The sequence below is a fragment of the Prionailurus viverrinus genome, unplaced genomic scaffold (assembly GCF_022837055.1).
Source record: "Prionailurus viverrinus isolate Anna unplaced genomic scaffold, UM_Priviv_1.0 scaffold_71, whole genome shotgun sequence".
Classification (NCBI taxonomy): Eukaryota; Metazoa; Chordata; class Mammalia; order Carnivora; family Felidae; genus Prionailurus; species Prionailurus viverrinus.
Genome location: NW_025927633.1, coordinates 72,883 through 144,971, shown reverse-complemented (window position 1 = coordinate 144,971; position 72,089 = coordinate 72,883).

Here is a 72,089-nt window from a genome sequence, read left to right as displayed (position 1 = left end):
CCATGTGTGGTCTTGGCAGCCAAAGAGGGACCCTGACCGGCACCGTCCCTTGTGTCCTCAACTCAGCCCTTCGGGGAGACCACTGCCCTGCTGTGAGTTCAGCGCCTGGAACCTCCTGGGACCTAACCCTAACCCTAACCCTACCCTGAACCAGGACCCTCCACCGAAACCTAAGCCTGCCTCGACACCTAATCCTGCATTTGAGCCGCCTCCTGGCATGGGCCCTCACTTCAGCCCTCGAGGGAGATCACGAGACCAGAGTCACTTCGGCCCTGGCGACGTCCCTGGACCGGACCCTAACCCTAGCTAAAGCTCTCTCCTCATGGGGACCCAATTCCAAGGTCGGACAGCATCACGCGCCTGGGGACCAGAAGCAGTGCAGGCTGACTCGGCATGGAACTTGGAATCTCACCATGTCGTTTCCCAGGCCCGGCTGCAGCTCCCGAGAGGATTCCGGAGGTCTCCTCGACCAGGGGCTTATCGACGTGTGTGGTCTTGACAGCCAAAGAGGGACCCTGACCGGCACGGTCCCTTGTGCCCTCAACTCAGCCCTTCGGGGAGACCACTGCCCTGTTGTGAGTTCGGCGCCTGGAACCTCCTGGGACCTAACCCTAACCCTAACCCTACCCCGAACCAGGACCCTCCACCGAAACGGAAGCCTGCCTCATTCCCTTATCCTGCCTTTGATTCGCCTTCTGATATGGGCCCTCACTTCAGCCGTCGAAGGAGATCATAAAACCGGAGTCGCTTCGGCCCTGGCGTCGTCCCTGGACCGAACCCTAACCCTAGCTAAGGCTCTCTCCTCATGGGGACCCAATTCCAATGTCGGACAGCATCACGCGCATAGGGAACAGAAGCGGTGCAGGCTGACTCGGCAAGGAACCTGGAAGCTCACCATGTCGTTTCCCAGGCCCGGCTGCAACTCCCGAGAGGATTCAGGAGGCCTCCTCGACCAGGGGCTTTTCGACGTGTGTGGTCTTGGCAGCCAAAGAGGGACCCTGACCGGCACCGTCCCTTGTGCCCTCAACTCAGCCCTTCGGGGAGACCACTGCCCTGCTGTGAGTTCAGCGCCTGGAACCTCCTGGGACCTAACCCTAACCCTAACCCTACCACGAACCAGGAGCATCCCCCGGAACCTAAGCCTGCCTCGACACCTAATCCTGCATTTGAGCCGCCTCCTGGCATGGGCCCTCACTTCAGACCTCGAGGCAGATCACGAGATCGGAGTCGCTACGGCCCTGGCGACGTCCCTGGACTTAACCCTAACCCTAGCTAAGGCTCTCTCCTCATGGGGACCCAATTCCAAGGTCGGACAGCATCACGAGCCTGGGGTCCAGAAGCGGTGCAGGCTGACTCGGCATGGAACTTAGAATCTCACCATGTCGATTCCCAGGCCCGGTTGCAGCTCCAGAGAGGATTCCGGAGGCCTCCTCGACCAGGGGCTTATCGACGTTTGTGGCCTTGACAGCCAAAGAGGGTCCCTGAACGGCACGGTCCCTTGTGCCCTCAACTCAGCCCTTCGGGGAGACCACTGCCCGGCTGTGGGTTCGGCGCCTGGAACCTCCTGGGACCTAACCCTAACCCTAACCCTACCCAGAAAAAGGATCCTCCACCGAAACCTAAGCCAGGCTCGATCCCTTTTCCTGCATTTGAGCTGCCGTCTGGCATGGGCCCTCATTTCAGGCCTCGAGGGAGATCACCAGACCGGAGTCGCTTCGGCCCTGGCGACGTCCCTGGACCGAACCCTAACTCTAGATAAGGCTCTCTCTGCATGGGGACCCAATTCCAAGGTAGGACAGCATCACGAGCCTGGGGTCCAGAAGCGGGGAAGGCTGACTTGCTAAGGAACCTGGAAGCTCACCATGTCGTTTGCCAGGCCCGGCTGCAGCTCCCGAGAGGATTCCGGAGGCCTCCTCGACCAGGGGCTTATCGACGTGTGTGGCCTTGGCAGCCAAAGAGGGATCCTGACCGGCACCGTCTTTTGTGCGCGCAACTAAGCCCTTCGGAAAGAACACTGCCCTGCTGTGAGTTCTGCGTCTGGAACCTCTTGGGACCTAACACTAACCCTAACCTTTCCCCGAACCGTTACCCTCCACTGAAAACTAAGCCTGCCTCGTTCCCTTATCCAGCATTTGAGCCGCCTTGTGGCATGGGCCCTCACTTCAGCCCTCGAGAGATCCCGAGGGTGGAGTCGATACGGCCCTGGCATCGTCCCCGGACCGAACCCTAACCCTAGCTAAGGCTCTCTCCTCTTGGGGACCCATTTCCAAGGTCGGACAGCATCACGCGCATAGGGAACAGAAGCGGTGCAGGCTGACTCGGCAAGGAACCTGGAAGCTCACCATGTCGTTTCCCAGGCCCGGCTGCAGCTCCCGAGTGGATTCCGGAGGCCTCCTCGACCAGGGGCTTATCGACGTGTGTGGTCTTGGCAGCCAAAGAGGGACCCTACCGGCACCGTCCCTTGTGCCCTCAACTCAGCCCTTCGGGGAGACCACTGCCCTGCTCTGAGTTCAGCGCCCGGAATCTCCTGGGTCCTACCCCTAAACCTAAACCTAACCTGAACCGTTAACTTCCACCGATACCTAAGCCTGCCTCGATCCCTAATCCTGCATTTCAGCCGCCTCCTGGCATGGGCCCTCACTTCAGCCCTCGAGGGAGATCACGAGACCGGAGTCGCTTCGGCCCTGGCGACGTCCCTGGACCGAACCCTAACCCTAGCTAAGGCTCTCTCCTCATGGGGACCCAATTCTAAGGTCGGACAGCATCACGAGCCTGGGGTCCAGAAGCGGTGCAGGCTGACTTGCCCAGGAACCTGGAAGCTCACCATGTCGTTTCCCAGGCCCGGCTGCAGCTCCCGAGAGGATTCGGAGGCCTCCTCGACCAGGGTCTTATTGCCGTGTGTGGTCTTAGCAGCCAAAGAGGGACCCTGACCGGCACCGTCCCATGTGCCCTCAACTCAGCCCTTCGGGGATGCAACTGCCCTGCTGTGAGTTCATCGCCTGGAACCTCCTGGGACCTAACCCTAACCCTAACCCTACCCCGAACCAGGACCCTCCACCGAAACGTAAGCCTGCCTCATTCCCTTATCCTGCATTTGAGCCGCCTTCTGATATGGGCCCTCACTTCAGCCCTCGAAGGAGATCATGAAACCGGAGTCGCTTCGGCCCTTGCGTCGTCCCTGGACCGAACCCTAACCCTAGCTAAGGCTCTCTCCTCATGGGGACCCAATTCCAATGTCGGACAGCATCACGCGCATAGGGAACAGAAGCGGTGCAGGCTGACTCGGCAAGGAACCTGGAAGCTCACCATGTCGTTTCCCAGGCCCGGCTGCAGCTCCCGAGAGGATTCCGGAGGCCTCCTCGACCAGGGGCTTTTCGACGTGTGTGGTCTTGGCAGCCAAAGAGGGACCCTGACCGGCACCGTCCCTTGTGCCCTCAACTCACCCTTCGGGGAGACCACTGCCCTGCTGTGAGTTCAGCGCCTGGAACCTCCTGGGACCTAACCCTAACCCTAACCCTACCACGAACCAGGAACATCCCCCGGAACCTAAGCCTGCCTCGACACCTAATCCTGCATTTGAGCCGCCTCCTGTCATGCGCCCTCACTTCAGCCCTCGAGGGAGATCACGAGACCAGAGTCGCTTCGGCCCTGGCGACGTCCCTGGACTGAACCCTAACCCTAGCGAAGGCTCTCTCCTCATGGGGACCCAATTCCAAGGTCGGACAGCATCACGCGCCTGGGGTCCAGAAGCGGTGCAGGCTGACTCGGCATGGAACTTGGAATCTCACCATGTCGTTTCCCAGGCTCGGCTGCAGCTCAAGAGAGGATTCCGGAGGCCTCCTCGACCAGGGGCTTATCGACGTGTGTGGCCTTGACAGCCAAAGAGGGTCCCTGACCGGCACGGTCCCTTGTGCCCTCAACTCAGCCCTTCGGGAAGACCACTGCCCGGCTGTGGGTTCGGCGCCTGGAACCTCCTGGGACCTAACCCTAACCCTAACCCTACCCAGAAAAAGGACCCTCCACCGAAACCTAAGCCAGGCTCGATCCCTATTCCTGCATTTGAGCTGCCGTCTGGCATGGGCCCTCATTTCAGGCCTCGAAGGAGATCACCAGACCGGAGTCACTTCGGCCCTGGTGACGTCCCTGGACTGAACCCTAACCCTAGATAAGGCTCTCTCCGCATGGGGACCCAATTCCAAGGTAGGACAGCATCACGAGCCTGGGGTCCAGAAGCGGGGCAGGCTGACTTGCCAAGGAACCTGGAAGCTCACCATGTCGTTTCCCAGGCCCGGCTGCAGCTCCCGAGAGGATTCCGGAGGCCTCCTCGACCAGGGGCTTATTGCCATGTGTGGTCTTGGCAGCCAAAGAGGGACCCTGACCGGCACCGTCCCTTGTGCCCTCAACTCAGCCCTTCGGGGAGACCACTGCCCTGCTGTGTGTTCAGCGCCTGGAACCTCCTGGGACCTAACCCTAACCCTAACCCTACCCCGAACCAGGACCCTCCACCGAAACCTAAGCCTGCCTCGACATCTAATCCTGCATTTGAGCCGCCTCCTGGCATGGGCCCTCACTTCAGCCTTCGAGGGAGATCACGAGACCGTAGTCGCTTCGGCCCTGGCGACGTCCCTGGACCGAACCCTAACATTAGCTAAAGCTCTCTCCTCATGGGGACCCAATTCCAAGGTCGGACAGCATCACGCGCCTGGGTCCAGAAGCAGTGCAGGCTGACTCAGCATGGAACTTGGAATCTCACCATGTAGTTTCCCAGGCCCGGCTGCAGCTCCCGAGAGGATTCCGGAGGTCTCCTCCACCAGGGGCTTATCGACGTGTGTGGCCTTGACAGCCAAAGAGGGTCCCTGACCGGCACGGTCCCTTGTGCCCTCAAATCAGCCCTTTGGGGAGACCTCTGCCCGGCTGTGGGTTCGGCGCCTGGAACCTCCTGGGACCTAACCCTAACCCTAACCCTACCCCGAACCAGGACCCTCCACAGAAACCTAAGCCAGCCTCGATCCCTATTCCTGCATTTGAGCCGCCGTCTGGCATGGGCCGTCATTTCAGGCCTTGAGGGAGATCACCAGACCGGAGTCGCTTCGGCCCTGGCGACGTCCCTGGACCGAACCCTAACCCTAGATAAGGCTCTCTATGCATGGGGACCCAATTTCAAGGTAGGACAGCATCACGAGCCTGGGGTCCAGAAGCGGGGCAGGCTGACTTGCCAAGGAACCTGGAAGCTCACCATGTCGTTTCCCAGGCCCGGCTGCAGCTCCCGAGAGGATTCCGGAGGCCTCCTCGACCAGGGGCTTATCGACGTGTGTGGCCTTGGCAGCCAAAGAGGGATCCTGACCGGCACCGTCCTTTGTGCCCACAACTAAACCTTTCGGAAAGAACACTGCCCTGCTGTGAGTTCTGCGTCTGGAACCTCTTGGGACCTAACCCTAACCCTAACCCTTCCCCGAACCGTTTCCCTCCACTGACACCTAAGCCTGCCTCGTTCCCTTATCCAGCATTTGAGCCGCCTTCTGACATGCGCCCTCACTTCAGCCCTCGAGGGAGATCACGAGAGCGGAGTCGCTTCGGCCCTGGCATCGTCCCTGGAACGAACCCTAACCCTAGCTAAGGCTCTCTCCTCTTGGGGACCCAATTCCAAGGTCGGAGAGCATCACGCGCATAGGGAACAGAAGCGGTGCAGGCTGACTCGGCAAGGAACATGGAAGCTCACCATGTCGTTTCCCAGGCCCGGCTGCTGCTCCCGAGAGGATTCCGGAGGCCTCTTCGACCAGGGGCTTATCGACGTGTGTGGTCTGGCAGCCAAAGAGGGACCCTACCGGCACCGTCCCTTGTGCCTTCTACTCAGCCCTTCGGGGAGACCACTGCCCTGCTGTGAGTTCGGCGCCCGGAACCTCCTGGGTCCTACCCCTAAGCCTAAACCTAACCTGAACCGTTACCCTCCACCGAAACCTAAGCCAGCCTCAATCCCTATTCCTGCATCTGAGCCGCCGTCTGGCATGGGCCCTCATTTCAGGCCTCTAGGGAGATCACCAGACCGGAGTCGCTTCGGCCCTGGCGACGTTCCTGGACCGAACCCTAACCCTAGATAAGGCTCTCTATGCATGGGGACCCATTTACAAGGTAGGACAGCATCACGAGCCTGGGGTCCAGAAGCGGGGCAGGCTGACTTGCCAAGGAACATGGAAGCTCACCATGTCGTTTCCCAGGCCCGGCTGCAGCTCCCGAGAGGATTCCGGAGGCCTCCTCGACCAGGGGCTTATCGACGTGTGTGGCCTTGGCAGCCAAAGAGGGATGCTGACCGGCACCGTCCTTTGTGCCCGCAACTAAGCCCTTCGGAAAGAACACTGCCCGGCTGTGAGTTCTGCGTCTGGAACCTCTTGGGACCTAACCCTAACCCTAACCCTTCCCCGAACCGTTACCCTCCACTGACACCTAAGCCTGCCTCGTTCCCTTAACCTGCATTTGAGCCGCCTTCTGACATGCGCCCTCACTTCAGCCCTCGAGGGAGATCACGAGAGCGGAGTCGCTTCGGCCCTGGCATCGTCCCTGGACCGAACCCTAACCCTAGCTAAGGCTCTCTCCTCATGGGGACCCAATTCCAAGGTCGGACAGCATCACGCGCATAGGGAACAGAAGCGGTGCAGGCTGACTCGGCAAGGAACCTGGAAGCTCACCATGTCGTTTCCCAGGCCCGGCTGCAGCTCCCGAGAGGATTCCGGAGGCCTCCTCGACCAGGGGCTTATCGACGTGTGTGGTCTTGGCAGCCAAAGAGGGACCCTACCGGCACCGTCCCTTGTGCCCTCAACTCAGCCCTTCGGGGAGACCACTGCCCTGCTGTGGGTTCGGCGCCTGGAACCTCCTGGGACCTAACCCTAACCCTAACCCTACCCCGAATCGTTACCCTCCACCGAAACGTAAGCCTGCCTCATTACCTTATCCTGAATTTGAGCTGCCTTTGATATGGGCCCTCACTTCAGCCCTCGAAGGAGATCACGAGACCGGAGTCGCTTCGGCCCTGGCGTCGTCCCTGGACCGAACCCTAAAGCTAGCTAAGGCTCTCTCCTCATGGGGACCCAATTCCAATGTCGGACACCATCACGCGCATAGGGAACAGAAGCGGTGCAGGCTGACTCGGCAAGGAACCTGGAAGCTCACCATGTCGTTTCCCAGGCCCGGCTGCAGCTCCTGAGAGGATTCCGGAGGCCTCCTCGACCAGGGGCTTTTCGACGTGTGTGGTCTTGGCAGCCAAAGAGGGACCCTGACAGGCACCGTCCCTTGTGCCCTCAACTCAGCCCTTCGGGGAGACCACTGCCCTGCTGTGAGTTCAGCGCCTGGAACCTCCTGGGACCTAACACTAACCCTAACCCTACCCCGAACCAGGACCCTCCACCGAAACCTAAGCCTGCCTCGACACCTAATCCTGCATTTGAGCCTCCTCCTGGCATGGGCCCTCACTTCAGCCCTCGAGGGAGATCACGAGACCGGAGTCGCTTTAGCCCTGGCGACGTCCCTGGACCGAACCCTAACCCTAGCTAAGGCTCTCTGCTCATGGGGACCCAATTCCAAGGTCGGACAGCATCATGCGCCTGGGGTCCAGAGGCGGTGCAGGCTGACTCGGCATGGACCTTGCAATCTCACCATGTCGTTTCCCAGGCCCGGCTGCAGCTCCCGAGAGGATTCCGGAGGCCTCCTCGACCAGGGTCTTATCGACGTGTGTGGCCTTGACAGCCAAAGAGGGACCCTGACCGGCACGGTCCCCTGTGCCCTCAACTCAGCCCTTCGGGGAGACCACTGCCCTGCTTTGGGAAAAGCGCCTGGAATCTCCTGGGACCTAACCCTAACCCTAACCCTACCCCGAACCAGGACCCTCCACCGAAACCTAAGCCAGCCTCGATCCCTATTCCTGCATTTGAGCCGCTTTCTGGAATGGGCTCTCACTTCAGTCCTCGAGGGAGATCACGAGACCCGAGGCGCTTCGGCCCTGGCGACGTCCCAGGACCGAACCCTAACCCTTGTTAAGGCTCTCCACATGGGACCCAATTCCAAGGTAGGACACATCACGAGCCTGAGGTCCAGATGCGGTGCAGGCTGACTTGCCCAGAAACCTGGAAGCTCAGCATGTCGTTTCCCAGGCCCGGCTGCAGCTCCCGAGAGGATTCCGGAGGCCTCCTCGACCAGGGGCTTTTCGACGTGTGTGGTCTTGGCAGCCAAAGAGGGACCCTGACCGGCACCGTCCTTTGTGCCCTCAACTCAGCCCTTCGGGGAGACCACTGCCCTGCTGTGAGTTCAGCGCCTGGAACCTCCTGGGACCTAACCCTAACCCTAACCCTACCACGAACCAGGACCATCCCCCGGAACCTAAGCCTGCCTCGACACCTAATCCTGCATTTGATCCGCCTCCTGACATGGGCCCTTATCTAGGCCCTCGAGGGAGATCACGAGACCAGAGTCGCTTCGGCCCTGGCGACATCCCTGGACCAAACCCTAACCCTAGCTATGGCTCTCTCCTCATGGGGACCCAATTCCAAGGTCGGACAGCATCACGCGCCTGGGGTCCAGAAGCGGTGCAGGCTGACTCGGCATGGAACTTGGAATCTCACCATGTCGTTTCCCAGGCCCGGCTGCAGCTCCCGAGAGGATTCCGGAGGCCTCCTCGACCAGGGGCTTATCGACGCGTGTGGTCTTGGCAGCCAAAGAGGGACCCTGACAGGCACCGTCCTTTGTGCCCTCAACTCAGCCCTTCGGGGAGACCACTGCCCTGCTGTGAGTTCAGCGCCTGGAACCTCCTGGGACCTAAACCTAACCCTAACCCTACACCGAACCGTTAGCCTCCACCGAAACGTAAGCCTGCCTCGTTCCCTTATCCTGCATTTGAGCCGCCTCCTGGCATGGGCCCTCACTTCAGCCCTCGAGGGAGATCACGAGACAGGTGTCGCTTCGGCCCTGGCGACGTCCCTGACCGAACCCTAACCCTAGCTAAGGCTCTCTCCTCATGGGGACCCAATTCCAAGGTCGGACAGCATCACGCGCATAGGGAACAGAAGCGGTGCAGGCTGACTTGCCAAGGAACCTGGAATCTCACCATGTCGTTTCCCATGCCCGGCTGCAGCTCCCGAGAGGATTCCGGAGGCCTCCTCCCCAGGGGCTTTTCGTCGTGTGTGGTCTTGGCAGCCAAAGAGGGACCCTGACAGGCACCGTCCCTTGGTCCCTCAACTCAGCCCTTCTGGGAGACCACTGCCCTGCTGTGAGTTCAGCGCCTGGAACCTCCTGGGACCTAACCCTTACCCTAACCCTACCCCGAACCAGGACCCTCCACCGAAACCTAAGCCTGCCTCGACACCTAATCCTGCATTTGATCCGCCTCCTGACATGGGCCCTTATCTGGGCCCTCGAGGGAGATCACGAGACCAGAGTCGCTTCGGCCCTGGCGACATCCCTGGACCAAACCCTAACCCTAGCTATGGCTCTCTCCTCATGGGGACCCAATTCCAAGGTCGGACAGCATCACGCACCTGGGGTCCAGAGGCGGTGCAGGCTGACTCGGCATGGAACTTGGAATCTCACCATGTCGTTTCCCAGGCCCGGCTGCAGCTCCCGAGAGGATTCCGGTGGCCTCATCGACCAGGGGCTTATCGACGTGTGTGGCCTTGAGCCAAAGAGGTACCCTGACCGGCACCGTCCCTTGTGCCCTCAACTCAGTCCTTCGGGGAGACCACTGCCCTGCTGTGAGTTCGGCGCCTGGAATCTCCTGGGTCCTACCCCTAAACCTAAACCTAACCCGAACCGTTACCCTCCACCGAAACCTAAGCCTGCCTCGATCCCTAATCCTGCATTTGAGCCGCCTCCTGGCATGGGCCCTCACTTCAGCCCTCGAGGGAGATCACGAGACCAGAGTCGCTTTGGCCCTGGCGACTTCACTGGACCGAACCTTAACCCTAGCTAAGCCTCTCTCCTCATGGGGAGCCAATTCAAAGGTCTGACAGCATCTCGCACCTGGGACCAGAAGCGTTGCAGGCTGACTCGGCAAGGAACCTGGAAGATCACCATGGCTTTTCCCAAGCTCGGCTGCAGCTCCCGAGAGGATTCCGGAGGCTCCTCCATCAGGGGCCGATCGACGTGTGTGGCTTGGCAGCCAAAGACGGATCCTGACCGGCACCGTCACTTGTGCACTCAACTCAGCCCTTCGCCTAGACCACCACCCTGCTGTGGGTTCGGCGCCTGGAGGTCCTGGGAGCTAACCCTAACCCTAACCCTACCACGAACCGGGACCCTCCACTGAAACTTAAGCCTGTCTCGATCCCTAACCCTGCAGTTGAGCCGCCTTCTGGCATGGGCCCTCACTTCAGCCCTCGAGGAAGATCACGAGACCGGAGTCGCTACGGCCTTGGCAACGTCCCTGGACCGAACTCTAACCCTAGCTAAGGCTTTCTCCCCATGGGGACCCAATTCCAACGTCTGACAACACCACGCGCCTGGCGTCCCGAAATGGTCAGGCTAAGTCGGCATGGAACCTGGAAACTCACCATGTCATTTCTCAGGCCCAGCTGTAGCTGCCCAAGAAGATTCCTGAGGCTCCTCCATCAGGGCCGATCGACGTGTGTGGCATTGGCAGCCAAAGAGGGATCCTGACCGGCACCGTCCCTTGTGATCTCAACTCAGCCCGTCAAGGAAACCACGACCCTGCTGTGGGTTCGGCGCCTGGAGCTCCTGGGAGCTAACCCTAACCCTAACCTACCCCAATCCTGGACCCTCCACCGAAACCTAAGCCTGCCTCGATCACTACCCATGCAATTGAACCACCTTCTGGCATGGGCCCTGACTTCAGCCCTCGAGGGAGATCACGAGACTAGAGTCGCCACTGACCTGGTGACGTCCCTTACCGAACCCTAACCCTAGCTAAGGCTCTACCCCATCGGGACCCAATTTTACCGTCTGAAATCACCATGCGCCTGGGGTCCAGATGCGGTGTAAGCTGACTCGGCATGGAACCTGGAAGCTCACCATGTCGTTTCCCAGTCCCGGCGCCAGCTGCCCGAGTGGATTCTGGAGGCCTCCTCGATCAGGGGATGTGTTGCCTTGGCAGACCAAGACGGATCCTGACGGGCACCCTCCCTTGTGTCCTCAACCTAGCCCTTCAGGGAGACCACTGTATTTCTGTGGGTTCGTCGTCTGGAGCTCCTGGGATTTAAACTTCACCCTAAACCTACCCTCTGGAGGTTTCTACAGCTATCCTCAAATCCTAACCCTCTCAGCCATCCTCAAATCTCAGCCATCCTCAAATCTCAGCCATCCTCAAATCCTAACCATCTCAGCCATCCTCAAATCCTAACCTTCTACTTGAGCCGCCCCATTGCATGGGCCCTCATTTCAGGCCTTGAGAGAGATTTCGGGCTCAGTGTGCCTTCGGCCCTGGTGACGTCCCTGGACCAAACCCTTATCCTAGGTAAGGCTCTCTCTCCGTGGGGACCCAATCCCTACGTCTGACAACACCATACGCCTTGGGACATGAAGGGTTGCATGGTCACTTGGTATGGTATCTGGAAGCTCACCATATCGTTTCCCATGCCTGTTGCAGCTGCCAGAGAGGATTCCTGAGTCTTCCCCGACCAGGCGCTCATAGAGTTGTGTGGCCTTGGAAGAACAGAGTCTGACCCTGCCCAGCACTCTCCCTTGTGCCCTGAACTCAGTCCTTCGTGGAGACCACGTGTGTGTTCTGGCTTCAGCACTTGGGGGCTCCTGGGACGTAACCCCAATCCTACCCTTAACCGGACCCTCATCCAAATCCTAAGCTGGACTTGAACCCTATCCCTTCATTTTAACCTCACCTTCACCTGAGCCCTCACTTCATCTCTCGAGGGAGATCTCGAGACTGGAGTTACTTCGATCCTGGCTACGTCCCTGGTCCAAACACTAACCGTAGCTAAGTCTCTCTCCTCTTGTGGACCCAATCCCAAGGTCTGGCAACACCACGCGCCTGGGGTTCCAGAAGTGACGCAGTGTCCCTCGGCATGGTGCCGGGAACCTCACAATGTCATTCTGCAGGCCCGGCTGCAGTTGTCTGAGAGAATTCCTGAGGCCTACCACCAGTGGCCCATAGATTTGCGTGGCCAGGAAGCCAAAGACTGAACCTTACCAGCCCTCTCCCCTGTGCCCTCAACTTACCCCATTCGGGTGACCACTGCCCTGCTGTGGGTTCAGTACCTGGAGCCTCTTGGGTCCTAACCCAAACCCTACCCCTAACCGGAAACCTCAACCGAATCCTAACCCGATCTTGAAACCTAATCAAACAATTGACGCCCACTGTCTCCTGGTCCCTTACTTCATTCCTCTAGGGAGATCACGAGACTGGAGTTGCTTTGGCCCTGGCAACGTCCTGGACCGAACCCTAACCCTAGCTCAGACTCTCTCCCAATGGGGATGTAAGCAACAAACTATAAATCGTCTATGAGAAAAATTGAAAAAAACCCAAAGAAAAGGAAAACATTCCATGCTCACGTATTAGAAGAACAAACATTGTTACGATGTCAATACTACCAAAGCAGTCGACACACTCAATGCAATCCCTATCAAAATAACACGAGCTTTCTCCACAGAGCTAGAACAAACAACCCTACAATGTGTAAGGATCCAGAAAAGATACCAAAAAGTAAAGTCATGTTGAAAAAGAAAACAAAGGTGGAAACATGACTATTTTGGATTTATGGTGTATTAGAAAGCTGCATTCATCAAGACAGGACGTACAGGCACAGAAACGGAGACAGACGTCAATGGAACAGAATATGGAACCCAGAAATATACCCTCAAACATATGGTGAGGAATCTTTGTTAACACAGAAAGAATATCGAATGGAATCAGAGTCTCTTCAGCAAATGATACTCGGGATACTGGACATTGAGAATGTTGAACCTGGACACTGTCCTTAAACGACACACACACACACACACACCTCATAATGAATGAATTATCTAAATGTAATTCAGGAACATTCAAAATCCTGGAGGAGATAACAGGCAATGTACCTCCTTGATCCTGGCCACAGCAACTTCTCGCTTGTCATGTCTCCAGAAGCAAGGGCAATAGAAACCACAATGAACTATTGGGTCCTGAAGATAAAAAGCTTCTTCACAGAAGGGGACAAAATCAGCCAAACTAAAAGGCAACTGAATGAAATGGGAGAATATATTTGCAAGTGACATATCAGATAAAGGGTTAGTATCCAAAATCTATAAAAAACTGATCACACTCAACACCCAGAAACCAAATAATCCAGTGAAGAAATGGGCAAAAGACATGAAGAGACACTTTAAGAAAGATGGCATCCAGATCGGTCACACATGAAAAGATGCTCAATCTCACTGGTCATCACTGAAATACAAATGAAACCCACAATGAGATATCCCCTCACACCTATCAGAATGGCTAAAATTAACATCTCCTGAAATGACAGATGTTGGCAAGGATGCAGGGAAAGGGAACCCTTTTGCAATGCTGGTGCGAATGCAAAGCGGTGTAGCCATTCTGGACAATAGTATGGAGATTCGTCACAAAAACAAAAAATAGAACTACACTAGGACCCAGCAATTGCACTACTACGTGTTTATTCAAAAGATACACTAACGCTGACTCGAAGTGGCACGTGTACTCCAATATTTATAGCAGCATTCTCAACAATAGCTAAGTTATGCAAAGAGCCCAAATGACCACTGACAGATGAATGGATAAAGAAGATATGGTATATGCATACAATGGACTATCACTCGGTGACCAAAAAGAATGAAATCTCGCTCTTTGCATCAACGTGGATGGAACCGGACTTTCTTAAGCTTAGCAAAATATGTCAGAGAACGACACGCATCCTATGATTTCTCTCATCTGTCGAATTTAATAAAACTGAACATAGTGCAAGGAAAGCAAAAATAAGATACATACAGAGAGGGAGTCAAATGATAAGAAACTGTTAAATAGAGGGAAGAACCTCAGGGTTCCTGGAGGGTTACTGAATAGGGGTATGGGCTAAATGGGTGATGGGCATTAGGGGTGGACCTTGGGATGAGTATTGGGTATATTTTGTACTTGATGGATCACTAAATTCTACTGCTGAAACTGTATTCCTCTATAAGGTAACTAACTTGGGCTTCAATTTTAAAAAGAAGAAATATTAAAAATAAGTAAAGAAATGTACCACCAGTCAAAAGAAAAGAATATTTAAATCGGGCTCTTGAGTGGAAAGGAAAGACTAAAAGTGTTACAGACAAGAAAGGATCAGAGAAAACATCAAGAAACAATGACAAAACAACTAGTAGAATGGGACTAAATGTATACCTAGCAATAATCACTCTGACTATAAATGGAATAAATGCTCCAATCCAAAGACATTGGATAGGGCGTCAGAATGGACTAAACAAACAAACAAACAAGCAACAAAAAACAATGTCTATCTAGATGCTGCCTACAAAGCCTTATTTGGACTTAAGTCTCCTGCAGATTTGTTATTTTTTTAAATTTTTTTAATGTTTATTTATTTTTGAGACAGAGAGAGACCGAGCATGAACGGGGGAGGGTCAGAGAGAGGGAGACACAGAATCTGAAACAGGCTCCAGGCTCTGAGCTGTCAACACAGAGCCCGACGCGGGGCTCGACCTCATGGACCGCGAGATCATGACCTGAGCCGAAGTCGCCCCCTTAACCGACTGAGCCACCCAGGCGCCCCAAGTCTCCTGCAGATTTGAAGTGAGGGAATGAAGAAATATTTATCATGCCAATAATGTCAAAAGAAAGCCAGTAGCCATACTTATATCATGCAAAATAAACTTTAAAACCGAGACTCTATTTTGGTACCCTTTGGGTAAATACCTAATAGTGACATTGCATGCACCCAGTATTTATAGCAGAATTATCAACAGTAGCCCAACTATGGAGAAAGCCTAAGTATCCATCAACTGAGGAAGGTGTAAAGAAGTTGTGGTGTGTGTATGTATACGTATGTATATGCATATGGACATATGTGTATGTTCATATATACATACATACGTATATACAATGAAATATAACTCAGCTTCAAGAAGAATGAAATCTTGCCATTTGCAACGATGTGGATGGAGCTCGAATGTATTATGCTACGTGAAATAGGTCAATCAGAGAAAGACACATATATGATTTCACTCATGTGGAAGTTAAGAAACAAAACACATGAAAACTTAGGAAGGAGCCAGGAAAAGAGAAGTGTGGTAACAAACCACATGAGTCTCTTAATGTTAGAGAAAAAAAAAAGTGAAAGTTGATGGAGGGAGATGGGTCAGCGCTGGGCTAGATGGAGGACGAGTATTAAGGAGAGCACTTGTTGTGATGAGCACTGGGTGTTGTATGTAAAGGATGAATCACCGAATTCTACTCCTAAACCCGAAAATGCTCTGTATGTCAACTAAGACTTAAATTAAAATACATACATACATACATACATACAGCTATAACAAGAGATGAAGACAGACACTATCTGATACTAAAGGGGACAGCCACACAAGAAGATCCAATGATTGTAAATTTCGATGCACCCAACATGCGATCACCAAGTATACAAAACATTTAGCAACAACCGTAAAGGAACTCATTTATAATATGATGATGATAGTAGAGGACATTAACACATCACTCACATCAATGGACAGAACCTATAAACAGAACGTCAACAAGGAAACAATGGCTTTGAGTGACACACTGGACCAGAAGGGTTTAACAGATATATTCAGAACACTCCATACTAAAATGCCAGAGTACACATTCTTTTCAAGCATACCTGGGGCGTTCTCCAGAATTGATCACATTCTCGGTCACAAATCAGGCCTCAAGAGGTACCCAACGACAGAGAACAGACCAAGCATCTTTTCTAACCACAAAGCTAGGAAACTTGAAGTCAACCACAAAAAGAGGGCGGGGGGGGGGGGGGGGGCGGGAAGGCCACAAATAAAGGGAGGTTAAGTAACATGCTTCTAAATGAATGGGTCAAACAGGAAATCAATGAGAAAATACACTGAAACAAATGAAAATGAAAATACACTGGTAAAACCCTTTGGAATGCGGCAAAAGCAGTCTATGATGGAAGTATATAGCAATACAAGCCTACCTTAAAGAGCAAGAAAACTCTCAAAGAATCCTAACTTACACCTGAAGGAATGAGAAAAAGAGCAGCAGAAGGAAGGAAATAATAGAGTTTAGGGCAGAAATAAGGAATATAGAAACCAAAAAGACACTAGACCAAATCAATGAAACCAGGGGCTGGTTCATTGAATGCAGTAATCAACTTGAAAACCTCCTAGGCATACTCTTCACAAAGAAGACAGAAAGGACCCAAATAAATGAAATCACAAATAAGAAAGGAGAAATGACAGTCAACACCACAAAAATACAATTAGAAGATAATATTATGAACAACTATATACAACAAATTGGACACTCTGAGAAAAATGGACAAATCCCTAGAAACACACACACTACCAAAACTGAAACAGGAAGATACCTAAAAGCTGAAAACAGAAAGATACCCCATCAGTAATTAAAAAAATCTCCCCCCAACACAAGAGTTCATGGCCAGATGGCTTCATGGATGAATTCTACCATCCATTCAAGGAAGAGGTAATAGGTATTCTCCTCGAATTATTACAAAAAATAAAAAAAGAAGGAAAACTTACAAATTCATCGTATGAGGCCATCATTACCCTGATACCAAAACGAGATGAAGCCTCCACTAAAACCGAAAACTGCAGTGGCGCCTGTGTGGGTCGGTCGGTTTACTGTCCACCTCTTAATTTTGGATGAGGACATTATCTTGTGGTACGTGGGTTCGAGTCCTACGTTGGGCCCTGCCATGACAGTGTGGGGCGTGGCCAGGACTCTCTCTCTCCCTGTCTCTCTGCCCCTCCCTCACTTTTATGTACACTATCTAAGGAAAAAATAAGCATTTAAAAAGATGTTTAAAAATTTTAAATAAAACTGCAGAGCAATAGCCTGATGACTATGTATGCCGAAATTCTCATTAAAATACTTTCAAATTAAAGTCAACAATACATTGATAGAATCATTTCCCATAATCAAGTGGTATATATTCCTGGGCTGCAAGCGTGTTTCCACATTCACATATCAATCAACATGATGCACCACAGTAATAGAAGAAAGGATAAGAATAATACGATGCTTTCAACAGATGCAGGGAAACTATTTGATAAAATGTCACATCCATTCATGATAAGAACCGTCAGCAAAGTACATTGAGACTCAACCTACCTGCACATAACAAAGGTCGTCTATGAAAATCCCACAGCTCATCTCATCCTCAATGGGTAAAAATTGAAAATTTTTCTTCCAATGTCAGGGACAAGATAGGAATGACCCCTCTCACCAATGTTATCCCACATAGTACGGGAAACCCTAACCATAGCACTCAGACAACAAAAAGAAATAAGAGGCATCCAAATCGGCAAGGAAGAAGTAGCACTTTCGCTGTTTGGAACTGACATGATAGGTTCTATAAAAAACATGAAAGTTTCCCTTAAAAATTGCTAGAATCGATATATGAATTCGACAGGTCACAGTCTACAGAAATCAAGGAACATAGATGTATTGAATTTCTAACACAAATCATGAATTAACACAGAGAGAAAGTAAGGGATCAATCCCATTGACAGGCTCACAAATACCACAAGAAACCAGGAATAAACCTAACCAAAGAGGTGAAAGACCTGTACTCTAAAGACTATGAAACACTGATGAAATAAATGGAAGAGGACACAAAGAAATGGACATACGTTTCATGTTCATGGATGGGAAGCACAAAATACTGTTAAAATGTCTACACTCCTCAAAGCAATCTACACATATAATGAAATGAAGTGTGATAGGGATATCACACTCAAAAAAACATTTGTCACAGAACAAGAACAAATAGTCTCAACATGTGTATGGAATGACAAATGTCCCCAAACAGCCAACACAAACTTCTGGAAGAAAAGCAAAGCTGGAGACATCACAATTCCAGACTTTAGGTTATATTACAAAGCTATACTGATCAGAACAGTATGATCAGTATGTCCGTACTGAACAGTACTGACAAAACAACAACAAAACAAAACAACAACAACAAACTCATACACATAGATCAATAGCATGGACACCCAGAAATAAACTCACACCTCTATGGTCAATTAATTCTCAACAAAGCAGGAAAGAACATCCAATGGAAAAAAAAGATAGTCTTGGGACACATGGGTGGCCCAGTCACGAAAGCGTGTGATGGTGGGTTCAGCTCAGGTCATGATCTCAGGGCAGTGCAGAGCATGCGTGGGATTCTCTCTCTCCATGTCTCCCTGCCCCTCTTCTGCATGCTCGCTCTCTCTCTCTCTCTCTCAAAAATAAATACATAAATTAAAAAAAAGGCTCCTCAATATATGGTTTTGGAAAAACTTGACTGCAATCTGCAAAACAAAACAAAAACAACGGACCACTGTCTTACAACATACACAAAAATAAATCCAACATGGACAAAGACCTCTATGTGAAACCTGAAACCATAAAAATCCCAGAGGATAACACGGGTAGTATCTTACTTGACATTGCCTGTACAAACGTCTTTGTAGATATATCTCTAGAGGTCAGGGAAACGCAAGCAAAAATAATGAGACTTTATAAAAATTAAAACCTTCCGTCACCAAGGAAATAATCAACAAAACGAAAACATCAACAGAATGATATCTGCAAACGACATAGGATACAGGGTTAGTGTCCAAAATATATACAGTTATACAGCACCCAAAAAATGAGAAATCTGATTAAAAATGGGCAGAAGACACGAGTGGACATTTCCCGAAGGAAGACATATACATGGCCAAGAGACACATGAAAAAATGCTCAACAATACTGATCTTCAGGGAGATACAATTCGAAAGTACAATGAGAGAACACATCACATCTGTCACAATGGCTAAAATCAATGAAGGATGACACAGCAGGTGTTGCCATGGATGTGGGGAAAGAATAACCCTCTTGCACTGTGGGTAGGAATGCAAACTGGTGCAGCCACTCTGGAAAACCACATGGAGATGTCAAATACAAAACAAAACTGGAAATAGAAGTACCTTACAATCCAGCAACTTCACTACAAGGTATTTCCACAAAGAATACAAAATCTTCAAAGGGATACATGCACCGTGATGTTTACAGCAGCGTTTTCTACAAAAGCCAAATGACAGAAACTATCCAAGCACCCATCAACTGATGAATAAATTGAGATGTGGTCTATGGAATGTAATATGATTTAGCCGTAAAAACATGAAATCTTGCCATTTGCCACGAGGTGGATGGAGAGAGAGAATGTTATGCTGGGTGAAATAAGCCTGTCGGAGAAAGACAAATACCCAATGATTTCACTAACACATGGCAAGAAAACAAAAGAAAGGGGCGGGGGGAGGAGACAAACGGACTCTTAACTAGGAAACAAACTGAGGAGTTCCACAGCGAGGTGAGGGAATGGGTGAAACAGCTGATGGGGATTAAGAAGTGCACCTGGGATGAGCACCGGGTGACGTGTGGAAGTGTTGCTCTATATTGGACACCTGAAACTACTATTACACTGTGTCTTCACTCAGTGGAATTTAAATTAAACGATAACATAAGGTTAATGAGACTTACCTACCGGGTTTTCGGTAGTGTTCAATCACTTCACTAGGTTGGAAAAATAACCATGAAATTTTTAAAAAAGCATGTATGATGTGTGGGACAGTTTGTGACCTTACCTTGGTCTCTGGGTCCAGCAGAACTCGGAACATGGGTCCCAGCTCCTTCTTCTAGAAGGTCGTGAGACGAGCATTGTATGGATCCACGTCCTAATTGAATGCAGCTCCCGTGCTTCTGAATTTCTGTTAGGGTTCCTTCCCGGAAACAAGCCTGGATCTGGAACAAACCATCGACTGCATCTATGAGGTGATGTCGTGGGACCCCGCAATCCACAAGTCCTTTAGCAAAATACGTCTTGTTCAAACACTGTCCGGGAAGGGGTGGAATGAAACACGGGAACAGCCCAGAAAATGCAAAGGCCTGTGCAGCTCAGCGACCAGCTTGACCAGGGAAGCCACCCAGCGCCCCCTCCTCAGCACTCATTACAACAAGGCAGCTTCTCTCTGGCGACTCAGGAGATGCCAAGTTGCTGCTAAGCTCCCAAGGTCTCCCCTGGGGCGGGTGGCAGAACCTGCTGGAAATGCAGCTCTGCTCTCTGTACTCAGGCACCAGCAGAGGCCTGTGTCCTCTGAGAGCAATCGAAGCCCTTCCTGCTCTGAGGTGCCCTGGGTCAGAAAAGCAGATGGTGCGCCCTCCGCTGGCTATCATTGCCCAGCAGAGGAACCCGGCCCTCGGGGGTCTGTGGTGCTTGAGCTCTCTCTGCTGGCCACCATGGGAATTCCTTCAATGTGGAAGGCCCTGGTTGCTCAGCTGAGAGACCGAAGGTGCTCTGGGCAACTAAGCCTGTTCTCCTCGTTGGGAAGGTCTTAGTGACAGGGCCTGGACACAAAATCTTTTCCTTCTCTTTCTTGTGAGTGAAGAATGAAACCGAATTTATTAACGTAATGACATCATTGGTAATGTTTTAAGCAATATTCACAGAAAAATAAGACCACCGATTTACACATGCTGAACAAGAGGTAATGTTGTTTACCACCAAAATACTTAGGTTAGATAAAGAATGGACACCTTTGAGAGAGAGAGATACCGGCGTCCAGCGATGGAGTGAATGAGTCCTAGGGATACAAGGGACAGCCAATGGAATGGAGTCAATCCTGTAACAATATTGTTGCATGCTTTCACAGGATAGCTACACTTGTGGTTGAGTACAACATAATGTAGAGCATATGGAATGACTACAATGTATGCCTAAAACTAACACAACGAATGTGTGAACAATATTTCAATTAAAAATAGACATCCTTTACACTATCTTTAATTTATTCTTCTTTGCCACTAAACTATCTTTCCTGGGGCGCTTGGGTGGCTTAGTCGGTGAAGCGTCCGACTTTGAGTCAAGTCAGGATTTGGCAGTCCATGAGATTGAGCCCCGCATCAGCCTCTGTCCTGAGAGCTCAGAGCCTCGAGCCTGCCTCAATTCGGTGTCTCCCACTCTATCCCCCTCCCCAGCTCGGGTTCTCTCAAAAAAAGAAACATTAAAAATGAAAAATCATTCCTCATTGAGAATCTGCGAATTTCCATTCATACCAGATTCTCTAACATCACCTTCTTGGTGTTGAAAGCTTATCTGAAAAGTCACGAATAATATCTTTGATGACACATATGTGACAACGTCAGAATGCAACTTACAGGGAGCTACACATCAGTTGTGAATTTACAGTGTGTATCCTTGGCTAATATTTACACTGAAATGTGCTTTAGGGATACGGATGGATGAAATAATGTCCATCCGTCATATAGGTCAATTGCCTATAGGACTATTATGCCTTCAATTACTGATTGCCATCTCTTCAGAACTAAAAGAAAGCTGGGTCAAGAAAATGTCTTTGAATTTCATGTAAGAGAAGACTAGGGTGTTTGAAAGGGTCCACCTACCTTCTGGATTCCTCAGATTGGTTGTGGAGAGGAGGATAGCAACCTATGATTTGGATGCACACCGCTAGTCCCAGAGGGAGGATGTGTACCTTATTGTCAAATATAGATATATATATATATATTTTACCAATATTACTAGTCCACCTCTGCCAGGTCCAGACTGCATGACCTGGGGGCAACGCAATACCTGATGCCTGGGTTCAGAACTTGAGGAAGGCAGGCTGGCGGGGGAGGGGGGAAATCCAACAGAGCCTGGGGCAGTGAGGGAGATGGCCCTGGGACACCTCCCCACAGGGCAGGCTATGGAGTTTACCTGCCAAAGAGCGGCACACTCTCCCTCAAGACATCCCTCTCCATGACAGAACGTGAGGCTGAACCTCACAATTCTAGAAGAAATGAGGGCTACCCATCTTTTCAATTCCAATGGCCTCTGCAGAACTTGGGCCCAGGGATGTTGGAGTCTTGGGGCCATAGAACTCTGATCCCCTGATACAAGCCCTTTTTGCCCCAGCACTCAGAGCCACTTCCTACATCCTCTCTCCCCTGGCCCATCTAACCGTGTCCACATACCCGGACCAGGTCTCTACTTTCCTTCTTGTACTTCCTCTTTGTCTCTGTTTCTCTCTAACCACATCTCTCTCTATTTCTTCCTTTCACTCTCTAGGGAGTGGTGTATTATACGGTGCTCAACTTTGTTCTTATACATGGGAATATCCAATTTTCCTAGCACCAGTTATTCAAAAGACTACTCTTCTCCACTGTGTATTATTGACACCCTTGTCGAATACTAGGTGACTGTAACGCATGGGTTTAGTTTGGGCTCTCAATTTCTGTTCCATTGTCTTGTGTGTGTGCTTATGCCAGTGACATCATTGATTTCTTTGTGTTAGAATGACGCTTGAAATCCAGAAGGGGGATGCTTCCTGTTTTGTTCTGTCTTGCGTTGGCTACATGGGGTCTTTTTGTGGTTCCAAATAAATTTTAGGTTATGATTTTCTAATTGCATAAATATTGCATCGGAGTCTTGATAGAGATTGCACTGAATCTCTAGATGGCTTTGGGTAATATGGACATTGTACTGTAGTAATTCCTCCGAAAGTTGGACATGGGATGGCTTTTCACTGACTTGTGTGTTCTCCCCTTTCCTTCACCCAAATTGAATTTCTTCCATTCCTGCACACAGGTTTTATAGTTTTCTGTAGAGAGAGTTTCATTTCCTTGGCTAACGGTATTGCTATAATTTTTATTGTTTTTGATTGTATAAATGGGATTGTTTTCTTTACTTCTTCTCAGAGAATTGGGTTAGTGTATAGGAATGATACAGAATTTGATATGGTGACTTTATACTTTGGAACTTCACTGCATTTCTTGATTAGATATTAACAGGTTCTTTTACATTAAACTTTCTATTTCAGACCTTTACCTAGTTAAAAAAAAACAACATAGTATTTGGGAATAGCTGACACACTATGTTACATTAGTTTCATATGAAAAACATAGTCATTGGCAAATGTATACATTCTGCTACGCTAACACAGGTGTAGCTGTCATCTGTCACCATGCATCCCTACTCCAGTACCATTCTCTATGTGCCCTATGCTATATCTTCTATCTGTGATTCATTCATTGCATAACCAGAAGCCTGCATCATCCAATCCCCTTCACATATCTAGGGCATCCTTGTCTTGTGCCTGATCTTAGCGGAAAATCTTTCACAATTTCACTACTGAGTATGACATTAGCTGTGGGCTTCACATACATGGCCTTCGTTATGTTGAGATCTGACCCTTCTACACAGAATTTTAAAGAGATTTTTACCACAAATGGATACCAAAGTTTCTCAGAACGCTTGTTCTGTGTCTATTGACATCCTCACATGAGTTTCCTTTTTCCTTTTTAACATGTATTTATTTAGATCAGTTTAAACGTATTTATGTGTTTTTTTTTGTACTCATTTTTCAAGTTTTTATTTAATTCCAGTTGGTTAACATGCAGTGTAATGTTAGCTTCAGGTAAGGAATGTAGTCATCCATCACTTACATACAACACCCAGTGATCCTCACTACTAGTGCCCTCCATAGCCCATCACCCATTGAACCCATCCCCCTATGCCACCTCCCTGGCGACATCCCTGGACCGAACCCTAACCCAAGCTATGGCTCTCCCCCATGGGGACCCAATTGCAACGTTTGACAACACCACGCGCCTGGGGTCCATAAGCGGTGCAGGCTGACTCGGCATGGAACCTGGAAGCTCACCATGTTGTTTCCCAGGCCCGGCTGAAGCTACTAAGAGGATTCTGGAGGCCTCCTCGACCAGGGGCAAATCGTCGTCTGTGGCCAAGGCAGCCAAAGACAGATCCTGCACGGAACCATCCCTTGTGCCCTCAGTTCAGCCCTTTGGGGAGACCACTGTCCTGCTGAGGGTTCGGCGCCTGGAGCCTGCGGGGACCTAATCCTAAACCTAACCCTACCCCGAACCGGGACCCTCCACCGAAAAATAAGCCTGCCTCCATACCTAACCCTGGAATTGAACTGCCTTCTGGCATGGGCCCTCACTTCAGCCCTCGAGGGAGATCAGAAGACTGGAGTTGCTTTGGCACAGGCTACGTCCCTGGACCGAACCCTAACAGAGCTATGGCTCAGTCCCCATGGGGATCCAATTCCAACGTCTGAAAACACAACGGGACTGGGGTCCAGAAGTGGTGCAACCTGACTCCGCAAGGAACCTGGAAGCTCACCATGTCGTTTCCCAGGCCTGGCTGCAGCTGCGCGAGAGGATTCCGGAGGCTTCCTCGACCAGGGGCCGATCGACGTGTGTGGTCTTGGCAGCCAAAGACGTATCCTGACCGGCACAGTCCCTTGTGCACTAAACGCAGCCCTTCGCGGATACCACTGCCCTGCTCTGTGTTCGGCGCCTGGAGACTCCTGGGACCTAACTTTAACCCTAACCCTACCCCGAACCGGGATTCTCCACCGAAACCTAACCCTGCCTCAATTCCTAACCCTGCAATTGAGCCACCTTCTGACATGGGCCCTCACTTCAGCCCTCTAGGGGGATCACGAGACTGCAGTCGCTTCGACCCTGGCGATGTCCTTGGACCAAACTCTAACTCTAGCTCATGTTCAGTCCACATGGGGACCCAATTCCAACGTCTGACAACACCACCCGCCTGGGGTCCAGAAGCGATGCAGGCTGACTCGGCAAGGAAACAGGAAGCTCAACATGTCGTTTCCCGAGCCTGGCTACCGCTGTCCGAGAGGATTGCGGAGGCCTCCTCGATCAGGTGCCAATAGACCTGTGTGGCCTTGGCAGCCAAAGAAGAATCCTGACCGGCACCGTCTCTTGTGCCCTCAACTCAGCCCTTTGCGGAGACCACTACCCTGCTGTGGGTTCGGCGCCTGGAGTTCCTGGGACGTAACCCTAAACCTAATCCTACCCCAAACCGGGAACCTCCACTGAAACCTAAGCCTACCTGGATCCCTAACCCTACGATTGAGCCGCCTTCTGGCATGGGCCCTCACTTCAGCCCTCGAGGGAGATAACGAGACTGGAGTCGCTTCCGCCCTGGCAACGTCCCTGGAAGGATCCCTAACCCTAGCTAAGGCTCTTTCCCCATGGGGACCCAATTCACAAGTCTGACAACACCACCTCCTGGATGCGGTTTTTCCGCCTCCTGGATGCGGTTTAATTCCCAAGGTTTCCAGGGATGAGCAAACCTTCACAAAGAGAGAAAGCACAGGCCAGGCCAGCCAGACTCCTTATTCTGTCGAGGAACAAAGTGCCAGCCTGGTGGCACCAGGAACCAGCACCAGCACGGCGCTGCCTGCCCCACCATCCAGACCATCCAGAGCGGGAAGCTGGCCTACGCTCCCTGCTCAGCCCCAGAACGCATCCCCAAGACCAGAGGCTGCACGCACAGCCTCAGGGAGGAACCGGCGGTGGGCCTACATCTCTCCTCTCTGTGCCTGAAGCTGCGCAGTAGGTTCTGGGTCCGTGCCTCCTTGACTTTGGCTTTCTTAGAGGCCAGCTTCTTCCGCTTCTTGGGAGGGTGGACGAGACGATGCAGAGCAGGAGGGACAAGATAGTCAGGGACATGGGCCAGGTGGGGCTTCACCACAGCAGGGTGTAAGGCAGTTCATGCCACAGCAGCTGGAGGTCAGGGGGGTTGTCTTCGAAGTATGTCTTGTGCCTCTCTGAATGCAGAAGTTCAACACTCCTGGGGTCCAGAAGCAGTGCATGCTGACTCGGCATGCAACCAGGAAGCTCAACATGTCATTTCCAGGCCCGGCTGCAGGAGCCCGAAAGGATTCCGGAGGCCTCCTCGACCACGGGAGGAACAACATGTGTGGCCGGGGCAGCCAAAGAGGGATCCTGACCGCCACCATCCCTTGTGCCCTCAACTCAGCCCATCGGGGAGATCACTGCCCTGCTGCGGGTTCGGCGCCTGGAACCTCCTGGGACCTAACCCTAACCCTAACCCTACCCCGAACGGGGACCCTCCACCAAAACCTAGGCCTGCCTCGAACCCTAATCGTGCATTTGAGCCGCCTTATGGAATGGGCCCTCACTTCAGGCCTCGAGGGAGATCACGAGACCGGAGTCGCTTCGGCCCTGGCGACGTCCCTGGACCGGACCCTAACCCTAGCTAAGGCTCTCTCCTCATGGGGACCCAATTCCAAGGTCGGACAGCATCACGCGCCTGGGGTCCAGAAGCGGTGCAGGCTGACTCGGCATGGATCTTGGAATTTCACCATGTCGTTTCCCAGGCCCGGCTGCAGCTCCCGAGAGGATTCCGGAGGTCTCCTCGACCAGGGGCTTATCGACGTGTGTGGCCTTGAAAGCCAAAGAGGGTCCCTGACAGGCACGGTCCCTTGTGCCTTCAACTCAGCCCTTCGGGGAGACCACTGCCCGGCTGTGGGTTCGGCGCATGGAACCTCCTGGGACCTAACCCTAACCCTAACCCTACCCCGAACCAGGACCCTCACCGAAACCTAAGCCAGCCTCGATCCCTATTCCTGCATTTGAGCCGCCGTCTGGCATGGGCCCTCATTTCAGGCCTCGAGGGAGATCACCAGACCGGAGACGCTTCGGCCCTGGCGACGTCCCTGGACCGAAACCTAACCCTAGATAAGGCTGTCTATGCATGGGGACCCAATTCCAAGGTAGGACAGCATCACGAGCCTGGGGTCCAGAAGCGGGGCAGGCTGACTTGCCAAGGAACCTGGAAGCTCACCATGTCGTTTCCCAGGCCCGGCTGCAGCTCCCTAGAGGATTCCGGAGGCCTCCTCGACCAGGGGCTTATCGACGTGTGTGGCCTTGGCAGCCAAAGAGGGATCCTGACCGGCACCGTCCTTTGTGCCCGCAACTAAGCCCTTCGGAAAGAACACTGCCCTGCTGTGAGTTCTGCGTCTGGAACCTCTTGGGACCTAACCCTAACCCTAACCCTTTCCCGAACCGTTACCCTCCACTGACACCTAAGCCTGCCTCGTTCCCTTATCCTGCATTTGAGCCGCATTCTGACATGCGCCCTCACTTCAGCCCTCGAGGGAGATCACGAGAGCGGAGTCGCTTCGGCCCTGGCATCGTCCCTGGACCGAACCCTAACCCTAGCTAAGGCTCTCTCCTCTTGGGGACCCAATTCCAAGGTCGGACAGCATCACGCGCATAGGGAACAGAAGCGGTGCAGGCTGACTCGGCAAGGAACCTGGAAGCTCACCATGTCGTTTCCCAGGCCCGGCTGCAGCTCCCGAGAGGATTCCGGAGGCCTCCTCGACCAGGGGCTTATCGCCGTGTGTGGTCTTGGCAGCCAAAGAGGGCCCCTACCGGCACCGTCCCTTGTGCCCTCAACTCAGCCCTTCGGGGAGACCACTGCCCTGCTGTGAGGTCAGCGCCCGGAATCTCCTGGGTCCTACCCCTAAACCTAAACCTAACCCGAACCGTTACCTTCCACCGAAACCTAAGCCTGCCTCGATCCGTAATCCTGCATTTCAGCCGCCTCCTGGCATGGGCCCTCACTTCAGCCCTCGAGGGAGATCACGAGACCGGAGTTGCTTAGGCCCTGGCGACGTCCCTGGACCGAACCCTAACCCTAGCTAAGGGTCTCTCCTCATGGGGACCCAATTCTAAGGTCGGACAGCATCACGAGCCTGGGGTCCAGAAGCGGGGCAGGCTGACTTGCCCAGGAACCTGGAAGCTCACCATGTCGTTTCCCAGGCCCGGCTGCAGCTCCCGAGAGGATTCCGGAGGCCTCCTCGACCAGGGGCTTATCGACGTGTGTGGCCTTGGCAGCCAAAGAGGGATCCTGACCGGCACCGTCCTTTGTGCCCGCAACTAAGCCCTTCGGAAAGAACACTGCCCGGCTGTGAGTTCTGCGTCTGGAACCTCTTGGGACATAACCCTAACCCTAACCCTTCCCCGAACCGTTACCCTCCACTGACACCTAAGCCTGCCTCGTTCCCTTATCCTGCATTTGAGCCGCATTCTGACATGCGCCCTCACTTCAGCCCTCGAGGGAGATCACGAGAGCGGAGTCGCTTCGGCCCTGGCATCGTCCCTGGACCGAACCCTAACCCTAGCTAAGGCTCTCTCCTCTTGGGGACCCAATTCCAAGGTCGGACAGCATCACGCGCATAGGGAACAGAAGCGGTGCAGGCTGACTCGGCAAGGAACCTGGAAGCTCACCATGTCGTTTCCCAGGCCCGGCTGCAGCTCCCGAGAGGATTCCGGAGGCCTCCTCGACCAGGGGCTTATCGACGTGTGTGGTCTTGGCAGCCAAAGAGGGACCCTACCGGCACCGTCCCTTGTGCCCTCAACTCAGCCCTTCGGCGAGACCACTGCCCTGCTGTGGGTTCGGCGCCTGGAACCTCCTGGGACCTAACCCTAACCCTAACCCTACCCGGAACCGTTACCCTCCACCGAAAAGTAAGCCTGCCTCATTACCTTATCCTGCATTTGAGCTGCCTTCTGATATGGGCCCTCACTTCAGCCCTCGAAGGAGATCACGAGAACGGAGTCGCTTCGGCCCTGGCGTCGTCCCTGGACCGAAGCCTAAACCTAGCTAAGGCTCTCTCCTCATGGGGACCCAATAACAATGTCGGACAGCATCACGCGCATAGGGAACAGAAGCGGTGCAGGCTGACTCGGCAAGGAACCTGGAAGCTCACCATGTCGTTTCCCAGGCCCGGCTGCAGCTCCCGAGAGGATTCCGGAGGCCTCCTCGACCAGGGGCTTTTCGACGTGTGTGGTCTTGGCAGCCAAAGAGGGACCCTGACAGGCACCGTCCCTTGTGCCCTCAACTCAGCCCTTCGGGGAGACCACTGCCCTGCTGTGAGTTCAGCGCCTGGAACCTCAGGTGACCTAACCCTAACCCTAACCCTACCACGAACCAGGACCATCCCCCGGAACCTAAGCCTGCCTCGACACCTAATCCTGCAATTGAGCCGCCTCCTGGCATGCGCCCTCACTTCAGCCCTCGAGGGAGATCACGAGACCAGAGTCGCTTCGGCCCTGGCGACGTCCCTGGACTGAACCCTAACCCTAGCTAAGGCTCTCTCCTCATGGGGACCCAATTCCAAGGTCGGACAGCATCACGCGCCTGGGGTCCAGAAGCGGTGCAGGCTGACTCGGCATGGAACTTGGAATCTCACCATGTCGTTTCCCAGTCCCGGCTGCAGCTCAAGAGAGGATTCCGGAGGCCTCCTCCACCAGGGGCTTATCGACGTGTGTGGCCTTGACAGCCAAAGAGGGTCCCTGACCGGCACGGTCCCTTGTGCCCTCAACTCAGCCCTTCGGGAAGACCACTGCCCGGCTGTGGGTTCGGCACCTGGAACCTCCTGGGACCTAACCCTAACCCTAACCCTACCCAGAAAAAGGACCCTCCACCGAAACCTAAGCCAGGCTCGATCCCTATTCCTGCATTTGAGCTGCCGTCTGGCATGGGCCCTCATTTCAGGCCTCGAAGGAGATCACCAGACCGGAGTCACTTCGGCCCTGGTGACGTCCCTGGACTGAACCCTAACCCTAGATAAGGCTCTCTCCGCATGGGGACCCAATTCCAAGGTAGGACAGCATCACGAGCCTGGGGTCCAGAAGCGGGGCAGGCTGACTTGCCAAGGAACCTGGAAGCTCACCATGTCGTTTCCCAGGCCCGGCTGCAGCTCCCGAGAGGATTCCGGAGGCCTCCTCGACCAGGGGCTTATTGCCATGTGTGGTCTTGGCAGCCAAAGAGGGACCCTGACCGGCACCGTCCCTTGTGCCCTCAACTCAGCCCTTCGGGGAGACCACTGCCCTGCTGTGAGTTCAGCGCCTGGAACCTCCTGGGACCTAACCCTAACCCTAACCGTACCCCGAACCAGGACCCTCCACCGAAACCTAAGCCTGCCTCGACATCTAATCCTGCATTTGAGCCGCCTCCTGGCATGGGCCCTCACTTCAGCCCTCGAGGGAGATCACGAGACCGTAGTCGCTTCGGCCCTGGCGACGTCCCTGGACCGAACCCTAACATTAGCTAAAGCTCTCTCCTCATGGGGACCCAATTCCAAGGTCGGACAGCATCACGCGCCTGGGGTCCAGAAGCAGTGCAGGCTGACTCAGCATGGAACTTGGAATCTCACCATGTCGTTTCCCAGGCCCGGCTGCATCTCCCGAGAGGATTCCGGAGGTCTCCTCGACCAGGGGCTTATCGACGTGTGTGGCCTTGACAGCCAAAGAGGGTCCCTGACCGGCAAGGTCCCTTGTGCCCTCAAATCAGCCCTTTGGGGAGACCACTGCCCGGCTGTGGGTTCGGCGCCTGGAACCTCCTGGGACCTAACCCTAACCCTAACCCTACCCCGAACCAGGACCCTCCACCGAAACCTAAGCCAGCCTCGATCCCTATTCCTGCATTTGAGCCGCCGTCTGGCATGGGCCGTCATTTCAGGCCTTGAGCGAGATCACCAGACCGGAGTCGCTTCGGCCCTGGCGACGTCCCTGGACCGAACCCTAACCCTAATTAAGGCTCTCTATGCATGGGGACCCAATTACAAGGTAGGACAGCATCACGAGCCTGGGGTCCAGAAGCGGGGCAGGCTGACTTGCCAAGGAACCTGGAAGCTCACCATGTCGTTTCCCAGGCCCGGCTGCAGCTCCCGAGAGGATTCCGGAGGCCTCCTCGACCAGGGGCTTATCGACGTGTGTGGCCTTGGCAGCCAAAGAGGGATCCTGACCGGCACCGTCCTTTGTGCCCACAACTAAGCCTTTCGGAAAGAACACTGCCCTGCTGTGAGTTCTGCGTCTGGAACCTCTTGGGACCTAACCCTAACCCTAACCCTTCCCCGAACCGTTACCCTCCACTGACACCTAAGCCTGCCTCGTTCCCTTATCCAGCATTTGAGCCGCCTTCTGACATGCGCCCTCACTTCAGCCCTCGAGGGAGATCACGAGAGCGGAGTCGCTTCGGCCCTGGCATCGTCCCTGGACCGAACCCTAACCCTAGCTAAGGCTCTCTCCTCTTGGGGACCCAATTCCAAGGTCGGACAGCATCACGCGCATAGGGAACAGAAGCGGTGCAGGCTGACTCGGCAAGGAACATGGAAGCTCACCATGTCGTTTCCCAGGCCCGGCTGCAGCTCCCGAGAGGATTCCGGAGGCCTCTTCGACCAGGGGCTTATCGACGTGTGTGGTCTGGCAGCCAAAGAGGGACCCTACCGGCACCGTCCCTTGTGCCTTCTACTCAGCCCTTCGGGGAGACCACTGCCCTGCTGTGAGTTCGGCGCCCGGAACCTCCTGGGTCCTACCCCTAAGCCTAAACCTAACCTGAACCGTTACCCTCCACCGAAACCTAAGCCAGCCTCAATCCCTATTCCTGCATCTGAGCCGCCGTCTGGCATGGGCCCTCATTTCAGGCCTCTAGGGAGATCACCAGACCGGAGTCGCTTCGGCCCTGGCGACGTTCCTGGACCGAACCCTAACCCTAGATTAGGCTCTCTATGCATGGGGACCCATTTACAAGGTAGGACAGCATCACGAGCCTGGGGTCCAGAAGCGGGGCAGGCTGACTTGCCAAGGAACATGGAAGCTCACCATGTCGTTTCCCAGGCCCGGCTGCAGCTCCCGAGAGGATTCCGGAGGCCTCCTCGACCAGGGGCTTATCGACGTGTGTGGCCTTGGCAGCCAAAGAGGGATGCTGACCGGCACCGTCCTTTGTGCCCGCAACTAAGCCCTTCGGAAAGAACACTGCCCGGCTGTGAGTTCTGCGTCTGGAACCTCTTGGGACCTAACCCTAACCCTAACCCTTCCCCGAAACGTTACCCTCCACTGACACCTAAGCCTGCCTCGTTCCCTTAACCTGCATTTGAGCCGCCTTCTGACATGCGCCCTCACTTCAGCCCTCGAGGGAGATCACGAGAGCGGAGTCGCTTCGGCCCTGGCATCGTCCCTGGACCGAACCCTAACCCTAGCTAAGGCTCTCTCCTCATGGGGACCCAATTCCAATGTCGGACAGCATCACGCGCATAGGGAACAGAAGCGGTGCAGGCTGACTCGGCAAGGAACCTGGAAGCTCACCATGTCGTTTCCCAGGCCCGGCTGCAGCTCCCGAGAGGATTCCGGAGGCCTCCTCGACCAGGGGCTTTTCGACGTGTGTGGTCTTGGCAGCCAAAGAGGGACCCTGACCGGCACCGTCCCTTGTGCCCTCAACTCAGCCCTTCGGGGAGACCACTGCCCTGCTGTGAGTTCGGCGCCTGGAACCTCCTGGGACCTAACACTAACCCTAACCCTACCCCGAACCAGGACCCTCCACCGAAACCTAAGCCTGCCTCGACACCTAATCCTGCATTTGAGCCTCCTCCTGGCATGGGCCCTCACTTCAGCCCTCGAGGGAGATCACGAGACCGGAGTCGCTTTAGCCCTGGCGACGTCCCTGGACCGAACCCTAACCATAGGTAAGGCTCTCTGCTCATGGGGACACAATTCCAAGGTCGGACAGCATCATGCGCCTGGGGTCCAGAGGCGGTGCAGGCTGACTCGGCATGGACCTTGCAATCTCACCATGTCGTTTCCCAGGCCCGGCTGCAGCTCCCGAGAGGATTCCGGAGGCCTCCTCGACCAGGGTCTTATCGACGTGTGTGGCCTTGACAGCCAAAGAGGGACCCTGACCGGCACGGTCCCTTGTGCCCTCAACTCAGCCCTTCGGGGAGACCACTGCCCTGCTTTGGGAAAAGCGCCTGGAATCTCCTGGGACCTAACCCTAACCCTAACCCTACCCCGAACCAGGACCCTCCACCGAAACCTAAGCCAGCCTCGATCCCTATTCCTGCATTTGAGCCGCTTTCTGGAATGGGCCCTCACTTCAGTCCTCGAGGGAGATCACGAGACCCGAGTCGCTTCGGCCCTGGCGACGTCCCAGGACCGAACCCTAACCCTAGTTAAGGCTCTCCACATGGGACCCAATTCCAAGGTAGGACAGCATCACGAGCCTGAGGTCCAGATGCGGTGCAGGCTGACTTGCCCAGAAACCTGGAAGCTCACCATGTCGTTTCCCAGGCCCGGCTGCAGCTCCCGAGAGGATTCCGGAGGCCTCCTCGATCAGGGGCTTTTCGACGTGTGTGGTCTTGGCAGCCAAAGAGGGACCCTGACCGGCACCGTCCTTTGTGCCCTCAACTCAGCCCTTCGGGGAGACCACTGCCCTGCTGTGAGTTCAGCGCCTGGAACCTCCTGGGACCTAACCCTAACCCTAACCCTACCACGAACCAGGACCATCCCCCGGAACCTAAGCCTGCCTCGACACCTAATCCTGCATTTGATCCGCCTCCTGACATGGGCCCTTATCTAGGCCCTCGAGGGAGATCACGAGACCAGAGTCGCTTCGGCCCTGGCGACATCCGTGGACCAAACCCTAACCCTAGCTATGGCTCTCTCCTCATGGGGACCCAATTCCAAGGTCGGACAGCATCACGCGCCTGGGGTCCAGAAGCGGTGCAGGCTGACTCGGCTTGGAACTTGGAATCTCACCATGTCGTTTCCCAGGCCCGGCTGCAGCTCCCGAGAGGATTCCGGAGGCCTCCTCGACCAGGGGCTTATCGACGCGTGTGGTCTTGGCAGCCAAAGAGGGACCCTGACAGGCACCGTCCCTTGTGCCCTCAACTCAGCCCTTCGGGGAGACCACTGCCCTTCTGTGAGTTCAGCGCCTGGAACCTCCTGGGACCTAAACCTAACCCTAACCCTACCCCGAACCGTTAGCCTCCACCGAAACGTAAGCCTGCCTCGTTCCCTTATCCTGCATTTGAGCCGCCTCCTGGCATGGGCCCTCACTTCAGTCCTCGAGGGAGATCACGAGACAGGTGTCGCTTCGGCCCTGGCGACGTCCCTGACCGAACCCTAACCCTAGCTAAGGCTCTCTCCTCATGGGGACCCAATTCCAAGGTCGGACAGCATCACGCGCATAGGGAACAGAAGCGGTGCAGGCTGACTTGCCAAGGAACCTGGAATCTCACCATGTCGTTTCCCATGCCCGGCTGCAGCTCCCGAGAGGATTCCGGAGGCCTCCTCCCCAGGGGCTTTTCGTCGTGTGTGGTCTTGGCAGCCAAAGAGGGACCCTGACCGGCACCGTCCCTTGTTCCCTCAACTCAGCCCTTCTGGGAGACCACTGCCCTGCTGTGAGTTCAGCGCCTGGAACCTCCTGGGACCTAACCCTTACCCTAACCCTACCCCGAACCAGGACCCTCCACCGAAACCTAAGCCTGCCTCGACACCTAATCCTGCATTTGATCCGCCTCCTGACATGGGCCCTTATCTAGGCCCTCGAGGGAGATCACGAGACCAGAGTCGCTTCGGCCCTGGCGACATCCCTGGACCAAACCCTAACCCTAGCTATGGCTCTCTCCTCATGGGGACCCAATTCCAAGGTCGGACAGCATCACGCGCCTGGGGTCCAGAAGCGGTGCAGGCTGACTCGGCATGGAATTTGGAATCTCACCATGTCGTTTCCCAGGCCCGGCTGCAGCTCCCGAGAGGATTCCGGTGGCCTCATCGACCAGGGGCTTATCGACGTGTGTGGCCTTGAGCCAAAGAGGTACCCTGACCGGCACCGTCCCTTGTGCCCTAAACTCAGTCCTTCGGGAGACCACTGCCCTGCTGTGAGTTCGGCGCCTGGAATCTCCTGGGTCCTACCCCTAAACCTAAACCTAACCCGAACCGTTACCCTCCACCGAAACCTAAGCCTGCCTCGATCCCTAATCCTGCATTTGAGCCGCCTCCTGGCATGGGCCCTCACTTCAGCCCTCGAGGGAGATCACGAGACCAGAGTCGCTTTGGCCCTGGCGACTTCACTGGACCGAACCTTAACCCTAGCTAAGCCTCTCTCCTCATGGGGAGCCAATTCAAAGGTCTGACAGCATCTCGCACCTGGGACCAGAAGCGTTGCAGGCTGACTCGGCAAGGGACCTGGAAGATCACCATGGCTTTTCCCAAGCTCGGCTGCAGCTCCCGAGAGGATTCCGGAGGCTCCTCCATCAGGGGCCGATCGACGTGTGTGGCCTTGGCAGCCAAAGACGGATCCTGACCGGCACCGTCACTTGTGCACTCAACTCAGCCCTTCGCCTAGACCACCACCCTGCTGTGGGTTCGGCGCCTGGAGGTCCTGGGAGCTAACCCTAACCCTAAACCTACCACGAACCGGGACCCTCCACTGAAACTTAAGCCTGTCTCGATCCCTAACCCTGCAGTTGAGCCGCCTTCTGGCATGGGCCCTCACTTCAGCCCTCGAGGAAGATCACGAGACCGGAGTCGCTACGGCCTTGGCAACGTCCCTGGACCGAACTCTAACCCTAGCTAAGGCTTTCTCCCCATGGGGACCCAATTCCAACGTCTGACAACACCACGCGCCTGGCGTCCCGAAATGGTCAGGCTAAGTCGGCATGGAACCTGGAAACTCACCATGTCATTTCTCAGGCCCAGCTGTAGCTGCCCAAGAAGATTCCTGAGGCTCCTCCATCAGGGCCGATCGACGTGTGTGGCATTGGCAGCCAAAGAGGGATCCTGACCGGCACCGTCCCTTGTGATCTCAACTCAGCCCTTCAAGGAAACCACGACCCTGCTGTGGGTTCTGCGCCTGGAGCTCCTGGGAGCTAACCCTAACCCTAACCTGCCCCAATCCTGGACCCTCCACCGAAACCTAAGCCTGCCTCGATCACTACCCATGCAATTGAACCACCTTCTGGCATGGGCCCTGACTTCAGCCCTCGAGGGAGATCACGAGACTAGAGTCGCCACTGACCTGGTGACGTCCCTTACCGAACCCTAACCCTAGCTAAGGCTCTACCCCATCGGGACCCAATTTTACCGTCTGAAATCACCATGCGCCTGGGGTCCAGATGCGGTGTAAGCTGACTCGGCATGGAACCTGGAAGCTCACCATGTCGTTTCCCAGTCCCGGCGCCAGCTGCCCGAGTGGATTCTGGAGGCCTCCTCGATCAGGGGATGTGTTGCCTTGGCAGACCAAGACGGATCCTGACGGGCACCCTCCCTTGTGTCCTCAACCTAGCCCTTCAGGGAGACCACTGTATTTCTGTGGGTTCGTCGTCTGGAGCTCCTGGGATTTAAACTTCACCCTAAACCTACCCTCTGGAGGTTTCTACAGCTATCCTCAAATCCTAACCCTCTCAGCCATCCTCAAATCTCAGCCATCCTCAAATCTCAGCCATCCTCAAATCCTAACCATCTCAGCCATCCTCAAATCCTAACCTTCTACTTGAGCCGCCCCATTGCATGGGCCCTCATTTCAGGCCTTGAGAGAGATTTCGGGCTCAGTGTGCCTTCGGCCCTGGTGACGTCCCTGGACCAAACCCTTATCCTAGGTAAGGCTCTCTCTCCGTGGGGACCCAATCCCTACGTCTGACAACACCATACGCCTTGGGACATGAAGGGTTGCATGGTCACTTGGTATGGTATCTGGAAGCTCACCATATCGTTTCCCATGCCTGTTGCAGCTGCCAGAGAGGATTCCTGAGTCTTCCCCGACCAGGCGCTCATAGAGTTGTGTGGCCTTGGAAGAACAGAGTCTGACCCTGCCCGGCACTCTCCCTTGTGCCCTGAACTCAGTCCTTCGTGGAGACCACGTGTGTGTTCTGGCTTCAGCACTTGGGGGCTCCTGGGACGTAACCCCAATCCTACCCTTAACCGGACCCTCATCCAAATCCTAAGCTGGACTTGAACCCTATCCCTTCATTTTAACCTCACCTTCACATGAGCCCTCACTTCATCTCTCGAGGGAGATCTCGAGACTGGAGTTACTTCGATCCTGGCTACGTCCCTGGTCCAAACACTAACCGTAGCTAAGTCTCTCTCCTCTTGTGGACCCAATCCCAAGGTCTGGCAACACCACGCGCCTGGGGTTCCAGAAGTGACGCAGTGTCCCTCGGCATGGTGCCGGGAACCTCACAATGTCATTCTGCAGGCCCGGCTGCAGTTGTCTGAGAGAATTCCTGAGGCCTACCACCAGTGGCCCATAGATATGCGTGGCCAGGAAGCGAAAGACTGAACCTTACCAGCCCTCTCCCCTGTGCCCTCAACTTACCCCATTCGGGTGACCACTGCCCTGCTGTGGGTTCAGTACCTGGAGCCTCTTGGGTCCTAACCCAAACCCTACCCCTAACCGGAAACCTCAACCGAATCCTAACCCGATCTTGAAACCTAATCAAACAATTGACGCCCACTGTCTCCTGGTCCCTTACTTCATTCCTCTAGGGAGATCACGAGACTGGAGTTGCTTTGGCCCTGGCAACGTCCTGGACCGAACCCTAACCCTAGCTCAGACTCTCTCCCAATGGGGATGTAAGCAACAAACTATAAATCGTCTATGAGAAAAATTGAAAAAAACCCAAAGAAAAGGAAAACATTCCATGCTCACGTATTAGAAGAACAAACATTGTTACGATGTCAATACTACCAAAGCAGTCGACACACTCAATGCAATCCCTATCAAAATAACACGAGCTTTCTCCACAGAGCTAGAACAAACAACCCTACAATGTGTAAGGATCCAGAAAAGATACCAAAAAGTAAAGTCATGTTGAAAAAGAAAACAAAGGTGGAAACATGACTATTTTGGATTTATGGTGTATTAGAAAGCTGCATTCATCAAGACAGGACGTACAGGCACAGAAACGGAGACAGACGTCAATGGAACAGAATATGGAACCCAGAAATATACCCTCAAACATATGGTGAGGAATCTTTGTTAACACAGAAAGAATATCGAATGGAATCAGAGTCTCTTCAGCAAATGATACTCGGGATACTGGACATTGAGAATGTTGAACCTGGACACTGTCCTTAAACGACACACACACACACACACACCTCATAATGAATGAATTATCTAAATGTAATTCAGGAACATTCAAAATCCTGGAGGAGATAACAGGCAATGTACCTCCTTGATCCTGGCCACAGCAACTTCTCGCTTGTCATGTCTCCAGAAGCAAGGGCAATAGAAACCACAATGAACTATTGGGTCCTGAAGATAAAAAGCTTCTTCACAGAAGGGGACAAAATCAGCCAAACTAAAAGGCAACTGAATGAAATGGGAGAATATATTTGCAAGTGACATATCAGATAAAGGGTTAGTATCCAAAATCTATAAAAAACTGATCACACTCAACACCCAGAAACCAAATAATCCAGTGAAGAAATGGGCAAAAGACATGAAGAGACACTTTAAGAAAGATGGCATCCAGATCGGTCACACATGAAAAGATGCTCAATCTCACTGGTCATCACTGAAATAAAAATGAAACCCACAATGAGATATCCCCTCACACCTATCAGAATGGCTAAAATTAACATCTCCTGAAATGACAGATGTTGGCAAGGATGCAGGGAAAGGGAACCCTTTTGCAATGCTGGTGCGAATGCAAAGCGGTGTAGCCATTCTGGACAATAGTATGGAGATTCGTCACAAAAACAAAAAATAGAACTACACTAGGACCCAGCAATTGCACTACTACGTGTTTATTCAAAAGATACACTAACGCTGACTCGAAGTGGCACGTGTACTCCAATATTTATAGCAGCATTCTCAACAATAGCTAAGTTATGCAAAGAGCCCAAATGACCACTGACAGATGAATGGATAAAGAAGATATGGTATATGCATACAATGGACTATCACTCGGTGACCAAAAAGAATGAAATCTCGCTCTTTGCATCAACGTGGATGGAACCGGACTTTCTTAAGCTTAGCAAAATATGTCAGAGAACGACACGCATCCTATGATTTCTCTCATCTGTCGAATTTAATAAAACTGAACATAGTGCAAGGAAAGCAAAAATAAGATACATACAGAGAGGGAGTCAAATGATAAGAAACTGTTAAATAGAGGGAAGAACCTCAGGGTTCCTGGAGGGTTACTGAATAGGGGTATGGGCTAAATGGGTGATGGGCATTAGGGGTGGACCTTGGGATGAGTATTGGGTATATTTTGTACTTGATGGATCACTAAATTCTACTGCTGAAACTGTATTCCTCTATAAGGTAACTAACTTGGGCTTCAATTTTAAAAAGAAGAAATATTAAAAATAAGTAAAGAAATGTACCACCAGTCAAAAGAAAAGAATATTTAAATCGGGCTCTTGAGTGGAAAGGAAAGACTAAAAGTGTTACAGACAAGAAAGGATCAGAGAAAACATCAAGAAACAATGACAAAACAACTAGTAGAATGGGACTAAATGTATACCTAGCAATAATCACTCTGACTATAAATGGAATAAATGCTCCAATCCAAAGACATTGGATAGGGCGTCAGAATGGACTAAACAAACAAACAAACAAGCAACAAAAAACAATGTCTATCTAGATGCTGCCTACAAAGCCTTATTTGGACTTAAGTCTCCTGCAGATTTGTTATTTTTTTAAATTTTTTTAATGTTTATTTATTTTTGAGACAGAGAGAGACCGAGCATGAACGGGGGAGGGTCAGAGAGAGGGAGACACAGAATCTGAAACAGGCTCCAGGCTCTGAGCTGTCAACACAGAGCCCGACGCGGGGCTCGACCTCATGGACCGCGAGATCATGACCAGAGCCGAAGTCGCCCCCTTAACCGACTGAGCCACCCAGGCGCCCCAAGTCTCCTGCAGATTTGAAGTGAGGGAATGAAGAAATATTTATCATGCCAATAATGTCAAAAGAAAGCCAGTAGCCATACTTATATCATGCAAAATAAACTTTAAAACCGAGACTCTATTTTGGTACCCTTTGGGTAAATACCTAATAGTGACATTGCATGCACCCAGTATTTATAGCAGAATTATCAACAGTAGCCCAACTATGGAGAAAGCCTAAGTATCCATCAACTGAGGAAGGTGTAAAGAAGTTGTGGTGTGTGTATGTATACGTATGTATATGCATATGGACATATGTGTATGTTCATATATACATACATACGTATATACAATGAAATATAACTCAGCTTCAAGAAGAATGAAATCTTGCCATTTGCAACGATGTGGATGGAGCTCGAATGTATTATGCTACGTGAAATAGGTCAATCAGAGAAAGACACATATATGATTTCACTCATGTGGAAGTTAAGAAACAAAACACATGAAAACTTAGGAAGGAGCCAGGAAAAGAGAAGTGTGGTAACAAACCACATGAGTCTCTTAATGTTAGAGAAAAAAAAAAGTGAAAGTTGATGGAGGGAGATGGGTCAGCGCTGGGCTAGATGGAGGACGAGTATTAAGGAGAGCACTTGTTGTGATGAGCACTGGGTGTTGTATGTAAAGGATGAATCACCGAATTCTACTCCTAAACCCGAAAATGCTCTGTATGTCAACTAAGACTTAAATTAAAATACATACATACATACATACATACAGCTATAACAAGAGATGAAGACAGACACTATCTGATACTAAAGGGGACAGCCACACAAGAAGATCCAATGATTGTAAATTTCGATGCACCCAACATGCGATCACCAAGTATACAAAACATTTAGCAACAACCGTAAAGGAACTCATTTATAATATGATGATGATAGTAGAGGACATTAACACATCACTCACATCAATGGACAGAACCTATAAACAGAACGTCAACAAGGAAACAATGGCTTTGAGTGACACACTGGACCAGAAGGGTTTAACAGATATATTCAGAACACTCCATACTAAAATGCCAGAGTACACATTCTTTTCAAGCATACCTGGGGCGTTCTCCAGAATTGATCACATTCTCGGTCACAAATCAGGCCTCAAGAGGTACCCAACGACAGAGAACAGACCAAGCATCTTTTCTAACCACAAAGCTAGGAAACTTGAAGTCAACCACAAAAAGAGGGCGGGGGGGGGGGGGCGGGAAGGCCACAAATAAAGGGAGGTTAAGTAACATGCTTCTAAATGAATGGGTCAAACAGGAAATCAATGAGAAAATACACTGAAACAAATGAAAATGAAAATACACTGGTAAAACCCTTTGGAATGCGGCAAAAGCAGTCTATGATGGAAGTATATAGCAATACAAGCCTACCTTAAAGAGCAAGAAAACTCTCAAAGAATCCTAACTTACACCTGAAGGAATGAGAAAAAGAGCAGCAGAAGGAAGGAAATAATAGAGTTTAGGGCAGAAATAAGGAATATAGAAACCAAAAAGACACTAGACCAAATCAATGAAACCAGGGGCTGGTTCATTGAATGCAGTAATCAACTTGAAAACCTCCTAGGCATACTCTTCACAAAGAAGACAGAAAGGACCCAAATAAATGAAATCACAAATAAGAAAGGAGAAATGACAGTCAACACCACAAAAATACAATTAGAAGATAATATTATGAACAACTATATACAACAAATTGGACACTCTGAGAAAAATGGACAAATCCCTAGAAACACACACACTACCAAAACTGAAACAGGAAGATACCTAAAAGCTGAAAACAGAAAGATACCCCATCAGTAATTAAAAAAATCTCCCCCCAACACAAGAGTTCATGGCCAGATGGCTTCATGGATGAATTCTACCATCCATTCAAGGAAGAGGTAATAGGTATTCTCCTCGAATTATTACAAAAAATAAAAAAAGAAGGAAAACTTACAAATTCATCGTATGAGGCCATCATTACCCTGATACCAAAACGAGATGAAGCCTCCACTAAAACCGAAAACTGCAGTGGCGCCTGTGTGGGTCGGTCGGTTTACTGTCCACCTCTTAATTTTGGATGAGGACATTATCTTGTGGTACGTGGGTTCGAGTCCTACGTTGGGCCCTGCCATGACAGTGTGGGGCGTGGCCAGGACTCTCTCTCTCCCTGTCTCTCTGCCCCTCCCTCACTTTTATGTACACTATCTAAGGAAAAAATAAGCATTTAAAAAGATGTTTAAAAATTTTAAATAAAACTGCAGAGCAATAGCCTGATGACTATGTATGCCGAAATTCTCATTAAAATACTTTCAAATTAAAGTCAACAATACATTGATAGAATCATTTCCCATAATCAAGTGGTATATATTCCTGGGCTGCAAGCGTGTTTCCACATTCACATATCAATCAACATGATGCACCACAGTAATAGAAGAAAGGATAAGAATAATACGATGCTTTCAACAGATGCAGGGAAACTATTTGATAAAATGTCACATCCATTCATGATAAGAACCGTCAGCAAAGTACATTGAGACTCAACCTACCTGCACATAACAAAGGTCGTCTATGAAAATCCCACAGCTCATCTCATCCTCAATGGGTAAAAATTGAAAATTTTTCTTCCAATGTCAGGGACAAGATAGGAATGACCCCTCTCACCAATGTTATCCCACATAGTACGGGAAACCCTAACCATAGCACTCAGACAACAAAAAGAAATAAGAGGCATCCAAATCGGCAAGGAAGAAGTAGCACTTTCGCTGTTTGGAACTGACATGATAGGTTCTATAAAAAACATGAAAGTTTCCCTTAAAAATTGCTAGAATCGATATATGAATTCGACAGGTCACAGTCTACAGAAATCAAGGAACATAGATGTATTGAATTTCTAACACAAATCATGAATTAACACAGAGAGAAAGTAAGGGATCAATCCCATTGACAGGCTCACAAATACCACAAGAAACCAGGAATAAACCTAACCAAAGAGGTGAAAGACCTGTACTCTAAAGACTATGAAACACTGATGAAATAAATGGAAGAGGACACAAAGAAATGGACATACGTTTCATGTTCATGGATGGGAAGCACAAAATACTGTTAAAATGTCTACACTCCTCAAAGCAATCTACACATATAATGAAATGAAGTGTGATAGGGATATCACACTCAAAAAAACATTTGTCACAGAACAAGAACAAATAGTCTCAACATGTGTATGGAATGACAAATGTCCCCAAACAGCCAACACAAACTTCTGGAAGAAAAGCAAAGCTGGAGACATCACAATTCCAGACTTTAGGTTATATTACAAAGCTATACTGATCAGAACAGTATGATCAGTATGTCCGTACTGAACAGTACTGACAAAACAACAACAAAACAAAACAACAACAACAAACTCATACACATAGATCAATAGCATGGACACCCAGAAATAAACTCACACCTCTATGGTCAATTAATTCTCAACAAAGCAGGAAAGAACATCCAATGGAAAAAAAAGATAGTCTTGGGACACATGGGTGGCCCAGTCACGAAAGCGTGTGATGGTGGGTTCAGCTCAGGTCATGATCTCAGGGCAGTGCAGAGCATGCGTGGGATTCTCTCTCTCCATGTCTCCCTGCCCCTCTTCTGCATGCTCGCTCTCTCTCTCTCTCTCTCAAAAATAAATACATAAATTAAAAAAAAGGCTCCTCAATATATGGTTTTGGAAAAACTTGACTGCAATCTGCAAAACAAAACAAAAACAACGGACCACTGTCTTACAACATACACAAAAATAAATCCAACATGGACAAAGACCTCTATGTGAAACCTGAAACCATAAAAATCCCAGAGGATAACACGGGTAGTATCTTACTTGACATTGCCTGTACAAACGTCTTTGTAGATATATCTCTAGAGGTCAGGGAAACGCAAGCAAAAATAATGAGACTTTATAAAAATTAAAACCTTCCGTCACCAAGGAAATAATCAACAAAACGAAAACATCAACAGAATGATATCTGCAAACGACATAGGATACAGGGTTAGTGTCCAAAATATATACAGTTATACAGCACCCAAAAAATGAGAAATCTGATTAAAAATGGGCAGAAGACACGAGTGGACATTTCCCGAAGGAAGACATATACATGGCCAAGAGACACATGAAAAAATGCTCAACAATACTGATCTTCAGGGAGATACAATTCGAAAGTACAATGAGAGAACACATCACATCTGTCACAATGGCTAAAATCAATGAAGGATGACACAGCAGGTGTTGCCATGGATGTGGGGAAAGAATAACCCTCTTGCACTGTGGGTAGGAATGCAAACTGGTGCAGCCACTCTGGAAAACCACATGGAGATGTCAAATACAAAACAAAACTGGAAATAGAAGTACCTTACAATCCAGCAACTTCACTACAAGGTATTTCCACAAAGAATACAAAATCTTCAAAGGGATACATGCACCGTGATGTTTACAGCAGCGTTTTCTACAAAAGCCAAATGACAGAAACTATCCAAGCACCCATCAACTGATGAATAAATTGAGATGTGGTCTATGGAATGTAATATGATTTAGCCGTAAAAACATGAAATCTTGCCATTTGCCACGAGGTGGATGGAGAGAGAGAATGTTATGCTGGGTGAAATAAGCCTGTCGGAGAAAGACAAATACCCAATGATTTCACTAACACATGGCAAGAAAACAAAAGAAAGGGGCGGGGGGAGGAGACAAACGGACTCTTAACTAGGAAACAAACTGAGGAGTTCCACAGCGAGGTGAGGGAATGGGTGAAACAGCTGATGGGGATTAAGAAGTGCACCTGGGATGAGCACCGGGTGACGTGTGGAAGTGTTGCTCTATATTGGACACCTGAAACTACTATTACACTGTGTCTTCACTCAGTGGAATTTAAATTAAACGATAACATAAGGTTAATGAGACTTACCTACCGGGTTTTCGGTAGTGTTCAATCACTTCACTAGGTTGGAAAAATAACCATGAAATTTTTAAAAAAGCATGTATGATGTGTGGGACAGTTTGTGACCTTACCTTGGTCTCTGGGTCCAGCAGAACTCGGAACATGGGTCCCAGCTCCTTCTTCTAGAAGGTCGTGAGACGAGCATTGTATGGATCCACGTCCTAATTGAATGCAGCTCCCGTGCTTCTGAATTTCTGTTAGGGTTCCTTCCCGGAAACAAGCCTGGATCTGGAACAAACCATCGACTGCATCTATGAGGTGATGTCGTGGGACCCCGCAATCCACAAGTCCTTTAGCAAAATACGTCTTGTTCAAACACTGTCCGGGAAGGGGTGGAATGAAACACGGGAACAGCCCAGAAAATGCAAAGGCCTGTGCAGCTCAGCGACCAGCTTGACCAGGGAAGCCACCCAGCGCCCCCTCCTCAGCACTCATTACAACAAGGCAGCTTCTCTCTGGCGACTCAGGAGATGCCAAGTTGCTGCTAAGCTCCCAAGGTCTCCCCTGGGGCGGGTGGCAGAACCTGCTGGAAATGCAGCTCTGCTCTCTGTACTCAGGCACCAGCAGAGGCCTGTGTCCTCTGAGAGCAATCGAAGCCCTTCCTGCTCTGAGGTGCCCTGGGTCAGAAAAGCAGATGGTGCGCCCTCCGCTGGCTATCATTGCCCAGCAGAGGAACCCGGCCCTCGGGGGTCTGTGGTGCTTGAGCTCTCTCTGCTGGCCACCATGGGAATTCCTTCAATGTGGAAGGCCCTGGTTGCTCAGCTGAGAGACCGAAGGTGCTCTGGGCAACTAAGCCTGTTCTCCTCGTTGGGAAGGTCTTAGTGACAGGGCCTGGACACAAAATCTTTTCCTTCTCTTTCTTGTGAGTGAAGAATGAAACCGAATTTATTAACGTAATGACATCATTGGTAATGTTTTAAGCAATATTCACAGAAAAATAAGACCACCGATTTACACATGCTGAACAAGAGGTAATGTTGTTTACCACCAAAATACTTAGGTTAGATAAAGAATGGACACCTTTGAGAGAGAGAGATACCGGCGTCCAGCGATGGAGTGAATGAGTCCTAGGGATACAAGGGACAGCCAATGGAATGGAGTCAATCCTGTAACAATATTGTTGCATGCTTTCACAGGATAGCTACACTTGTGGTTGAGTACAACATAATGTAGAGCATATGGAATGACTACAATGTATGCCTAAAACTAACACAACGAATGTGTGAACAATATTTCAATTAAAAATAGACATCCTTTACACTATCTTTAATTTCTTCTTCTTTGCCACTAAACTATCTTTCCTGGGGCGCTTGGGTGGCTTAGTCGGTGAAGCGTCCGACTTTGAGTCAAGTCAGGATTTGGCAGTCCATGAGATTGAGCCCCGCATCAGCCTCTGTCCTGAGAGCTCAGAGCCTCGAGCCTGCCTCAATTCGGTGTCTCCCACTCTATCCCCCTCCCCAGCTCGGGTTCTCTCAAAAAAAGAAACATTAAAAATGAAAAATCATTCCTCATTGAGAATCTGCGAATTTCCATTCATACCAGATTCTCTAACATCACCTTCTTGGTGTTGAAAGCTTATCTGAAAAGTCACGAATAATATCTTTGATGACACATATGTGACAACGTCAGAATGCAACTTACAGGGAGCTACACATCAGTTGTGAATTTACAGTGTGTATCCTTGGCTAATATTTACACTGAAATGTGCTTTAGGGATACGGATGGATGAAATAATGTCCATCCGTCATATAGGTCAATTGCCTATAGGACTATTATGCCTTCAATTACTGATTGCCATCTCTTCAGAACTAAAAGAAAGCTGGGTCAAGAAAATGTCTTTGAATTTCATGTAAGAGAAGACTAGGGTGTTTGAAAGGGTCCACCTACCTTCTGGATTCCTCAGATTGGTTGTGGAGAGGAGGATAGCAACCTATGATTTGGATGCACACCGCTAGTCCCAGAGGGAGGATGTGTACCTTATTGTCAAATATAGATATATATATATATATTTTACCAATATTACTAGTCCACCTCTGCCAGGTCCAGACTGCATGACCTGGGGGCAACGCAATACCTGATGCCTGGGTTCAGAACTTGAGGAAGGCAGGCTGGCGGGGGAGGGGGGAAATCCAACAGAGCCTGGGGCAGTGAGGGAGATGGCCCTGGGACACCTCCCCACAGGGCAGGCTATGGAGTTTACCTGCCAAAGAGCGGCACACTCTCCCTCAAGACATCCCTCTCCATGACAGAACGTGAGGCTGAACCTCACAATTCTAGAAGAAATGAGGGCTACCCATCTTTTCAATTCCAATGGCCTCTGCAGAACTTGGGCCCAGGGATGTTGGAGTCTTGGGGCCATAGAACTCTGATCCCCTGATACAAGCCCTTTTTGCCCCAGCACTCAGAGCCACTTCCTACATCCTCTCTCCCCTGGCCCATCTAACCGTGTCCACATACCCGGACCAGGTCTCTACTTTCCTTCTTGTACTTCCTCTTTGTCTCTGTTTCTCTCTAACCACATCTCTCTCTATTTCTTCCTTTCACTCTCTAGGGAGTGGTGTATTATACGGTGCTCAACTTTGTTCTTATACATGGGAATATCCAATTTTCCTAGCACCAGTTATTCAAAAGACTACTCTTCTCCACTGTGTATTATTGACACCCTTGTCGAATACTAGGTGACTGTAACGCATGGGTTTAGTTTGGGCTCTCAATTTCTGTTCCATTGTCTTGTGTGTGTGCTTATGCCAGTGACATCATTGATTTCTTTGTGTTAGAATGACGCTTGAAATCCAGAAGGGGGATGCTTCCTGTTTTGTTCTGTCTTGCGTTGGCTACATGGGGTCTTTTTGTGGTTCCAAATAAATTTTAGGTTATGATTTTCTAATTGCATAAATATTGCATCGGAGTCTTGATAGAGATTGCACTGAATCTCTAGATGGCTTTGGGTAATATGGACATTGTACTGTAGTAATTCCTCCGAAAGTTGGACATGGGATGGCTTTTCACTGACTTGTGTGTTCTCCCCTTTCCTTCACCCAAATTGAATTTCTTCCATTCCTGCACACAGGTTTTATAGTTTTCTGTAGAGAGAGTTTCATTTCCTTGGCTAACGGTATTGCTATAATTTTTATTGTTTTTGATTGTATAAATGGGATTGTTTTCTTTACTTCTTCTCAGAGAATTGGGTTAGTGTATAGGAATGATACAGAATTTGATATGGTGACTTTATACTTTGGAACTTCACTGCATTTCTTGATTAGATATTAACAGGTTCTTTTACATTAAACTTTCTATTTCAGACCTTTACCTAGTTAAAAAAAAACAACATAGTATTTGGGAATAGCTGACACACTATGTTACATTAGTTTCATATGAAAAACATAGTCATTGGCAAATGTATACATTCTGCTACGCTAACACAGGTGTAGCTGTCATCTGTCACCATGCATCCCTACTCCAGTACCATTCTCTATGTGCCCTATGCTATATCTTCTATCTGTGATTCATTCATTGCATAACCAGAAGCCTGCATCATCCAATCCCCTTCACATATCTAGGGCATCCTTGTCTTGTGCCTGATCTTAGCGGAAAATCTTTCACAATTTCACTACTGAGTATGACATTAGCTGTGGGCTTCACATACATGGCCTTCGTTATGTTGAGATCTGACCCTTCTACACAGAATTTTAAAGAGATTTTTACCACAAATGGATACCAAAGTTTCTCAGAACGCTTGTTCTGTGTCTATTGACATCCTCACATGAGTTTCCTTTTTCCTTTTTAACATGTATTTATTTAGATCAGTTTAAACGTATTTATGTGTTTTTTTTTGTACTCATTTTTCAAGTTTTTATTTAATTCCAGTTGGTTAACATGCAGTGTAATGTTAGCTTCAGGTAAGGAATGTAGTCATCCATCACTTACATACAACACCCAGTGATCCTCACTACTAGTGCCCTCCATAGCCCATCACCCATTGAACCCATCCCCCTATGCCACCTCCCTGGCGACATCCCTGGACCGAACCCTAACCCAAGCTATGGCTCTCCCCCATGGGGACCCAATTGCAACGTTTGACAACACCACGCGCCTGGGGTCCATAAGCGGTGCAGGCTGACTCGGCATGGAACCTGGAAGCTCACCATGTTGTTTCCCAGGCCCGGCTGAAGCTACTAAGAGGATTCTGGAGGCCTCCTCGACCAGGGGCAAATCGTCGTCTGTGGCCAAGGCAGCCAAAGACAGATCCTGCACGGAACCATCCCTTGTGCCCTCAGTTCAGCCCTTTGGGGAGACCACTGTCCTGCTGAGGGTTCGGCGCCTGGAGCCTGCGGGGACCTAATCCTAAACCTAACCCTACCCCGAACCGGGACCCTCCACCGAAAAATAAGCCTGCCTCCATACCTAACCCTGGAATTGAACTGCCTTCTGGCATGGGCCCTCACTTCAGCCCTCGAGGGAGATCAGAAGACTGGAGTTGCTTTGGCACAGGCTACGTCCCTGGACCGAACCCTAACAGAGCTATGGCTCAGTCCCCATGGGGATCCAATTCCAACGTCTGAAAACACAACGGGACTGGGGTCCAGAAGTGGTGCAACCTGACTCCGCAAGGAACCTGGAAGCTCACCATGTCGTTTCCCAGGCCTGGCTGCAGCTGCGCGAGAGGATTCCGGAGGCTTCCTCGACCAGGGGCCGATCGACGTGTGTGGTCTTGGCAGCCAAAGACGTATCCTGACCGGCACAGTCCCTTGTGCACTAAACGCAGCCCTTCGCGGATACCACTGCCCTGCTCTGTGTTCGGCGCCTGGAGACTCCTGGGACCTAACTTTAACCCTAACCCTACCCCGAACCGGGATTCTCCACCGAAACCTAACCCTGCCTCAATTCCTAACCCTGCAATTGAGCCACCTTCTGACATGGGCCCTCACTTCAGCCCTCTAGGGGGATCACGAGACTGCAGTCGCTTCGACCCTGGCAATGTCCTTGGACCAAACTCTAACTCTAGCTCATGTTCAGTCCACATGGGGACCCAATTCCAACGTCTGACAACACCACCCGCCTGGGGTCCAGAAGCGATGCAGGCTGACTCGGCAAGGAAACAGGAAGCTCAACATGTCGTTTCCCGAGCCTGGCTACCGCTGTCCGAGAGGATTGCGGAGGCCTCCTCGATCAGGTGCCAATAGACCTGTGTGGCCTTGGCAGCCAAAGAAGAATCCTGACCGGCACCGTCTCTTGTGCCCTCAACTCAGCCCTTTGCGGAGACCACTACCCTGCTGTGGGTTCGGCGCCTGGAGTTCCTGGGACGTAACCCTAAACCTAATCCTACCCCAAACCGGGAACCTCCACTGAAACCTAAGCCTACCTGGATCCCTAACCCTACGATTGAGCCGCCTTCTGGCATGGGCCCTCACTTCAGCCCTCGAGGGAGATAACGAGACTGGAGTCGCTTCCGCCCTGGCAACGTCCCTGGAAGGATCCCTAACCCTAGCTAAGGCTCTTTCCCCATGGGGACCCAATTCACAAGTCTGACAACACCACCTCCTGGATGCGGTTTTTCCGCCTCCTGGATGCGGTTTAATTCCCAAGGTTTCCAGGGATGAGCAAACCTTCACAAAGAGAGAAAGCACAGGCCAGGCCAGCCAGACTCCTTATTCTGTCGAGGAACAAAGTGCCAGCCTGGTGGCACCAGGAACCAGCACCAGCACGGCGCTGCCTGCCCCACCATCCAGACCATCCAGAGCGGGAAGCTGGCCTACGCTCCCTGCTCAGCCCCAGAACGCATCCCCAAGACCAGAGGCTGCACGCACAGCCTCAGGGAGGAACCGGCGGTGGGCCTACATCTCTCCTCTCTGTGCCTGAAGCTGCGCAGTAGGTTCTGGGTCCGTGCCTCCTTGACTTTGGCTTTCTTAGAGGCCAGCTTCTTCCGCTTCTTGGGAGGGTGGACGAGACGATGCAGAGCAGGAGGGACAAGATAGTCAGGGACATGGGCCAGGTGGGGCTTCACCACAGCAGGGTGTAAGGCAGTTCATGCCACAGCAGCTGGAGGTCAGGGGGGTTGTCTTCGAAGTATGTCTTGTGCCTCTCTGAATGCAGAAGTTCACCACTCCTGGGGTCCAGAAGCAGTGCATGCTGACTCGGCATGCAACCAGGAAGCTCAACATGTCATTTCCAGGCCCGGCTGCAGGAGCCCGAAAGGATTCCGGAGGCCTCCTCGACCACGGGAGGAACAACATGTGTGGCCGGGGCAGCCAAAGAGGGATCCTGACCGCCACCATCCCTTGTGCCCTCAACTCAGCCCATCGGGGAGATCACTGCCCTGCTGCGGGTTCGGCGCCTGGAACCTCCTGGGACCTAACCCTAACCCTAACCCTACCCCGAACGGGGACCCTCCACCAAAACCTAGGCCTGCCTCGAACCCTAATCGTGCATTTGAGCCGCCTTCTGGAATGGGCCCTCACTTCAGGCCTCGAGGGAGATCACGAGACCGGAGTCGCTTCGGCCCTGGCGACGTCCCTGGACCGAACCCTAACCCTAGCTAAGGCTCTCTCCTCATGGGGACCCAATTCCAAGGTCGGACAGCATCACGCGCCTGGGGTCCAGAAGCGGTGCAGGCTGACTCGGCATGGATCTTGGAATTTCACCATGTCGTTTCCCAGGCCCGGCTGCAGCTCCCGAGAGGATTCCAGAGGTCTCCTCGACCAGGGGCTTATCGACGTGTGTGGCCTTGAAAGCCAAAGAGGGTCCTGACCGGCACGGTCCCTTGTGCCCTCAACTCAGCCCTTCGGGGAGACCACTGCCCGGCTGTGGGTTCGGCGCCTGGAACCTCCTGGGACCTAACCCCAACCCTAACCCTACCCCGAACCAGGACCCTCACCGAAACCTAAGCCAGCCTCGATCCCTATTCCTGTATTTGAGCTGCCGTCTGGCATGGGCCCTCATTTCAGGCCTCGAAGGAGATCACCAGACCGGAGTCACTTCGGCCCTGGTGATGTCCCTGGACTGACCCCTAACCCTAGATAAGGCTCTCTCCGCATGGGGACCCAATTCCAAGGTAGGACAGCGTCACGAGCCTGGGGTCCAGAAGCGGGGCAGGCTGACTTGCCAAGGAACCTGGAAGCTCACCATGTCGTTTCCCAGGCCCGGCTGCAGCTCCTGAGAGGATTCCGGAGGCCTCCTCGACCAGGGGCTTATCGACGTGTGTGGCCTTGGCAGCCAAAGAGGGATCCTGACCGGCACCGTCTTTTGTGCCCGCCACTAAGCCCTTCGGGAAGAACACTGCCCTGCTGTGAGTTCGGCGTCTGGAACCTCTTGGAACCTAACCCTAACCCTAACCCATCCCCGAACCGTTACCTCCACTGAAACCTAGCCTGCCTCGTTCCCTTATCCTGCATTTGAGCCGCCTTCTGGCATGGGCCCTCACTTCAGCCCTCGAGGGAGATCACGAGACCGGAGTCGCTACGGCCCTGGCATCGTCCCTGGACCGAACCCTAACCCTAGCTAAGGCTCTCTCCTGTTTGGGACCCAATTCCAAGGTCGGACAGCATCACGCGCATAGGGAACAGAAGCGGTGCAGGCTGACTCGGCAAGGAACATGGAAGCTCACCATGTCGTTTCCCAGGCCCGGCTGCAGCTCCCGAGAGGCTTCCGGAGCCTCCTCGACCAGGGGCTTATCGACGTGTGTGGTCTTGGCAACCAAAGAGGGACCCTGACCGGCACCGTCCCTTGTGCCCTCAATTCAGCCCTTCGGGGAGACCACTGCCCTGCTGTGAGTTCAGCGCCTGGAACCTCCTGGGACCTAACCCTAAACATAACCCTACCCCGAACCAGGACCCTCCACCGAAACCTAAGCCTGCCTCGACACCTAATCCTGCATTTGAGCCGCCTCCTGGCATGGGCCCTCACTTCAGCCCTCGAGGGAGATCACGAGACCGGAGTCGCTTTAGCCCTGGCGACGTCCCTGGACCGAACCCTAACCATAGCTAAGGCTCTCTGCTCATGGGGACACAATTCCAAGGTCGGACAGCATCATGCGCCTGGGGTCCAGAGGCGGTGCAGGCTGACTCGGCATGGACCTTGCAATCTCACCATGTCATTTCCCAGGCCCGGCTGCAGCTCCTGAGAGGATTCCGGAGGCCTCCTCGACCAGGGTCTTATCGACGTGTGTGGCCTTGACAGCCAAAGAGGGACCCTGACCGGCACGGTCCCTTGTGCCCTCAACTCAGCCCTTCGGGGAGACCACTGCCCTGCTTTGGGAAAAGCGCCTGGAATCTCCTGGGACCTAACCCTAACCCTAAGCCTACCCCGAACCAGGACCCTCCACCGAAACCTAAGCCAGCCTCGATCCCTATTCCTGCATTTGAGCCGCTTTCTGGAATGGGCCCTCACTTCAGTCCTCGAGGGAGATCACGAGAGCCGAGTTGCTTCGGCCCTGGCGACGTCCCAGGACCGAACCCTAACCCTAGTTAAGGCTCTCTCCGCATGGGACCCAATTCCTACGTAGGACAGCATCACGAGCCTGGGGTCCAGAAGCAGTGCAGGCTGACTCGGCATGGAACTTGGAATCTCACCATGTCGTTTCCCAGGCCCGGCTGTAGCTCCCGAGAGGATTCCGGAGGTCTCCTCGACCAGGGGCTTATCGACGTGTGTGGCCTTGACAGCCAAAGAGGGACCCTGACCGGCACGGTCCCTTGTGCCCTCAACTCAGCCCTTCGGGGAGACCACTGCCCTGCTGTGGGTTCGGCGCCTAGAACCTCCTGGGACCTAACCCTAACCCTAACCCTAACCCGAACCGTTACCCTCCACCGAAACGGAAGCCTGCCTCATTCCCTTATCCTGCATTTGAGCCGTCTTCTGATAGGGGCCCTCACTTCAGCCCTCGAAGGAGATCACAAAACCGGAGTCGCTTCGGCCCTTGCGTCGTCCCTGGACCGAACCCTAACCCTAGCTAAGGCTCTCTACTCATGGGGACCCAATTCCAATGTCGGACAGCATCACGCGCATAGGGAACAGAAGCGGTGCAGGCTGACTCGGCAAGGAACCTGGAAGCTCACCATGTCGTTTCCCAGGCCCGGCTGCAGCTCCCGAGAGTATTCAGGAGGCCTCCTCGACCAGGGGCTTTTCGACGTGTGTGGTCTTGGCAGCCAAAGAGGGACCCTGACCGGCACCGTCCCTTGTGCCCTCAATTCAGCCCTTCGGGGAGACCACTGCCCTGCTGTGAGTTCAGCGCCTGGAACCTCCTGGGACCTAACCCTAACCCTAACCCTAACCCTAACCCTAACCCTAACCCTAACCCTAACCTCCTGGGACCTAACCCTAACCCTAACCCTACCCCGAACCAGGACCCTCCACCGAAACCTAAGCCTGCCTCGACACCTAATCCTGCATTTGAGCCGCCTCCTGGCATGGACCCTCACTTCAGCCCTCGAAGGAGATCACGAGACCGGAGTCGCTTTAGCCCTGGCGACGTCCCTGGACCGAACCCTAACCATAGCTAAGGCTCTCTGCACATGGGGACACAATTCCAAGGTCGGACAGCATCATGCGCCTGGGGTCCAGAGGCGGTGCAGGCTGACTCGGCATGGACCTTGCAATCTCACCATGTCGTTTCCCAGGCCCGGCTGCAGCTCCCGAGAGGATTCCGGAGGCCTCCTCGACCAGGGTCTTATCGACGTGTGTGGCCTTGACAGCCAAAGAGGGACCCTGACCGGCACGGTCCCTTGTGCCCTCAACTCAGCCCTTCGGGGAGACCACTGCCCTGCTTTGGGAAAAGCGCCTGGAATCTCCTGGGACCTAACCCTAACCCTAACCCTACCCCGAACCAGGACCCTCCACCGAAACCTAAGCCAGCCTCGATCCCTATTCCTGCATTTGAGCCGCTTTCTGGAATGGGCCCTCACTTCAGTTCTCGAGGGAGATCACGAGACCGGAGTCGCTACGGCCCTGGCGACGTCCCTGGACTTAATCCTAACCCTAGCTAAGGCTCTCTCCTCATGGGGACCCAATTCCAAGGTCGGACAGCATCACGCGCCTGGGGTCCAGAAGCGGTGCAGGCTGACTCGTCATGGAACTTAGAATCTCACCATGTCGATTCCCAGGCCCGGCTGCAACTCCAGAGAGGATTCCGGAGGCCTCCTCGACCAGGGGCTTATCGACGTGTGTGGCCTTGACAGCCAAAGAGGGTCCCTGAACGGCACGGTCCCTTGTGCCCTCAACTCAGCCCTTCGGGGAGACCACTGCCCGGCTGTGGGTTCGGCGCCTGGAACCTCCTGGGACCTAACCCTAACCCTAACCTTACCCTGAGAAAGGATCCTCCACCGAAACCTAAGCCAGCCTCGATCCCTATTCCTGGATTTGAGCTGCCGTCTGGCATGGGCCCTCATTTCAGGCCTCGAGGGAGATCACCAGACCGGAGACGCTTCGGCCCTGGCGACGTCCCTGGACCGAACCCTAACTCTAGATAAGGCTCTCTCTGCATGGGGACCCATTCCAAGGTAGGACAGCATCACGAGCCTGGGGTCCAGAAGCGGGGAAGGCTGACTTGCCATGGAACCTGGAAGCTCACCATGTCGTTTCCCAGGCCCGGCTGCAGCTCCGAAAGGATTTCGGAGGCCTCCTCGACCAGGGGCTTTTCGACGTGTGTGGTCTTAGCAGCCAAAGAGGGACCCTGACCGGCACCGTCCCTTGTGCCCTCAACTCAGCATTTCGGGGAGACCACTGCCCTGCTGTGAGTTCAGCGCCTGGAACCTCCTGGGACCTAACCCTAACCCTAACCCTACCACGAACCAGGACCATCCCCCGGAACCTAATCCTGCCTCGACACCTAATCCTGCATTTGAGCCGCCTCCTGGCATGGGCCCTCACTTCAGCCCTCGAGGGAGATCACGAGACCAGAGACGCTTCGGCCCTGGTGACGTCCCTGGACTGAACCCTAACCCTAGCTAAGGCTCTCTCCTCATGGGGACCCAATTCCAAGGTCGGACAGCATCATGCGCCTGGGGTCCAGAAGCGGTGCAGGCTGACTCGGCATGGAACGTGGAATCTCACCATGTCGTTTCCCAGGCCCGGCTGCAGCTCCAGAGATGATTCCGGAGGCCTCCTCGACCAGGGGCTTATCGACGTGTGTGGCTTTGACAGCCAAAGAGGGTCCCTGACCGGCACGGTCCCTTGTGCCCTCAACTCAGCCCTTCGGGAAGACCACTGCCCGGCTGTGGCTTCGGCGCCTGGAACCTCCTGGGACCTAACCCTAACCCTAACCCTACCCAGAAAAAGGACCCTCCACCGAAACCTAAGCCAGGCTCGATCCCTATTCCTGCATTTGAGATGCCGTCTGGCATGGGCCCTCATTTCAGGCCTCGAAGGAGATCACCAGACCGGAGTCACCTCGGCCCTGGTGACGTCGCTGGACTGAACCCTAACCCTAGATAAGGCTCTCTCCGCATGGGGACCCAATTCCAAGGTAGGACAGCGTCACGAGCCTGGGGTCCAGAAGCGGGGCAGGCTGACTTGCCAAGGAACCTGGAAGCTCACCATGTCGTTTCCCAGGCCCGGCTGCAGCTCCTGAGAGGATTCCGGAGGCCTCCTCGACCAGGGGCTTATCGACGTGTGTGGCCTTGGCAGCCAAAGAGGGATCCTGACCGGCACCGTCTTTTGTGCCCGCAACTAAGCCCTTCGGGAAGAACACTGCCCTGCTGTGAGTTCGGCGTCTGGAACCTCTTGGAACCTAACCCTAACCCTAACCCTTCCCCGAACCGTTACCTCCACTGAAACCTAGCCTGCCTCGTTCCCTTATCTTGCATTTGAGCCGCCTTCTGGCATGGGCCCTCACTTCAGCCCTCGAGGGAGATCACGAGACCGGAGTCGCTACGGCCCTGGCATCGTCCCTGGACCGAACCCTAACCCTAGCTAAGGCTCTCTCCTGTTGGGGACCCAATTCCAAGGTCGGACAGCATCACGCGCATAGGGAACAGAAGCGGTGCAGGCTGACTCGGCAAGGAACATGGAAGCTCACCATGTCGTTTCCCAGGCCCGGCTGCAGCTCCCGAGAGGCTTCCGGAGCCTCCTCGACCAGGGGCTTATCGACGTGTGTGGTCTTGGCAACCAAAGAGGGACCCTGACCGGCACCGTCCCTTGTGCCCTCAATTCAGCCCTTCGGGGAGACCACTGCCCTGCTGTGAGTTCAGCGCCTGGAACCTCCTGGGACCTAACCCTAACCCTAACCCTAACCCTAACCCTAACCCTAACCTCCTGGGACCTAACCCTAACCCTAACCCTACCCCGAACCAGGACCCTCCACCGAAACCTAAGCCTGCCTCGACACCTAATCCTGCATTTGAGCCGCCTCCTGGCATGGACCCTCACTTCAGCCCTCGAGGGAGATCACGAGACCGGAGTCGCTTTAGCCCTGGCGACGTCCCTGGACCGAACCCTAACCATAGCTAAGGCTCTCTGCACATGGGGACACAATTCCAAGGTCGGACAGCATCATGCGCCTGGGGTCCAGAGGCGGTGCAGGCTGACTCGGCATGGACCTTGCAATCTCACCATGTCGTTTCCCAGGCCCGGCTGCAGCTCCCGAGAGGATTCCGGAGGCCTCCTCGACCAGGGTCTTATCGACGTGTGTGGCCTTGACAGCCAAAGAGGGACCCTGACCGGCACGGTCCCTTGTGCCCTCAACTCAGCCCTTCGGGGAGACCACTGCCCTGCTTTGGGAAAAGCGCCTGGAATCTCCTGGGACCTAACCCTAACCCTAACCCTACCCCGAACCAGGACCCTCCACCGAAACCTAAGCCAGCCTCGATCCCTATTCCTGCATTTGAGCCGCTTTCTGGAATGGGCCCTCACTTCAGTTCTCGAGGGAGATCACGAGACCGGAGTCGCTACGGCCCTGGCGACGTCCCTGGACTTAATCCTAACCCTAGCTAAGGCTCTCTCCTCATGGGGACCCAATTCCAAGGTCGGACAGCATCACGCGCCTGGGGTCCAGAAGCGGTGCAGGCTGACTCGTCATGGAACTTAGAATCTCACCATGTCGATTCCCAGGCCCGGCTGCAACTCCAGAGAGGATTCCGGAGGCCTCCTCGACCAGGGGCTTATCGACGTGTGTGGCCTTGACAGCCAAAGAGGGTCCCTGAACGGCACGGTCCCTTGTGCCCTCAACTCAGCCCTTCGGGGAGACCACTGCCCGGCTGTGGGTTCGGCGCCTGGAACCTCCTGGGACCTAACCCTAACCCTAACCTTACCCTGAGAAAGGATCCTCCACCGAAACCTAAGCCAGCCTCGATCCCTATTCCTGGATTTGAGCTGCCGTCTGGCATGGGCCCTCATTTCAGGCCTCGAGGGAGATCACCAGACCGGAGACGCTTCGGCCCTGGCGACGTCCCTGGACCGAACCCTAACTCTAGATAAGGCTCTCTCTGCATGGGGACCCATTCCAAGGTAGGACAGCATCACGAGCCTGGGGTCCAGAAGCGGGGAAGGCTGACTTGCCAAGGAACCTGGAAGCTCACCATGTCGTTTCCCAGGCCCGGCTGCAGCTCCGAAAGGATTTCGGAGGCCTCCTCGACCAGGGGCTTTTCGACGTGTGTGGTCTTGGCAGCCAAAGAGGGACCCTGACCGGCACCGTCCCTTGTGCCCTCAACTCAGCATTTCGGGGAGACCACTGCCCTGCTGTGAGTTCAGCGCCTGGAACCTCCTGGGACCTAACCCTAACCCTAACCCTACCACGAACCAGGACCATCCCCCGGAACCTAATCCTGCCTCGACACCTAATCCTGCATTTGAGCCGCCTCCTGGCATGGGCCCTCACTTCAGCCCTCGAGGGAGATCACGAGACCAGAGACGCTTCGGCCCTGGTGACGTCCCTGGACTGAACCCTAACCCTAGCTAAGGCTCTCTCCTCATGGGGACCCAATTCCAAGGTCGGACAGCATCACGCGCCTGGGGTCCAGAAGCGGTGCAGGCTGACTCGGCATGGAACGTGGAATCTCACCATGTCATTTCCCAGGCCCGGCTGCAGCTCCAGAGATGATTCCGGAGGCCTCCTCGACCAGGGGCTTATCGACGTGTGTGGCTTTGACAGCCAAAGAGGGTCCCTGACCGGCACGGTCCCTTGTGCCCTCAACTCAGCCCTTCGGGAAGACCACTGCCCGGCTGTGGCTTCGGCGCCTGGAACCTCCTGGGACCTAACCCTAACCCTAACCCTACCCAGAAAAAGGACCCTCCACCGAAACCTAAGCCAGGCTCGATCCCTATTCCTGCATTTGAGATGCCGTCTGGCATGGGCCCTCATTTCAGGCCTCGAAGGAGATCACCAGACCGGAGTCACCTCGGCCCTGGTGACGTCGCTGGACTGAACCCTAACCCTAGATAAGGCTCTCTCCGCATGGGGACCCAATTCCAAGGTAGGACAGCGTCACGAGCCTGGGGTCCAGAAGCGGGGCAGGCTGACTTGCCAAGGAACCTGGAAGCTCACCATGTCGTTTCCCAGGCCCGGCTGCAGCTCCTGAGAGGATTCCGGAGGCCTCCTCGACCAGGGGCTTATCGACGTGTGTGGCCTTGGCAGCCAAAGAGGGATCCTGACCGGCACCGTCTTTTGTGCCCGCCACTAAGCCCTTCGGGAAGAACACTGCCCTGCTGTGAGTTCGGCGTCTGGAACCTCTTGGAACCTAACCCTAACCCTAACCCTTCCCCGAACCGTTACCTCCACTGAAACCTAGCCTGCCTCGTTCCCTTATCTTGCATTTGAGCCACCTTCTGGCATGGGCCCTCACTTCAGCCCTCGAGGGAGATCACGAGACCGGAGTCGCTACGGCCCTGGCATCGTCCCTGGACCGAACCCTAACCCTAGCTAAGGCTCTCTCCTGTTGGGGACCCAATTCCAAGGTCGGACAGCATCACGCGCATAGGGAACAGAAGCGGTGCAGGCTGACTCGGCAAGGAACATGGAAGCTCACCATGTCGTTTCCCAGGCCCGGCTGCAGCTCCCGAGAGGCTTCCGGAGCCTCCTCGACCAGGGGCTTATCGACGTGTGTGGTCTTGGCAACCAAAGAGGGACCCTGACCGGCACCGTCCCTTGTGCCCTCAATTCAGCCCTTCGGGGAGACCACTGCCCTGCTGTGAGTTCAGCGCCTGGAACCTCCTGGGACCTAACCCTAACCCTAACCCTAACCCTAACCCTAACCTCCTGGGACCTAACCCTAACCCTAACCCTACCCCGAACCAGGACCCTCCACCGAAACCTAAGCCTGCCTCGACACCTAATCCTGCATTTGAGCCGCCTCCTGGCATGGACCCTCACTTCAGCCCTCGAGGGAGATCACGAGACCGGAGTCGCTTTAGCCCTGGCGACGTCCCTGGACCGAACCCTAACCATAGCTAAGGCTCTCTGCACATGGGGACACAATTCCAAGGTCGGACAGCATCATGCGCCTGGGGTCCAGAGGCGGTGCAGGCTGACTCGGCATGGACCTTGCAATCTCACCATGTCGTTTCCCAGGCCCGGCTGCAGCTCCCGAGAGGATTCCGGAGGCCTCCTCGACCAGGGTCTTATCGACGTGTGTGGCCTTGACAGCCAAAGAGGGACCCTGACCGGCACGGTCCCTTGTGCCCTCAACTCAGCCCTTCGGGGAGACCACTGCCCTGCTTTGGGAAAAGCGCCTGGAATCTCCTGGGACCTAACCCTAACCCTAACCCTACCCCGAACCAGGACCCTCCACCGAAACCTAAGCCAGCCTCGATCCCTATTCCTGCATTTGAGCCGCTTTCTGGAATGGGCCCTCACTTCAGTTCTCGAGGGAGATCACGAGACCGGAGTCGCTACGGCCCTGGCGACGTCCCTGGACTTAATCCTAACCCTAGCTAAGGCTCTCTCCTCATGGGGACCCAATTCCAAGGTCGGACAGCATCACGCGCCTGGGGTCCAGAAGCGGTGCAGGCTGACTCGTCATGGAACTTAGAATCTCACCATGTCGATTCCCAGGCCCGGCTGCAACTCCAGAGAGGATTCCGGAGGCCTCCTCGACCAGGGGCTTATCGACGTGTGTGGCCTTGACAGCCAAAGAGGGTCCCTGAACGGCACGGTCCCTTGTGCCCTCAACTCAGCCCTTCGGGGAGACCACTGCCCGGCTGTGGGTTCGGCGCCTGGAACCTCCTGGGACCTAACCCTAACCCTAACCTTACCCTGAGAAAGGATCCTCCACCGAAACCTAAGCCAGCCTCGATCCCTATTCCTGGATTTGAGCTGCCGTCTGGCATGGGCCCTCATTTCAGGCCTCGAGGGAGATCACCAGACCGGAGACGCTTCGGCCCTGGCGACGTCCCTGGACCGAACCCTAACTCTAGATAAGGCTCTCTCTGCATGGGGACCCATTCCAAGGTAGGACAGCATCACGAGCCTGGGGTCCAGAAGCGGGGAAGGCTGACTTGCCAAGGAACCTGGAAGCTCACCATGTCGTTTCCCAGGCCCGGCTGCAGCTCCGAAAGGATTTCGGAGGCCTCCTCGACCAGGGGCTTTTCGACGTGTGTGGTCTTAGCAGCCAAAGAGGGACCCTGACCGGCACCGTCCCTTGTGCCCTCAACTCAGCATTTCGGGGAGACCACTGCCCTGCTGTGAGTTCAGCGCCTGGAACCTCCTGGGACCTAACCCTAACCCTAACCCTACCACGAACCAGGACCATCCCCCGGAACCTAATCCTGCCTCGACACCTAATCCTGCATTTGAGCCGCCTCCTGGCATGGGCCCTCACTTCAGCCCTCGAGGGAGATCACGAGACCAGAGACGCTTCGGCCCTGGTGACGTCCCTGGACTGAACCCTAACCCTAGCTAAGGCTCTCTCCTCATGGGGACCCAATTCCAAGGTCGGACAGCATCACGCGCCTGGGGTCCAGAAGCGGTGCAGGCTGACTCGGCATGGAACGTGGAATCTCACCATGTCGTTTCCCAGGCCCGGCTGCAGCTCCAGAGATGATTCCGGAGGCCTCCTCGACCAGGGGCTTATCGACGTGTGTGGCTTTGACAGCCAAAGAGGGTCCCTGACCGGCACGGTCCCTTGTGCCCTCAACTCAGCCCTTCGGGAAGACCACTGCCCGGCTGTGGCTTCGGCGCCTGGAACCTCCTGGGACCTAACCCTAACCCTAACCCTACCCAGAAAAAGGACCCTCCACCGAAACCTAAGCCAGGCTCGATCCCTATTCCTGCATTTGAGATGCCGTCTGGCATGGGCCCTCATTTCAGGCCTCGAAGGAGATCACCAGACCGGAGTCACCTCGGCCCTGGTGACGTCGCTGGACTGAACCCTAACCCTAGATAAGGCTCTCTCCGCATGGGGACCCAATTCCAAGGTAGGACAGCGTCACGAGCCTGGGGTCCAGAAGCGGGGCAGGCTGACTTGCCAAGGAACCTGGAAGCTCACCATGTCGTTTCCCAGGCCCGGCTGCAGCTCCTGAGAGGATTCCGGAGGCCTCCTCGACCAGGGGCTTATCGACGTGTGTGGCCTTGGCAGCCAAAGAGGGATCCTGACCGGCACCGTCTTTTGTGCCCGCAACTAAGCCCTTCGGGAAGAACACTGCCCTGCTGTGAGTTCGGCGTCTGGAACCTCTTGGAACCTAACCCTAACCCTAACCCTTCCCCGAACCGTTACCTCCACTGAAACCTAGCCTGCCTCGTTCCCTTATCTTGCATTTGAGCCGCCTTCTGGCATGGGCCCTCACTTCAGCCCTCGAGGGAGATCACGAGACCGGAGTCGCTACGGCCCTGGCATCGTCCCTGGACCGAACCCTAACCCTAGCTAAGGCTCTCTCCTGTTGGGGACCCAATTCCAAGGTCGGACAGCATCACGCGCATAGGGAACAGAAGCGGTGCAGGCTGACTCGGCAAGGAACATGGAAGCTCACCATGTCGTTTCCCAGGCCCGGCTGCAGCTCCCGAGAGGCTTCCGGAGCCTCCTCGACCAGGGGCTTATCGACGTGTGTGGTCTTGGCAACCAAAGAGGGACCCTGACCGGCACCGTCCCTTGTGCCCTCAATTCAGCCCTTCGGGGAGACCACTGCCCTGCTGTGAGTTCAGCGCCTGGAACCTCCTGGGACCTAACCCTAACCCTAACCCTAACCCTAACCCTAACCCTAACCTCCTGGGACCTAACCCTAACCCTAACCCTACCCCGAACCAGGACCCTCCACCGAAACCTAAGCCTGCCTCGACACCTAATCCTGCATTTGAGCCGCCTCCTGGCATGGACCCTCACTTCAGCCCTCGAGGGAGATCACGAGACCGGAGTCGCTTTAGCCCTGGCGACGTCCCTGGACCGAACCCTAACCATAGCTAAGGCTCTCTGCACATGGGGACACAATTCCAAGGTCGGACAGCATCATGCGCCTGGGGTCCAGAGGCGGTGCAGGCTGACTCGGCATGGACCTTGCAATCTCACCATGTCGTTTCCCAGGCCCGGCTGCAGCTCCCGAGAGGATTCCGGAGGCCTCCTCGACCAGGGTCTTATCGACGTGTGTGGCCTTGACAGCCAAAGAGGGACCCTGACCGGCACGGTCCCTTGTGCCCTCAACTCAGCCCTTCGGGGAGACCACTGCCCTGCTTTGGGAAAAGCGCCTGGAATCTCCTGGGACCTAACCCTAACCCTAACCCTACCCCGAACCAGGACCCTCCACCGAAACCTAAGCCAGCCTCGATCCCTATTCCTGCATTTGAGCCGCTTTCTGGAATGGGCCCTCACTTCAGTTCTCGAGGGAGATCACGAGACCGGAGTCGCTACGGCCCTGGCGACGTCCCTGGACTTAATCCTAACCCTAGCTAAGGCTCTCTCCTCATGGGGACCCAATTCCAAGGTCGGACAGCATCACGCGCCTGGGGTCCAGAAGCGGTGCAGGCTGACTCGTCATGGAACTTAGAATCTCACCATGTCGATTCCCAGGCCCGGCTGCAACTCCAGAGAGGATTCCGGAGGCCTCCTCGACCAGGGGCTTATCGACGTGTGTGGCCTTGACAGCCAAAGAGGGTCCCTGAACGGCACGGTCCCTTGTGCCCTCAACTCAGCCCTTCGGGGAGACCACTGCCCGGCTGTGGGTTCGGCGCCTGGAACCTCCTGGGACCTAACCCTAACCCTAACCTTACCCTGAGAAAGGATCCTCCACCGAAACCTAAGCCAGCCTCGATCCCTATTCCTGGATTTGAGCTGCCGTCTGGCATGGGCCCTCATTTCAGGCCTCGAGGGAGATCACCAGACCGGAGACGCTTCGGCCCTGGCGACGTCCCTGGACCGAACCCTAACTCTAGATAAGGCTCTCTCTGCATGGGGACCCATTCCAAGGTAGGACAGCATCACGAGCCTGGGGTCCAGAAGCGGGGAAGGCTGACTTGCCAAGGAACCTGGAAGCTCACCATGTCGTTTCCCAGGCCCGGCTGCAGCTCCGAAAGGATTTCGGAGGCCTCCTCGACCAGGGGCTTTTCGACGTGTGTGGTCTTGGCAGCCAAAGAGGGACCCTGACCGGCACCGTCCCTTGTGCCCTCAACTCAGCATTTCGGGGAGACCACTGCCCTGCTGTGAGTTCAGCGCCTGGAACCTCCTGGGACCTAACCCTAACCCTAACCCTACCACGAACCAGGACCATCCCCCGGAACCTAATCCTGCCTCGACACCTAATCCTGCATTTGAGCCGCCTCCTGGCATGGGCCCTCACTTCAGCCCTCGAGGGAGATCACGAGACCAGAGACGCTTCGGCCCTGGTGACGTCCCTGGACTGAACCCTAACCCTAGCTAAGGCTCTCTCCTCATGGGGACCCAATTCCAAGGTCGGACAGCATCACGCGCCTGGGGTCCAGAAGCGGTGCAGGCTGACTCGGCATGGAACGTGGAATCTCACCATGTCGTTTCCCAGGCCCGGCTGCAGCTCCAGAGATGATTCCGGAGGCCTCCTCGACCAGGGGCTTATCGACGTGTGTGGCTTTGACAGCCAAAGAGGGTCCCTGACCGGCACGGTCCCTTGTGCCCTCAACTCAGCCCTTCGGGAAGACCACTGCCCGGCTGTGGCTTCGGCGCCTGGAACCTCCTGGGACCTAACCCTAACCCTAACCCTACCCAGAAAAAGGACCCTCCACCGAAACCTAAGCCAGGCTCGATCCCTATTCCTGCATTTGAGATGCCGTCTGGCATGGGCCCTCATTTCAGGCCTCGAAGGAGATCACCAGACCGGAGTCACCTCGGCCCTGGTGACGTCGCTGGACTGAACCCTAACCCTAGATAAGGCTCTCTCCGCATGGGGACCCAATTCCAAGGTAGGACAGCGTCACGAGCCTGGGGTCCAGAAGCGGGGCAGGCTGACTTGCCAAGGAACCTGGAAGCTCACCATGTCGTTTCCCAGGCCCGGCTGCAGCTCCTGAGAGGATTCCGGAGGCCTCCTCGACCAGGGGCTTATCGACGTGTGTGGCCTTGGCAGCCAAAGAGGGATCCTGACCGGCACCGTCTTTTGTGCCCGCCACTAAGCCCTTCGGGAAGAACACTGCCCTGCTGTGAGTTCGGCGTCTGGAACCTCTTGGAACCTAACCCTAACCCTAACCCTTCCCCGAACCGTTACCTCCACTGAAACCTAGCCTGCCTCGTTCCCTTATCTTGCATTTGAGCCGCCTTCTGGCATGGGCCCTCACTTCAGCCCTCGAGGGAGATCACGAGACCGGAGTCGCTACGGCCCTGGCATCGTCCCTGGACCGAACCCTAACCCTAGCTAAGGCTCTCTCCTGTTGGGGACCCAATTCCAAGGTCGGACAGCATCACGCGCATAGGGAACAGAAGCGGTGCAGGCTGACTCGGCAAGGAACATGGAAGCTCACCATGTCGTTTCCCAGGCCCGGCTGCAGCTCCCGAGAGGCTTCCGGAGCCTCCTCGACCAGGGGCTTATCGACGTGTGTGGTCTTGGCAACCAAAGAGGGACCCTGACCGGCACCGTCCCTTGTGCCCTCAATTCAGCCCTTCGGGGAGACCACTGCCCTGCTGTGAGTTCAGCGCCTGGAACCTCCTGGGACCTAACCCTAACCCTAACCCTAACCCTAACCCTAACCCTAACCTCCTGGGACCTAACCCTAACCCTAACCCTACCCCGAACCAGGACCCTCCACCGAAACCTAAGCCTGCCTCGACACCTAATCCTGCATTTGAGCCGCCTCCTGGCATGGACCCTCACTTCAGCCCTCGAGGGAGATCACGAGACCGGAGTCGCTTTAGCCCTGGCGACGTCCCTGGACCGAACCCTAACCATAGCTAAGGCTCTCTGCACATGGGGACACAATTCCAAGGTCGGACAGCATCATGCGCCTGGGGTCCAGAGGCGGTGCAGGCTGACTCGGCATGGACCTTGCAATCTCACCATGTCGTTTCCCAGGCCCGGCTGCAGCTCCCGAGAGGATTCCGGAGGCCTCCTCGACCAGGGTCTTATCGACGTGTGTGGCCTTGACAGCCAAAGAGGGACCCTGACCGGCACGGTCCCTTGTGCCCTCAACTCAGCCCTTCGGGGAGACCACTGCCCTGCTTTGGGAAAAGCGCCTGGAATCTCCTGGGACCTAACCCTAACCCTAACCCTACCCCGAACCAGGACCCTCCACCGAAACCTAAGCCAGCCTCGATCCCTATTCCTGCATTTGAGCCGCTTTCTGGAATGGGCCCTCACTTCAGTTCTCGAGGGAGATCACGAGACCGGAGTCGCTACGGCCCTGGCGACGTCCCTGGACTTAATCCTAACCCTAGCTAAGGCTCTCTCCTCATGGGGACCCAATTCCAAGGTCGGACAGCATCACGCGCCTGGGGTCCAGAAGCGGTGCAGGCTGACTCGTCATGGAACTTAGAATCTCACCATGTCGATTCCCAGGCCCGGCTGCAACTCCAGAGAGGATTCCGGAGGCCTCCTCGACCAGGGGCTTATCGACGTGTGTGGCCTTGACAGCCAAAGAGGGTCCCTGAACGGCACGGTCCCTTGTGCCCTCAACTCAGCCCTTCGGGGAGACCACTGCCCGGCTGTGGGTTCGGCGCCTGGAACCTCCTGGGACCTAACCCTAACCCTAACCTTACCCTGAGAAAGGATCCTCCACCGAAACCTAAGCCAGCCTCGATCCCTATTCCTGGATTTGAGCTGCCGTCTGGCATGGGCCCTCATTTCAGGCCTCGAGGGAGATCACCAGACCGGAGACGCTTCGGCCCTGGCGACGTCCCTGGACCGAACCCTAACTCTAGATAAGGCTCTCTCTGCATGGGGACCCATTCCAAGGTAGGACAGCATCACGAGCCTGGGGTCCAGAAGCGGGGAAGGCTGACTTGCCAAGGAACCTGGAAGCTCACCATGTCGTTTCCCAGGCCCGGCTGCAGCTCCGAAAGGATTTCGGAGGCCTCCTCGACCAGGGGCTTTTCGACGTGTGTGGTCTTGGCAGCCAAAGAGGGACCCTGACCGGCACCGTCCCTTGTGCCCTCAACTCAGCATTTCGGGGAGACCACTGCCCTGCTGTGAGTTCAGCGCCTGGAACCTCCTGGGACCTAACCCTAACCCTAACCCTACCACGAACCAGGACCATCCCCCGGAACCTAATCCTGCCTCGACACCTAATCCTGCATTTGAGCCGCCTCCTGGCATGGGCCCTCACTTCAGCCCTCGAGGGAGATCACGAGACCAGAGACGCTTCGGCCCTGGTGACGTCCCTGGACTGAACCCTAACCCTAGCTAAGGCTCTCTCCTCATGGGGACCCAATTCCAAGGTCGGACAGCATCACGCGCCTGGGGTCCAGAAGCGGTGCAGGCTGACTCGGCATGGAACGTGGAATCTCACCATGTCGTTTCCCAGGCCCGGCTGCAGCTCCAGAGATGATTCCGGAGGCCTCCTCGACCAGGGGCTTATCGACGTGTGTGGCTTTGACAGCCAAAGAGGGTCCCTGACCGGCACGGTCCCTTGTGCCCTCAACTCAGCCCTTCGGGAAGACCACTGCCCGGCTGTGGCTTCGGCGCCTGGAACCTCCTGGGACCTAACCCTAACCCTAACCCTACCCAGAAAAAGGACCCTCCACCGAAACCTAAGCCAGGCTCGATCCCTATTCCTGCATTTGAGATGCCGTCTGGCATGGGCCCTCATTTCAGGCCTCGAAGGAGATCACCAGACCGGAGTCACCTCGGCCCTGGTGACGTCGCTGGACTGAACCCCCTAACCCTAGATAAGGCTCTCTCCGCATGGGGACCCAATTCCAAGGTAGGACAGCGTCACGAGCCTGGGGTCCAGAAGCGGGGCAGGCTGACTTGCCAAGGAACCTGGAAGCTCACCATGTCGTTTCCCAGGCCCGGCTGCAGCTCCTGAGAGGATTCCGGAGGCCTCCTCGACCAGGGGCTTATCGACGTGTGTGGCCTTGGCAGCCAAAGAGGGATCCTGACCGGCACCGTCTTTTGTGCCCGCCACTAAGCCCTTCGGGAAGAACACTGCCCTGCTGTGAGTTCGGCGTCTGGAACCTCTTGGAACCTAACCCTAACCCTAACCCTTCCCCGAACCGTTACCTCCACTGAACCCTAGCCTGCCTCGTTCCCTTATCTTGCATTTGAGCCGCCTTCTGGCATGGGCCCTCACTTCAGCCCTCGAGGGAGATCACGAGACCGGAGTCGCTACGGCCCTGGCATCGTCCCTGGACCGAACCCTAACCCTAGCTAAGGCTCTCTCCTGTTGGGGACCCAATTCCAAGGTCGGACAGCATCACGCGCATAGGGAACAGAAGCGGTGCAGGCTGACTCGGCAAGGAACATGGAAGCTCACCATGTCGTTTCCCAGGCCCGGCTGCAGCTCCCGAGAGGCTTCCGGAGCCTCCTCGACCAGGGGCTTATCGACGTGTGTGGTCTTGGCAACCAAAGAGGGACCCTGACCGGCACCGTCCCTTGTGCCCTCAATTCAGCCCTTCGGGGAGACCACTGCCCTGCTGTGAGTTCAGCGCCTGGAACCTCCTGGGACCTAACCCTAACCCTAACCCTAACCCTAACCCTAACCCTAACCTCCTGGGACCTAACCCTAACCCTAACCCTACCCCGAACCAGGACCCTCCACCGAAACCTAAGCCTGCCTCGACACCTAATCCTGCATTTGAGCCGCCTCCTGGCATGGACCCTCACTTCAGCCCTCGAGGGAGATCACGAGACCGGAGTCGCTTTAGCCCTGGCGACGTCCCTGGACCGAACCCTAACCATAGCTAAGGCTCTCTGCACATGGGGACACAATTCCAAGGTCGGACAGCATCATGCGCCTGGGGTCCAGAGGCGGTGCAGGCTGACTCGGCATGGACCTTGCAATCTCACCATGTCGTTTCCCAGGCCCGGCTGCAGCTCCCGAGAGGATTCCGGAGGCCTCCTCGACCAGGGTCTTATCGACGTGTGTGGCCTTGACAGCCAAAGAGGGACCCTGACCGGCACGGTCCCTTGTGCCCTCAACTCAGCCCTTCGGGGAGACCACTGCCCTGCTTTGGGAAAAGCGCCTGGAATCTCCTGGGACCTAACCCTAACCCTAACCCTACCCCGAACCAGGACCCTCCACCGAAACCTAAGCCAGCCTCGATCCCTATTCCTGCATTTGAGCCGCTTTCTGGAATGGGCCCTCACTTCAGTTCTCGAGGGAGATCACGAGACCGGAGTCGCTACGGCCCTGGCGACGTCCCTGGACTTAATCCTAACCCTAGCTAAGGCTCTCTCCTCATGGGGACCCAATTCCAAGGTCGGACAGCATCACGCGCCTGGGGTCCAGAAGCGGTGCAGGCTGACTCGTCATGGAACTTAGAATCTCACCATGTCGATTCCCAGGCCCGGCTGCAACTCCAGAGAGGATTCCGGAGGCCTCCTCGACCAGGGGCTTATCGACGTGTGTGGCTTTGACAGCCAAAGAGGGTCCCTGACCGGCACGGTCCCTTGTGCCCTCAACTCAGCCCTTCGGGAAGACCACTGCCCGGCTGTGGCTTCGGCGCCTGGAACCTCCTGGGACCTAACCCTAACCCTAACCCTACCCAGAAAAAGGACCCTCCACCGAAACCTAAGCCAGGCTCGATCCCTATTCCTGCATTTGAGATGCCGTCTGGCATGGGCCCTCATTTCAGGCCTCGAAGGAGATCACCAGACCGGAGTCACCTCGGCCCTGGTGACGTCGCTGGACTGAACCCTAACCCTAGATAAGGCTCTCTCCGCATGGGGACCCAATTCCAAGGTAGGACAGCGTCACGAGCCTGGGGTCCAGAAGCGGGGCAGGCTGACTTGCCAAGGAACCTGGAAGCTCACCATGTCGTTTCCCAGGCCCGGCTGCAGCTCCTGAGAGGATTCCGGAGGCCTCCTCGACCAGGGGCTTATCGACGTGTGTGGCCTTGGCAGCCAAAGAGGGATCCTGACCGGCACCGTCTTTTGTGCCCGCAACTAAGCCCTTCGGGAAGAACACTGCCCTGCTGTGAGTTCGGCGTCTGGAACCTCTTGGAACCTAACCCTAACCCTAACCCTTCCCCGAACCGTTACCTCCACTGAAACCTAGCCTGCCTCGTTCCCTTATCTTGCATTTGAGCCGCCTTCTGGCATGGGCCCTCACTTCAGCCCTCGAGGGAGATCACGAGACCGGAGTCGCTACGGCCCTGGCATCGTCCCTGGACCGAACCCTAACCCTAGCTAAGGCTCTCTCCTGTTGGGGACCCAATTCCAAGGTCGGACAGCATCACGCGCATAGGGAACAGAAGCGGTGCAGGCTGACTCGGCAAGGAACATGGAAGCTCACCATGTCGTTTCCCAGGCCCGGCTGCAGCTCCCGAGAGGCTTCCGGAGCCTCCTCGACCAGGGGCTTATCGACGTGTGTGGTCTTGGCAACCAAAGAGGGACCCTGACCGGCACCGTCCCTTGTGCCCTCAATTCAGCCCTTCGGGGAGACCACTGCCCTGCTGTGAGTTCAGCGCCTGGAACCTCCTGGGACCTAACCCTAACCCTAACCCTAACCCTAACCCTAACCCTAACCTCCTGGGACCTAACCCTAACCCTAACCCTACCCCGAACCAGGACCCTCCACCGAAACCTAAGCCTGCCTCGACACCTAATCCTGCATTTGAGCCGCCTCCTGGCATGGACCCTCACTTCAGCCCTCGAGGGAGATCACGAGACCGGAGTCGCTTTAGCCCTGGCGACGTCCCTGGACCGAACCCTAACCATAGCTAAGGCTCTCTGCACATGGGGACACAATTCCAAGGTCGGACAGCATCATGCGCCTGGGGTCCAGAGGCGGTGCAGGCTGACTCGGCATGGACCTTGCAATCTCACCATGTCGTTTCCCAGGCCCGGCTGCAGCTCCCGAGAGGATTCCGGAGGCCTCCTCGACCAGGGTCTTATCGACGTGTGTGGCCTTGACAGCCAAAGAGGGACCCTGACCGGCACGGTCCCTTGTGCCCTCAACTCAGCCCTTCGGGGAGACCACTGCCCTGCTTTGGGAAAAGCGCCTGGAATCTCCTGGGACCTAACCCTAACCCTAACCCTACCCCGAACCAGGACCCTCCACCGAAACCTAAGCCAGCCTCGATCCCTATTCCTGCATTTGAGCCGCTTTCTGGAATGGGCCCTCACTTCAGTTCTCGAGGGAGATCACGAGACCGGAGTCGCTACGGCCCTGGCGACGTCCCTGGACTTAATCCTAACCCTAGCTAAGGCTCTCTCCTCATGGGGACCCAATTCCAAGGTCGGACAGCATCACGCGCCTGGGGTCCAGAAGCGGTGCAGGCTGACTCGTCATGGAACTTAGAATCTCACCATGTCGATTCCCAGGCCCGGCTGCAACTCCAGAGAGGATTCCGGAGGCCTCCTCGACCAGGGGCTTATCGACGTGTGTGGCCTTGACAGCCAAAGAGGGTCCCTGAACGGCACGGTCCCTTGTGCCCTCAACTCAGCCCTTCGGGGAGACCACTGCCCGGCTGTGGGTTCGGCGCCTGGAACCTCCTGGGACCTAACCCTAACCCTAACCTTACCCTGAGAAAGGATCCTCCACCGAAACCTAAGCCAGCCTCGATCCCTATTCCTGGATTTGAGCTGCCGTCTGGCATGGGCCCTCATTTCAGGCCTCGAGGGAGATCACCAGACCGGAGACGCTTCGGCCCTGGCGACGTCCCTGGACCGAACCCTAACTCTAGATAAGGCTCTCTCTGCATGGGGACCCATTCCAAGGTAGGACAGCATCACGAGCCTGGGGTCCAGAAGCGGGGAAGGCTGACTTGCCAAGGAACCTGGAAGCTCACCATGTCGTTTCCCAGGCCCGGCTGCAGCTCCGAAAGGATTTCGGAGGCCTCCTCGACCAGGGGCTTTTCGACGTGTGTGGTCTTGGCAGCCAAAGAGGGACCCTGACCGGCACCGTCCCTTGTGCCC